Source organism: Meriones unguiculatus, unplaced genomic scaffold (genome assembly GCF_030254825.1).
Source record: "Meriones unguiculatus strain TT.TT164.6M unplaced genomic scaffold, Bangor_MerUng_6.1 ChrUnknown_unordered_Scaffold_102, whole genome shotgun sequence".
NCBI classification, from domain to species: Eukaryota; Metazoa; Chordata; class Mammalia; order Rodentia; family Muridae; genus Meriones; species Meriones unguiculatus.
Genome location: NW_026843722.1, coordinates 1 through 72,089, shown reverse-complemented (window position 1 = coordinate 72,089; position 72,089 = coordinate 1). Strand labels below are relative to the sequence as shown.

Sequence of the window (72,089 nt, the reverse complement as noted above, 5' to 3'; positions counted from 1 at the left end):
GACTTGCAAGTTCTCCTCTGCCATTAGTAAAGGCCTCCAAAAAGCCATCTCTCCGAGGAGATTAAAATATCAAAGCAGGCCACTGAGTCACGGCTCCCAACATGTCCCCCTTTTTTATATTATTAAAATTAGCCATAACTTAATAGTTATGGAGCAGAAGATTGTGCCTGTCTTAGGTTGTTTCTCTCGAAAGGTATATATTTTTTATTCATGTCCCCATTTTTGGGTCAATATTTGTACATGAATTTTCATACACCCCAGAGAAAACTTACCCTTCTTTGACTACCAACCTCTGCTAGGGTGGACACTGTGATATGATCTTGTGCAGATCAGCTCAGCTTTGACACACCAAAAGGCCTTCAGGCTGATTTTAGTTGTCACTGATAGGAGCACGTCTCCTATCACAAGCCAAGTCCAAAGTAATACTCCAAAAGTGACTAGCAGGTGACTCCCTGTGTAAATTACCAAGTCTGAGAAACATTTAGAGGAACCATAGTAAAAGGCTGTCAAACAAACAGAACTATTTGAAAGCTTAAGATCTCCAAACAGCAAAACAAAAGGAGAATTTACATAGGCAGTTACAGGCCCCCCCCAAGAGTTCCTGAAGCAAGTCTGTTTTGCTCTGCTGAAAACCAGAGCCAGATTAAAGTTTCACAGTTAGTTCTCTCTTGATTTTGTTGAGGTTTGTATCAAAACAGTCAAGTCCAGTTTATTATATAAGAGGTTTTTCTTCATGATGTCTTCTCCCAGGAGCAGAATGAAGCAAAAGCGGTGTCAGGAGCTCAGGTATAACGCAGCTTTTCAGTCTAGGTCAGGGCAGAGTTTACGGTTGTCAGCAGCGGGAACATCTCTCTGGGGAACAACTGCAAACCGTACCAGCCTCTCTGGGATCCACCTGGCTCCCTCTGCGTCCTGTGGAAAAACACAAACATGCCCTCTTCCCCATATTAATACAGGGTCGGGGCCCTGCCATACTCCAGTAATTGGATCTTTCCATTTTACTTGGGCAAAATTATCTTTGGTATTAGGATGCCACAATTGATCAGCCGCAGAACGGCCTTGTGTATCCACATTCAAAAAATTTAAAATAAAGAGAGCATGATTAATACAATTCTGTGGTGTTTGGGGATATAGCTCCCCACTTTTTACTTTTTGCAATTGGTTTTTAAGAGATCCATGGGCTCGTTCCACAATTCCCTGGCCCTGGGGGTTATAAGGAATTCCCGATTTATGATTTATATTAATTTGTACACAAAAACGTTGAAAAGCTAGACTCGTATCTCCCGAGCCATTGTCAGTTTTTATAATGGAAGGAATACCAATTGCAGCAAAACACTTTAAGCAATGACTTATAACATGTTTGGTGGCTTCCCCTGTTAAGGGAGTTGCCATGATAAATCCGGAAAAAGTGTCAATTGTTACATGAACATATTTTAGTTTCCCAAATTCTGAGACATGAGTTACATCCATTTGCCACAAATGATTGGGAGTCAAATCTCTAGGGTTGACACCATAATGAGGTACATTAAAATGTTCAGGGCAAGAGGAACATAATCTTACAATTTGTCTAGCGGCTTCTCTGGTAATATTAAATTGTTTTCTTAAGCTCTTGCTATTTTGATGATGTAATGCATGAGAATTTTGAGCCAATTCTTGTTGAGTTAATCCAACCAAACATGTGGCTAGATCTGCTAAATCATTTCCTAAAGTTAAAGGTCCAGGAAGCCCTGAATGAGCTCTAATATGCCCTATGTAACAAGGCTGTACACCGCTCCAAATACTTTGTTGAATCTCTCTAAATAGATCTTGTATTTGTTTATTAGCTATATTAACATATGTTACAGTCTCTAGGACTTGTAAACCTTTAGCTATATAGTGGCTATCAGTATACAAGTTGAAAGAGGTAGAAGCCAAATTTTTAAAGACTGCAGCAACAGCTCGTAATTCGACAACTTGAGCTGAGGCTGGCAATGTTCGCAAAATAAAAGTTTGTCTCTCTAGTACATAAACAGCTTTTCCATTTGAAGATCCATCAGTGAATACTGTTGGACCTTGAGGTAATGGCTTTTGTTTAATTATTTTAGGAAATACAAAAGCATGCTCATTGGCAAATTGAAGTAATTTATGTTTTGGATAATGATTATCAATATGTCCTAAATAATGAGCAAAAGCTATCGCCCAACAATCTACATTTTGAAATAACCAATCTACTTGCTGTTTGGTAAAAGGGACTCCAATTAAGGAGGGCTCTCTACCAAAATATTTATGAGATTCTGAGTGAGCCATTTGACCTAAACTAGCCACTGCTTCATAATATGGTGTCAGAACTCGAACAGGAGACACAGGCAGGTGCAACCATAATAATGGTCCTTCTTGCCACAATACAGCAGTTGGAGTATGAACAGTAGCCAAAATATATGCGCCCATTCTTTTGAATAATCAATATATTGAACATGCTGCTTTTCAATAGCTAATTTTATCTTTTGCAAAGCATCACGAGCTTTTTTGGTAAGTTCCCTTTTTGACAAAGGATTAGCCTCTCCTTTTAAAATGTCAAAAAGTGGTTTTAGTTCTCCTGTTGTTAATTTTAAATGCGGTCTTAGCCAATTTACGCTGTAACAAACAAAGCCCAGTTGATTATTTTAGTTGAAGTTTCAATAAATTGGCGGACCCTTACCAGAAAGAACTGACAAATACTTTACAGCCAGAGAGCTTTGAATTTTAGCTGTTATTAACCTAATTATTTGGATGAGTACTATTGTCTGTAACTTAGTACCCCAATCCTTGGCCTTTTTCCCATTTTTTTCTTTCTTTCTAACAGGTCTCAAGGCTGCTTGGCAAGCACTGTTAGCATTCTCATAAGCCAATTGTTTTACTAATAACAATCTAGACTTTTCATCACTTACAAGTCTGTTTTTTGCTTGCATTAATCTTGCCACAAAATCTTAAAATAACTCATCAGGTCCCTGACAGATTTTAGACAAATCCTCCACCTGTCTACCTGCTTGTGGGAGCTTATTCCAGGCCCTCCGGGCAGCAGTATTGACCTGAACATAAACGGCCACATCAAAATCCAATTGCTGTCCTATTTCCCTGTAGATTCCTTCTCCAGCAAGCATGTCATAAGTTATAGGAATTTGCTGAGCTCGATTAAGTTCAGCTGTAGCTTGACAATGCTCTGCAAAATCTGACTTCCATAATAAATTATCTCCTCCTGATAAGCATGCTCTTGCTAACTGTTTCCAGTGCCCTGGGCAGAGAGCCTCAGTAGACATAGATTCCAGCAGAGCTGGGGTGAAAGGTGCTGTAGGTCCATATTGGGAGCATGCAGATTTTAATTCTCTTATCTGTTTAAAAGGTATAGGAGCATGGACTCTCACCATATTACCGTGTCCATCAGGTTGCTCCAAAACTGTAAAACTATAAAACTCAGATACGTCTTTTCCATTCTGCCTGGCTTCTTGTAAAGAAGCTTGTAAAGCAGATACAGATGTTCGTACAGTGGACAAAGGGAAAGGTCCCCTTGCCTTCTGGGCCATTGAAACTGTAGCATTCCCAGAAGGAGGGCCTAAGCCTTCCACCAATGATGGAGTTGGAGTGGGAGATTGAGCTTCATTTTCCCAAGTAGTTAATGCTCCAATTTTTCTGTTTATTTCCTCCAAACCATACTCCAGTCTTTTAATTTCTTTTTGCCAAGGCTTACGCTTTTTAACATGCATAGCCTGAATTGGAGGGTATCTCTCAGAATAGTGCTGATCTGGTTCTTCCTCCAGCTCTGCAACCTCATTAGGTTGCAAGTCTTCCTCAAAGTCTCCTTCTGGCAAGAAAATATTGTCATCAGAAGGGCAATACAACTCCTCTGGAGAGGCTGATGGTATAATAACATTTTTTTCTTGAAGCCTGCCAGCTTTCTAACCTCCTTCTCTCTGAGCCTGAAAGTTTAACTTTCTCAGTTTCCTGCTGCTTATACAGACTACCTTTAATTAATTAAGTTCCATAAAGAAAACACTAGGCTAATGCCTTGTCCCATTTTTATTCTGGGATTTACTCACCGCACCCCTTCTACTTAATGCGAGCTCACCAGCCGAACAGTGGTGTCCTTAACACGGATTCCCTGTATCTCAAGCCCCATGTTGGGTGCCAATCTGGGAGGAATATTTTTTTCTATTGTAAATGGTAGGAGAATCTCAGGGATGTTTGATAGTAGGCTGCCATGTTGTAAGAAGTGGCTATTTTTTTTTGCTATAGATTGGTTTACTAGAATGGAAATCTATATGTAATAAAGTAGAGAGAACTAATTAAACCATTTTATTCATAAGAATAGGTTCTGGTTAAATGATGCAAATTTTCAATGCTGTGTTCAATTTTTGATATTACTGTATATTATCCTGGTGCAACTACTAAACCTTGATCCTTCAAAGCTTGTTGTAAATGTGAAAAAGCACTTAATCAAATCTCTTCATTCTTGAGAGCCAATAAAACATCATCCATATAATGAATAATATATACAGAAGAATATGCTTGTCTAGTTTTAAAAACAGCTTGAGCCATAGATTTTTGACATAAGGTTGGACTGTTTGCTATACCTTGAGGTAATACAAGCCAATGATATGTCTTCATAGATTCTTTAAAATTTACTGAAGACACGCTAAAAGCAAATGTTTTACAATCTTGAGGAGTAAGAGGACTAGTATAAAAACAATCTTTTAAATCTAGTATAATCTTAAAAGTATCTTTGGGTATAGCAGAAGGGATGGGTAGTCCAGGTTTTAAGGCCCCCATTAACTTCATGGTCTCATTTATTTTTCTGAGATCTTGTAAAAGTCTCCATTTTCCTGCTTTCTTTTTTATGACAAAAATAGGGTGAGTTTGATGGCCACTATCAAGCTGTTCTTGTATTAACTGCTCGACAGCTTTAATTTTCTCAAGGGAAAGAGGCCATTGATTCACCCACACAGGAATATCTGCTTTCCATGTAATTGGGTCTGCATTGGATACAGGTCATTCAGTGACATCCCCTAAAAATGACCCAACCCCTTTTAAAATTTCTTGGGGTAGATATTAATGGCTGAATTATGCCTTGTCCAAATTTCCTTAATCCTGAATTTGGTATATATCCTTGATTAAGCATCTGATCAGTAACTACATTAGTAGTTACCTAGTAGGAGTGTAAAGATAGATCCCTGCCTAGTGGCACAGAGGAGAGCTTTGAGAGAAGAAAGATGGCAGATGTGCTAGATCTTCACAAGGCTGGGGGCGAGCATTTCAACATGGATGAGGATGGGGACGAGAGCATCCACAAAAAAGATTAAGCTTACAGACCATAAACATAGTAAAGCCACATACAGAGGCAGATATATGTGAAAGGGTCATAGTTCAACAAATCCAAAGCAAAAACAAAACAACAAGAACAAAAAAACCCTCAAAGAAACAAAAACAAACAAACAAAAAAAACAGAGAATAAATGCCTGTTCTCAGATCACTGTCATATATAGATATATATATATATGTAAGTATGTATATTTCATTTATTTCTAATCATTAATGTCATACAAAATTCTTCCATTGTTCCACCTCAGCTAACTTAACAGCTATAATATAATACTTGAGTAACCCTAACCAAGCAAGTCAAAGACCTGTATGAAAAAAATTTCCAGTCTCTGAAGAAAGAATTAGAAGAAGGTATCAGAAGATGGAAAGATCTCCCATGCTCATGGCTTGGCAGGATTAATATAGTAAAAATGGCCATCTTACCAAAAGCAATCTACAGATTCAGTGCAGTTCCCATCAAACTACCAACACAATTCTTTACAGACCTGGAAAGAAAAATTCTCACCTTCATATGGAACAACAAGAAACCCAGAATTGCTAAAACAATCGTCTACAATAAAAGATCTTCTGGAGGTATGTATCTCCATTTCTGATCTTAAGTTGTACTATGGAGCAACAGTTTTAAAAACTGTATGGTACTGGCATAGAAACAGACTGGTGGATCAAAGGACACCGTCACCAAAACAGAGTGACTGCCTACACATTAGAAAAGAATCTTCACCAACCCTTTTTCTGACAGAGGACTCATATCCAGTATATATAAAGAACTAAAGAAGCTGAAAAGCAGCAAACCAAGTAATCCCCTTAAAAATGGGGAACAGAGCTGAACAGAGAACTCTCTGTAGAGGAATATCGAATGGCAGAGAAACACTTAAAGAAATGCTCAATGTCATTAGCCATTAGGAAAATGCAAATCAAAACAACCCTGAGATTTCACCTTACACCCATCAGAATGGCCAATATGAAAAACTCAAGTGACAACACATGCTGGAGAGGTTGTGGAGAAAGGGGAACCCTTCTCCACTGCTGGTGGGAATGCAAAATTGTACAACCACTCTGGAAATCAATCTGGTGCTTTCTCAGACAACTAGGAATAGTGCTTCCTCAAGATCCAGCCATACCACTCCTAGGCATATATCCAAAAGAGGCTCAAGTACACAATAAGGACATTTGCTCAACCATTTTTGTAGCAGCTTTATTTGTAATAGCCATAAGCTGGAAACAGCCCAAATGCCTCTCAACTGAAGAATGGATGCAGAAATTGTGGTACATGTATACAATGGAGTATTACTCAGCAATGAAAAATAAGGCAATCATGAAATTTTCAGGTAAATGGTGGGACCTGGAAAGGATCATCCTGAGTGAGTTGTCCCAGAAGCAAACACACACACATGTATATACTCACTCATATAGACATACAACATAGTATAAACCTACTAAAATCTGTACATCTAAAGAAACTAAGCGAGAGGACCCTGACTAAAATGCTCAATCCCCATCCCAAAAGGCAAAGAGGATGGACACCAAAAGAAGAAGAAAAAAGGAAACAACATAGAAACCTTCTACAGAGGGCTTCTGAAAGCCAGAAGAAGAAAACAGGAAACAACCTAGGAACCTGCCACAGAGGGCCTCTGAAAGCCTCTGCCCTGCAGACTATCAAAGCAGATGCTGAGCCTGATGGCCAATTGTTGGGCAGAGTGAATGGAATCTTATGTAAGAAGTGGGAAATAGTAAGAGCTGGAGAGGACAGGAACTCCACAAGGAGAGCAACAGAACAAGAAAATTTGAACACAGAGAACTTCCCAGAGACTCATACTCTAACCAAGGACTATTCATGGAGATAACCTAGAACCCCTGCACAGATGTAGCCCATGGCAGTTGAGTGTCCAAGTGGGTTCCATTGTAATGGGAAGAGGGACTGCCTCTGACATAATCTGATTGGCCTGCTCTTCGATCACCTCCCCCTGAGGGGAGAGCAGCCTTAACTGGCCACAGAAGATGACAATTCAGCCACTTCTGATGAGAACTGATAGACTAAGATCAAAAAGAAGGAGAGGAGGACCTGCCCTATCAGTGGACTTGGGGAGGGGCATTTATGAAGAAGGGAGGGGGAGGATGGGATTGGGAGGGGAGGAGGGAGGGGCTTATGGGGGGATACAAAGTGAATAAAGTGTAATTAATAAAAGTTAAATAAAAAATTTAAAAAAAGACATAAGAACAGAAAAATGAAAGAAACTGAATGAAATTCCATTAAGACCAAAATCTATTTCAAAAGCAATTATTAAGAAAGTGAAAAAGGCATCTCACAGAATAAAAGAAAAATACTTTCAAAAAAAAAGTTCCCTTGTGTCCTTCCTCATCCTTCCAATTTAATTCATCACTACTTTGTTCAGGACATTGGCTTTGTCCAAGTCCTCATAATTGTGTTATAGAGAATTGTTTAGGGCAATGCCTAGGTCACTTATCAGCAGTTAAGACAGAGACGTAATCTCCTGTATCCAATAACCCTATAAATTTTCTTCCATTAATTTATAACACTAGTTCAGGTTGATTGGGGCCAATGGCTTGTATCCAATAGGTATCAGAGGATCCAAAACCTGCATCTCCTCTCCTATCCTTCTTACTTGCATTTTTTGTCTGAACTTGGAGGAACAATATTAATTGAGCTAACCTTTGACCTTGCTTTATTACAGAAATTCCATTTGGAGAGGGTATCATAATTTGGATCTTCCCTTCAAAGTATCAATTACCCCAGGAGGTACTAAAATTCCCTGCAGAGGAGTACTACTTTTTCCTAGTAATAATCCTACAGTCCCCTTAGGTAATGAACCATAAACTCCTATAGGTAAGGCCTGCATTCCCATTTCAGGAGTTAATACTGTGTAGGTGGAGGAACTGAGGTCCAATCCTGCACTACCTGTGGTTGCTCTATGGAGATCCTGAATGGATTCTCTTGCTGAGGGACCAAGTTCTGTAGCATCCCATAATATTTTTGGGGGTGCAGGGCTGGCCCCTCCTCCCATTTCCCTGCATTAAAGGTTTTACTACAGTATCTCTTTTAGACCAACATTCAGTAGCCCAATGCTTTCTTCTTTTATATCTTGAGCATAGACCAGGTTTCTTTTGATTTCCTTCTTTCTTACTAGCATTATTGGGACATTTTTTTCTTTCAGTTGCCCACAGCCATAACAATTTTCAGGTACTCCATTCTTTTGGGCCTTTCTTTTGCTGAAGTAATGCCTCTTTAATAGTCTTTCCTTGTAGGGTGGCAGCCATAGCTACTCCTTGAGTACAACACAGAATATAACCTAATCCGATAAAAAATATCTCCTTTCTTCCTAAAGGGTCTCAAAGCTGCTTGGCAGGCACTTTTAGCATTCTCACAAGCCAAATGTTTTACTAATTATAATCCAGAATTTTTATCACCTATAAGTATGCTCCGTGCTTGCATTAATCTTGCCACAAAATCAGGTCCCTGACAGATTTTAGACAAATCCTCCAACTATCTACCTGAAGAAGTTTATTCTAGGCCTTTCGGGCAGTAGCATTCACATGAGCATAAACTGCCACATCAAATCCAGTTGTTGTCCTGTTTCCCTATAGGTTCCTTCCCAGCAAGCATGTCATAAGTTATAGGAACTCCTTGAGCTCAGTTGAGTTCAGCTGTAACTTGACAGTGCTCTGCAAAATCGGAGTTCCATAATAAATAATCTCCTCCTGATAAACAGGACCTTGCTAATTGCTTCCAGTCTCCTGGGCAGAAGGCCTCAGTAGACAAGGATTCTAACAGAGCTTGAGTGAAAGATGCTATAGGAACATATTGAGAGCATGCAGCTTTTAATTCTTTTAATTGTTTAAAAGAAATAGGAGCATGGACTCTCACCCTATTACCCTGTCTGTCAGGTTGTTCTATACCTGGAAAGCCATAAAACTCAGTTATAGCTTCTCCTTTCTGCATAGCTTGTTGTAAAGCTTGTAAAGGGGATACAGTTGCTTACGCAGTGGACAAAGGAAGAGGCCCACTCTTGTTTTGAGTTATAGCAACTGAAACCATCCCAGGAGGAGGATCCAAGCCTGTAATCAATGAGGGAGTTGAAGTGGGGGATTGAGCCTCATTTTTCCTAATTGTTACTTCTCCAATTTTTGTTTATTTCCTCCAGGCCCCATTCCAATTTCTTAATTTCCTTTTGCCAAGCTCAAGTTTGTTAACACTCATAGCCTGAATTGGAGGATAACTCTCAGAATCCTCCAGCTCTGCAACCTCATCAGGATCTAAGTCATCCTCGGAGTCTTCTTCTAACAAAGAATTATCGTCATCAGAAGAGACAAAACTCTTCAGGAGGAGCCGATGGTTTAATCTTATTTTGTCTCGAAGCCTCCTGTTTGTCTTTCCTCTTTTTCTTTGACCCTGAAAGTTTCACTGTCTTTGTCTCAAACCACAGAAACAGTCTGTCTCTAATTAAAGACCATGCAAAAAAAACATGACACTACTGCCTTGTCCCATTTTTACTCTCAATTTTTCTCACTGCACATCTTTATGATCCAGCTTGTCAACACTGCGGTGTCCTTCTCTGATTCTCTGTATCCCAGGTCCCTGTTCAGGCACCAATCTGCTGGAGCTTGCTTGCAGAGTCAAACAGTACCTGAGTGGGGAGTGAAGACAAATCACACCTCATACGGATCTGCTTGAGAGGGCTGTCAGTCTGACTGAAGCAGTGTGGTTTATTTCAGGGTTCATTATTTATAGGCAAAGCAAGCAAGTCACATCAATACAAAAAGAAAAAGGTGTGGAACTGCCTAACCTTTTTTCAAAATCTACTTCTCCAGGTGAAAACATAACAAAGCAGCTTAACAAGCAGCTCTCCACACCACAGTGAGTCCGAGTGATCCAACTCAGCTGCTCAAGCTTGGCCACAGGTGTGTTGCTTTAGCAAGAGGCCATTTGTGTCCAGGTGCTGGAGGTTTCCAAGTTACCTGGAGCATTGGGACTGTCTCTCAGGCTGGCTTTGTCGTAGCTGCATCCCACACCTCTCCACAGCTTGATTTTAAGACACAAATTGTACTACAGAGCCACAGTAACAAAAAAAAAAAAAAAAAAAGCATGGCCTTTGCGTTAAAGGAGACATATTGATCAAGATAATCAAATTTAAAATTCACACTACTGATAACTGATTTTTTTATTTGAAAAAGCCAAAAATACAAACTAAAAAGAAAAAAAGACATCTTCAACAAATGGTGCTGTTTAAACTTGATGGCTGCATGTAGAAGACACCAAATAGATCCTTCCAGCCAAATAAAACCTAGGACCACCAGTCCAGGAACAACACCACTCACAATGGGCTGGGCCCTCCACCACTGATCACTAATTGAGTAACTGCCTTACAGCTGGATCTCATGGAGGCCTTTTCTCAACTAAGCCTTCTTTCACTCTCATGACTCTAGCTTATGTCAAGTTGACACACAGAATTAACTAGTACAGGGGCATTAAATCACATAAAGCAGGGAGGGAGGACTGCCACCAAGATAACTAAAAAAAAAAAAAAAAAAAAAAGCCAAACCACAACCAGGCTTCTTACACATTGCTAGGATAATGCTTCTGTAAATGTTCATCCACCATCATTGACCAGCACCAGACTACATTCCATATTAAGAGATACCACCCAGACTGTCAACCAGTCATTAGGCCAAATTCTCTATCAGAGAGAAGAACTGTAAAGAATATTAAGGAAACACTATAGGGTGACAATAATCACAAAGCCTTAGACTGTCATAAAGTGCCAATTCTCTCTCTCTTTCTCTTTTTTTTAAATTCATTCAATTTACACCAAGAGCCCCCTGAAAATTGCATCATACCTGAAGCCCAGGACAAAGATCTTAAAATAGACTTATGAATATTGTAGAGGCCCTTAAAAAAGAATTAATAAATGTGTTAGAGAAATCAATGAAAATACAGACAAACAGTGAAAGGAAATGAATAAAACAGTTCAAGATCTGAAAGTGGAAATAGAATCAATAAAGATGACTCAAACAGAGGGAAAAATGAAAATGAAAAATTTATCAACACTAACAGTTTCAGAAGCAAAACTCATGAACAGAATATAAGAGATAGAAGAGAGAATTTCAGGCATTGAAGAAAGTATAGGAAAAAAAAAGGTAATCCTTAGCCCCCAAAACAAACATCCAAACAGCAACAACAACTAAAACCTGAGACACTGAATAAATTTTTTTTTTTTTTGCTAATTTTTTTTAATTTGAGACAAAGTTTCTCTGTGTTGTGCTGGCTGTCCTGAAACTTGCTCTGTAGATCAGATTGACCTTGAACTCACAGAGATCTGCCTGCCTCTGCTTCCTGAGTGCTTGGATTAAAGGCCTGTGACACCACTGCCCAGCTATGAAAAGAGCAAATTTAATAATATTAGGAATAGAGGAAGGAGAAGAAACCCAGGTTAAATGCTCAAAGGCATAGAAAATACTTTTTTCTCCATTTTTAAACATTATTTTTATTAATTACAGCTTATTCACTTTATATCCGCCCCTGTACCTCCCTACCTACTCCTCTCCCAATCCCACCTGCCCTATTTCCTACCCCTGTCCCTCTCCCAGTCCACTGATAAGGGAGGTCCTCCTCCATTTCCCTCTGATTCTAGTATATCAAGTCTCATCAGGAGTGGCTGCATTGTCTTCTTCTGTGGCCTGGTAAGGCTGCTCCTCCCAATGGGAGGAGGTGATCAAAGAGCAGGCTAATCAGTTCATGTCAGAGACAGTCCCTGTCCCCATTACTATGGAGACCACTTGGACACTGAACTGACATGGGCTACCTCTGTGCAAGGGTTCCAGGCCATCTCCTTGAGTGGTCCTTAGCTGGAGTATCAGTTTCAGAAAAGACCTCTTGGCTCGGACTTTTTGTATAAGTCGCTGTCTTTGTGGAGCTCCTGTCCTCTCCAGATCTTATTATCTTCAATTTCTTTCATAATATTCCCTGTACTCTGCCCAAGTTGGCTATGAGTCTCAGCATCTGCCTTGATACCCTGAGGGGCAGAGCCTTCCAGAGGCCCTCTGTGGTAGGCTCCTGTCCTGTTCCCTGTTTTCTCCCTACTCCAATGTCCATATTCTTTGCCTTTCTGAATGGCAATTGAGCATCTTAGCCAGAGTCCTCCTTCCTGATTAGCTTACTTAGGTGTACAGATTTTAGTTTGTTTATCCTATATTATATGTCTAATATATACTTATGAGTGAGTATATACCCTGAGTGTCTTTCTGCTTCTGAGCTACCTTTCTCAGGATGATCTTTTCTAGTTCTCACCATTCCTTGTTGCATACTTGAGCAACTTTTCGATACATGCCTAGGAGTGGTATAGTTGGATCTTGAGGAAGCGCTATTCCTAATTGTCTGAGACAGCACCAGATTGACTTCCAAAGTCAATATAAGATTACATTCCGACCAGCAGTGGAGGAGGGTTCCCCTTTCTCCACATCCTCTCCAACATTCTGAAGGGTGTAAGGTGAAATCTCAGGATCATTTTGATTTGCACTTCCCTGATGACTAAGGACGGTGAACATTTCTTTAAGGGTTTCTCTGCCATTCAATATTCCTCTATTGAGAATTCTCTGTTTAGCTCTGTACCCCATTTTTTAATTGGACTACTTGACTTGTTGCTGTTTAACTTCTCAAGTTCTGTACATATACTGGATATTAGCCCTCTGTCAGATATAGGGTTGGTGAAGATCCCTTCCCAATCTGTAGGCAGTCATTTTGTTTTGATGACAGTGTCCATTTCTTTACAGAACCTTTTCAGTTTCAAGAGGTCCCTGTGCTGTTGGTGTTCTGTTCAGAAAGTAGTCTCTATGCCAATGAGTTCAAGGTTCTTCCCCACTTTTTCTTCTAACCGATTTAGTGTGTCTGGTTTTATGTTGAGGTCTTTAATCCACTTGGACTTTAGTTTTGTGCAGGGTGATAAGTATGGATCTATTTGCATTTTTCTACATGTAGACATCCAGTTAGACCAGCACCAGTTGTAGAAGATGCTATCTTTTTTCCATGATTTAGACATCTTTGTCAAAAACCAGGTGTGCATAGTGTGAGGTTTATTTCTGGATCTTCTCTCTGATTCCACTGAACCACCATTCTGTTTCTATTCCAGTACCATGCAGTTTTGATTACTGTTGCTCTATAGTACAGCTTGAGACCACGGATGGAGATACCTCCAGAAGATCTTTTATTGTAGAGGATTGTTTTAGCAATTCTGGGTTTCTTGTTTTTCCATATGGAATTCAGACAATTAGGAATAGTGCTTCCTCAAGATCCACTATACCACTCCTAGGCATATATCCAAAAGACACTCAAGTATTCAACAAGGACATCTGCTCAACCATGTTTGTAGCAGCTTTATTTGTAATAGACAGAAACTGGAAACATCCCAGATGCACCTAAGTTGAAGAATGGATACAGAAATTGTAGTACATCTACACAATGGAATATTACTCAGCAATAAAAAAGAAGGAAATCATGAAATTTGCAGGTAAATGGTGGGAACTGGAAAAGGTCATTCTGACTTAGGTATCCCAGGCGCAGAAAGACACACAGGGTATACACTCACTCATAAGTGCATATTGTACATAAAAATATTTTTAACAAACTCACACAGGAAAATTTGCCTAACTTAAGAAGGAGGTGCCTATCAAGTACAAGTACATGTACTTGTATACAAGAATCAGCTATAGGAAACATACAGAACAACAATAGACTGGATCAGAAAAGAAATTCTCAATGACAAGTTATACTCAAAACACTAAATATACATGGCAAATAATATCAAAAGCTGCAAGAGAAAAAGAAAGATCAAGTAACATATAAAAAGCTAGACCAAATAAATAATAACTGACTTCACGATAGAGACTCTGAATGCCAGAAGGGCCTGAACAAGTGTTTTACAAACTCTAAGAAACCACAGATGACAGAGCAGATTACTATACAGAGAAAAACATTTTTTTCTTTTTCTTTTGAGACATAGTTTCTCTGTGGAGTCCTGGCTGCCCTGGAACTCTCTCTGTAGACCAGACTGGCCTTGAACTCAGAGATTCACCTGCCTCTCCCTCCTGACTGCTGGAATTAAAGGACTGTGCTCTCCCAAACTTCCAGTCAATTCTCCCTTAAATTCATGACTTAGTTATTGCAGTATTTAAATGGACTTGGCATATAAAAATGTGTATTTATGAAAACTACTGATATATATTAAAAAAGAAAATAAAACTGCACAGTATTGGTGAAAAAATATTCATGTTGATCAATGGAATCAAACTGAGGACCCAGGCATATATCACATATGTATAGACAGCTGTTTTTTTTTTATAAAGAAACTAGAAATATAGCCTGGGGAAAAGACAGCATCTTCAACTGATGGTGCTGGTCAAACTATGGTTGCCTGTATAAGCGTGAAAATAGATTCATATTTATCACCCTATAAAATCCTCAACTCCAAATGTATCAAAGACCTCAACCAGATACACTGAAAATGATCAAGAGAAAGTGGGAAATAGCTTTGGCCTCATAGGCACAGGAATGGAATTTCTGAGCAGAACACTGATAGGGCAGGCAATAAAAACGACAGTGAATAAATGGGACCTTGAAGACAGAAAAACTTCTGTTTGGTAAAGGACAGCGTGTTTGGACAATGTGGCAATGTACAGAAAGATTATTTTTTCCAACTACACATTTAATAAAGGGTTAATATCTAAAATATATAAGGAAATATAAAAACTGGACATTAAGTAAACAATTAACCCAGTCCAAATGAAAAACTGGTCTATAGAGAGAATTCTCAAAAGAGGAAACCCATCACCCTCCACTTCAGGAAGCCTGCATCCCATACCCACCTTCTCTAAGCCTCAGCTCACCCAAGTGGAGGCTAAAGGAGCTCTGCACAAAACTTAGCTCACACACCAAAAGTTTGGGTAAAAGAACCAAATGGGTCTCTCTTTTTTTTTCCCTAGAATTCTCAGAGGCAGATTTTAAGTGGCTTCCACCCATAAATCGCTTCTAGAGTTCAATCTTTCTAGGCTCTAGCTATAACTTTAGATGCAAAGAACACAGCCTAAGGGTATGGGAGGAGCTGTATCTCTTAATCTTCTATCCAGTAACTCATGTCACAATAGTGATTTTAATTCAATTACTAGGAAGAGGCTACATAGAAGCGGTAGCATCAATGACAGCATATGGCTTGACTTAATCAGTAAAATTCATGTTGACTCCAATTAGGAACAAATCTTCACCAGCCTGACAAGTCCAGTTTCATCATCTGGGATTTAGAAAATGGATGAATTACATATAATTTTAAAGACTTCCTCCTCATCATTTTACATACTCCTTGGATTAAAGCCTTTGTTTAATTTTAATTTTTTAAAAAATTTATTCATTATATATTCCCATTGAAGCGCCCTCCCTCAGCTTCCCGCAGTCCCATCCTCTCTCTGTCTTCCACCCATCGCCTTCCCCTAGTTCACTGAAAGGGGGAGTTCTTTTTGTCATCTGCCCAAAGCTATCAATTCTCTTCAGGACTGCCTAGAGCCTCTTCCTCTGTGACCTCATAAGTCCACATTGCCAGGGATAAGTGATCAAAGAGCAAGCAACTGAGTGCATGGCAGAGGCAGCCCCTGCTCCCCTTACTCAGGTACCCTCATGGAGACTGAGCTGCGAAATGGTTACATCTGACCCATGGTGTAAGTCCTTTTCCTGCATAGTCCTAGATTGGTGCATCAGTTTCTGCAGCACCCACTGAGCTCAGAATTTTTAGCTTTGTTGTTCTCCTTGTGGGGCTCCTGTTTCTTACATGTCCTATCCCCACCCCCCTCTTCTTCCAGAAGACTCCTTGTGCCCTGCCAAAGTTTGGCTGTGAGTCTCAGCATTTGCTATGATCCCCTGTTGTGTGGAGCCTTTCAGAAACCCTATAGTAGATTCCCATCCTGTTTCTTCTCTTCCACTGCTTCTGTTGTCTATCATATTTGCCATTCTGAATGAGATTTCAGCATCCTCCCTAGAGTGCTCCTTAGTGTATAGTTTTCTTTTCTTTCTTTTTTTTTTTTAGGTCTGTAGATTTTAGTATGGCTTTCCTATATTATACAGCTAATATCGGCTTATAAGTGAGTGTATATCATGCCTGTCTTTATTACCTCACTCAGGACAATCAATTCTAGTTCCATCCATTTGTCTGCAAATTTCATGATTTCCTTGTTTTTAATATTTGAACAATATTCCATTGTGTAAATGTGCCACAATTTCTGAATGCATTCCTCCGCTGAGGGACACCTAGGTTGTTTCTAGATTCTGCCCATTACAAATAAATTTGCAATGAACTTGGATTACATCTTAACACACTTATTATGATCCTTTGAGATTTCTAAATAGTAAACACAGCTCAACGTGGAAAACTGACTTGACATATAAGTAATCATAAATGCTCTTTTCCTGCCAATCCTCCTGTGCTTCCTTGATCTCATACTTGCAGAGACATTAACTTATCATTGATTTGGTTTACTATCAAAGTAAACAAAACATTAGATTGCAAATCCAGTTTTAAAAATCCTAGGAAAGCTTATTTACAAATAATATAGAAAAGAAGCAATGAGCCACACAGGCAGACATTCAAGGAATACCACAGCTGGACAGACTGCGTAAACCAACAGATCATGGGGATCTCAGACCCAAGAGATACACCTATATCCTAACCCCTGCATCATTGGCTCCAGAAACATTTTGGAAGAGGGTGAGAAAGCTAGGAAGAGCCAGAATACCAGGAAGTCTTTTGTGAAACTGCCTCTTCTAGAAATGGCTACATAAACAAGACCAGAACAATGGACATATTGATGTGGTAGTGAAAAATTTTGAAAAAGTCCCACCCCTAGACAAAGAATTAGCCTCTATCAGGGATGAGCTCCCTAACTGATCACCTAGCACAAAATGGTCAGTTCTTGTGATGCTATTCTTGCTTGTCAACTTGACTGCATCTTGAGTAAACTAAAACCCATGAGGCTGGAATCTCTCTCTCTCTCTCTCTCTCTCTCTCTCTCTCTCTCTCTTTCTTTCTTTCTTTTCTTTTCTTTCCTTTTTTTGACAGGGTTTTTCAATGTAATCTTGGTTGTCCTAGACTCACTTTGGACACCAGGCTAGGCTTGAACTCACAGAGATCCACCTGCCTCTGCCTCCCTGAGTGCTAGGATTATAAGCTTTTACCATCACACCCACCCTGCTGGAATTTTTCTTTCGAGGTTTTTTTTCTTGATTGAATTATTTGAAGTAGAAAGCCCCACCCAAACCCAGATCTTTCCAGGTTGTGAGGATCCACCTAAGACCCTAGCCAAATCTTCTGTGGCTGATGATTTAAAGGATCTGTAAGAAGGGAAGAGAATGGGAAAGTTTTCAGCTAAGAACACGAAAAATACAAACTCAGCATGTGCAAAAGTACCTGGTTGAGATGCAGAAGTTTCTTAACTATTGCACATCTACAGCATTAATACAGAATTCTCTGTCTGGTCAACATGAACTAAAGACAGCTGGGAGCTAGAAAACCTTGAACTCCAGTGTCACTCTACAGAGTCAATAGTAAATAGAATGAGATTTATGGATTTTTTTTTTTTTAAGAAAATAACGAGTGAGTAGGGAATGAAGATGTCTGGAGAAAGTAGTCTTTGGCATTTGCTAGATTCAGAAGTTAATGACAACATCATCATCTGTTACGTGATTAAAAGCAAAATATAAGCACACTGTGAAATATTTAGGTACAGCAAAATATTGTAAAATTACTTTTTTTTAAAAAAAGCAAAGTTCTTACTGTATATTTTAGGCTGGCCTTGAACTAAAAAAAAGCTTCCTGCTTCAGTAGTACATTTCCTAGGACTCTGGGATTAAAGGTGTGAGCTTCCACCCAGCTAAACAGTAACTCAGGAAACCTTGTTGTGGAGACTTGCTTGTGCAGATTGGAAACAGGGTTGATTCAATCTACTGAAGCTCACCCATTAGAAGCATTAGTAAAAGCAACCAGGGAAGGAAGCGGGTGTGGTCTTCAGAGCCAAGGTGACATTTGGCAGAAGTCTCCAGGACAATTTCAGATCAGAAGGCACAAAAGGTCAACAGAATTTTTTTGTTTTTCGTTCTTGAACCAGTGTTTCTCTGTGTTGCCTTTGCTGATCAGGACTTGCTTCATAGACTAGGGTGGACTCAAACTCACAGAGATCTTCCTGTGTCTTCCTCCCTGAGTACCGGGATCAAAGGCATTTGCCCCCACGTCCGGCTATTAGTCTGTTTCTGTCAGGAAAGTGTAACAGGAAACATCAGCACCCAAAATCCTATGCTTCCTTTTATCCTTGATCATGCGAAAAGTGAAGCCTGTTTTGCCATAGACAGAATTGAATCACAACTTGAATCAAATTTTGAGCAGTCTCTTGCTTCTCTGGGGTCCAATAATAGCAATTCTGCTTCTTTCCTCAGGAAAATGGAGTCAGGCATCTCACAGGCTTTCCCGGAAGAGCTCACCTGCCCCATCTGCTTGGGCTGCCTATCAGACCTAATCACCATAAGCTGTGGACACAGCTCCTGTTGGGCCTGCCTCTGCTTTTTCTGGGAAGACCAGCAAGTTCCTGTCCACTGTCCCACGTGTAGGCATCCATCCCAGCGGAAGGACTTCAGAACCAACGTTGTTCTGAAGAAGCTGGTGTCCATTGCCAGACAGGACAGCCTCATGAAGTACCTGAGCTCTGAGGAGCACAATTGTGTGACCCACAAGGAGGCAAAGAGGATCTTTTGTGAGGAGAACAGGGTCCTCCTCTGTCAACTGTGCTCTGACTCTCAGGAGCACAAGGGTCACAGGCACTGTCCCACTGAAGCAGCTGCTGAGGGGCAAATGGTAAGTGATGGTTCTGAGAGAACATGACAGCTGAAGATTGGGAGCTTAGCAGAGCACAGGAAGATGCCTGTCCTGATTATGAGGAAGCCTTTCTGTTCTAAGTGGTGGCAAATTTTAAACATGTAATGGAGAGAGAGTGACAATAAATATGAATATTTTTTAGAAACCCATAAGTGTAAAGATAATATCTAGTTTTATATTTCCTCATGTCCAGGTCACTGGAAAGGGACCAAGTAAGTTCAAATCTTTCTAAACTGTCCATGACTGGAGACTAAATGAGAAAAAAAAATACATTGGAATTAACTAGAGAGAAGGATCTGGGAATCCCAACCAGATGCATGTTACCCAGTGAGGCTTATAAATGACTTAACAAAGGGTTATGCTGTATTTATATTTCTATTGCCGGAAATCTAAAATTCATTGTCAACAAAAAAAAAAATTGAAGGACACTGTGATCCTTCTACTCTCCCTAAAGTAAAGTGTTCATTGCCTAAGAGTCCATCAGTACTATTTATTTACCTAAAGTGAACATTTTTTGTTTTTTACAGGAGAGATTTCTGAATCAGATGGCATCTTTATGGAAGAAGATCCAAGAAAATCAAGAGAATCTAAAGGCAGGGAACAGAATGACAACTCAGTGGTCTGTGGGTATGAAACTGATGCTGAAAATCAGCTTGAAAATAGGTTGAGGCAGCTCTCTTGCAAACTTGCTCATTCACAAGTTGAGAATAAGGCATGGGCATTGATACTAGGAAAACCTTTTATGCAGGCCTCTAATTCTGAGCATAACATACAATTCTCCACTCAGAGAGCATGGCCAGGCTATGGTGGAGAATGTTGAGACTAATGAGTGACTTCCTGTCAGTTTAGCACAGTGTGTTTGACTCTATGACTCTATCATGATATTTAATTACTATGAGCAGAATGTCATATTTGTTTGAACATATGAATTATCAAAAAATCTTTTCAATTGGCTCAATATCTCATTAAATTGATGAAAATACTTAGAGAAAATGATGGGTTTGTTTGATTGTGCCATTAACAAAGAAAGATGAATGAAATAAAATAATTTCCATTTCTGAAAAGTGGGCACAGTAAATCAGTGTGTACACCACAGTGACAGAATCGACCAGTCGAATTTAAGCTTAGATGGAATCAGTTGAGATGATAAAATATTCTGGGCTTTTCCTTCAGGACTTTGTGACTCTTCGGAAAGAAATTATCAGGATAGAATATAGGAAACTACATCCAATCCATTATGAAGAAGAAAAGCAGCATATAGAGTATATGGAAAATGAAGGCCAAACTATGTTAGAGAAACTGAGGAAAAGTGAAGTCTTGATGGTCCAAAAGAGGAGTCAACTAATAGAAATGTATCGGGAGCTGATGACAATATTCCAGCAGCCATATGTGGTGCTGCTCCAGGTGAGCATGGAGGAGTGCATGAAAGTGCGTTGTTATCTGAGGCCCACACTGGGACTGTTACATCTAAGATAGCTGTCCACATTCCCTGAACTTATTGTCAGTGCATGGATTTTACGGATAATCTGGAGACACTATGTTCTGTCATAACCTTAAAAGAGCAAGATTTTGACACTGTGTCTGTGGATTCCCCATTGAATATCTCCTCATTTTTTTTCTTTTGTAGCTTGCTTCTCTAAAATCCCAAATTCAGTTATTCCTGTTACAAAACATTCATTCTTTTTTGCCTCTACTTTAAAATTATGTATAGTTTTAAATAAATTCATAGTTAATGTCTTCTCTTTACAAAATGTATTTTTGTCTGTTCTTTGGAAGGTGAAACATTGATGTATGGACTTCTTTGTAGGTGAATGATGGCCTGAAACTCACAGTAATCCTCAGGTCTCAAAACCCCAAATTCCGGAATTATAGGCATGAGGTGTCATTCATGGGTGCGGTCACAGTTTGAAAGTATTCTTAGTAAAAGCATTCCTGTGCTTTGTGGACAGGCTCAAGGAAAGTCCCACATGTAGACATCTGTGGGTTGTAAAACAATGTACAATCCCTATGCATGTTCTTCTCCAATATTGCCCTCACTGTCTGATTTCATCAAGAATTCTCTTCTGCTCATTTGCTTGGTTGGTTTTATCTTAAGACATGAAAATAAATTTGAAAGATCAATAAGTTTGATGATGACTAACATTTATATGATCTCCATACAAAAACATTGTAAGCCATTTCTTCATGAATCTAAACTATCCTTGTTGTTTTTGCAGGACTTGGAAGATGTGTTCAGAAGGTGAGTAGACTCATCAGTGCAAGCCAGGATCCTTGAACTAGGCTATAAAATTGATCAAGCTGCCTTAGGAAACTAAAAATATCCTTTAGATATGAATAATACTCAATTGCTTGTGTATGATGTTTGAGATAGGTTTCATGTACATGACATCTGTTCTTTACCAGAAAGTGTCTTTACTTACTACATAATAGTAAAGCAGTAATGCAAGAGGACTTGGTGATAAAATATCGACTTTTGAAATCATAAATCTTGAGGCCCATCAGCAGCATTTTCTGGTAGTAGAAGAAATAGCAGGACACATGGACAAACATATTGGTAGCAGGAAGGGCTCCAAAGAGTATCTAGGAGGAAACTAAACTATCTCCTGGTCTTGGGGTCACTATGATATCAGAAAATGCTTGTGTTAAAGATTTTCAGTCAACTCTTTACTTGTACTAATTTGTTTTGCTTGTTTTGTGTTGGAGCATGAATGCACGTGTGCCATTGTCCACGTGTGGAGGTCAGAGGACAATTTTCAGGAGTCAGTCCTTTCCTTCCACCATGGGTTCCAGGGATTGAAATCAAGTTGTCAGGCTTGTGTGGGAAGGGATTTAACTCCTGGGTCACTGTCTGAACTTGGAGTGGGCATTTCTCCTCATCACTGTGATGGTGTCTTTAGCACCAGGCACATCAAGTCTTCTTGTCCTTGCAGGAGTGAGTCAGTGCATCTCTGCATGTCCCAGCCTATGAAACCAGAGCTCAGTGCCTTGCCCATCACTGGACTGATAGAGAGGTGCAAATGCTTCCAAGGTGAGTGTCAGCACTGCTGAAAAGACCAGAGGTGCACTTCAACATTGAGATAAGCTTACCACAACCTGTTTTTTTTTTTTAATCTCCACTGAAATATGTGTCAATGTAAGTCTCATTTCTAATCATGTTTATTCACATGGTCATTTAAAAATATACATGAACATGAATATATTGTTGTATGTGATCCAGGATGAAAATATATTATCAGTTTTTTTCTTGTGACATAAGGAATGATAAATTAATTCAATATAATCTAATTCATGTTAAATAAACCCAATGATGAACATATTTGACTGTCTTTCCTTAAACATTTTGCTGTAGAATTTATAAAGTACCTTCACTTCTTAGATTAAAAATATACAAATTATAGTGTTATACACTTGTAATCCCAACAATACAATGTCAAGACATGAGGATTACCCATGAGTTTGAGGCTAGCCTGGTTGATATGCTGAGTTCCAGGCCAGTCAAAAATATATACCAAGACTGTATAAAAAAGAACTAAATCAATAAATATAAAATAACTATATACACAAGGGTATATATCATGAGCAATAAAAATAAAACCAATTTGTAGGACATGAGACAGTGTCTAAATTTCCCTGTTACATCTAAATGTGAATTATACCCTCACAGGGAAAGAGTATCAGAGAAGCCAATTGGATAAAGGCAGACAGTTACAACCAGCAAAACACTTTTAATGCATATTTAGCTTCTCCTTGAGTATAAACATGAGTGCTTACATGCAAATAAAGATATGATTATCATCGCCTCTCTCTTAGAAATGAGTTTTGATGTAGGCCCATGAGGACAGCCTTCACTCTAGACCTTGAAGGAATGCACTCATCTTCCTTTTGTCAGGTGTAATTAAAAGTCACCTGACAGAAGTAGGATGAAGCTCCCTTCTCTTTTTTTCATCAGGATTCCATTCTGTTTCTTGTGGAATTTATTGACTTTAAAGTGTTTGAGCCACCTTTAACCTTCTAGGCTTAGATGTCTGTCTTATAATTCAGGCAATCTCCAGGTACCTCTCTGACCTGAGAAATTAAAATGCTCATTTTAATTAAAATGTTGCCTCTTTCCACAGTGTATATTTCATTTGGAAAAGCAATCTTAGCCCCTGACAGTATGACCCCATTTGATTTTGTGAGAAGATTCAACTTTAGATTTCACCATCAGGAGACATCTGTGAAATCATCTCAACACTATTTTGCTGCCAGGGGATCACAAAGCTTCAGCTCTGGGAAATATTACTGGGAGCTGAATTTAACCAAGTCTTTGGAATGGGCTCTAGGAGTCTTTCAGGATGACAGTCAACAGAATGAACCTGAGGGTGTATTTCTTCTTGTTTGTGTGAAGCAGGGTAACTAGTACAGTCTGCTCACCACCTGCCCAGAATTTCAACACCATATAGAGATGACAATGGGCTGGGTTGGTGTGCTCCTTGATTGTGAGGGTGGATGTGTAAGTTTCCTGGATGTAGCCAAGAGTTCCCTCATATACAGTTACCCTCCTGGCACCTTTAGTTACCCTGTCAGGCCTTTCTTTTCCTTTGGCTGCAAATTTTGATAGGAAGTTGTAATCCACTACTTTAGTGCTGTTTAAGTATTTCCTTCTGTATGGTAATCTCTCTCTCTTTTGTAATTATACAATAAAATACTATTAAATATGGCTGACTATGTTTCCTTTTCATTTGTGGTCCTCACCTTTCTAAGTAGATTTTTCTTGTTTCTTTGTTTGTTTATCAGTCTTTACATACATTTCATAATTATCAATTAGCAGTAATATTCAAGTTCAGAATTAAAGCCATTTTCAAGAATGCTCAGGACCCTCAGTGGGATTTAGCATTATAAAAATATTATTTAGATGTGGGATTCTATTTTAATGGTTTTAAGCACAGATGTGTATTTGCTGGCTAATTTTGTTTTAACTTGACACACGATATTTTGGGTTTTGAGACAGGGTGTTTTTTAATGTAGTGTTAGCTGTCCTGGAACTAACTATGGAGTCTAGTCTTGCATCAGACAAACAGGAATCTGTCTCTGCCTTTGAAATGTTGGGAATAAACATGTGCAAATCCAACACCAGGACATTGTTTGTACAGACATTTTTTTGTACAGATCTTCAGACATATATGGAAATATAAAAAAAAATAAAGAAAGCTTAAATAATCCAGGTATTATAATGGAATTCCTGGAGATACCACTATCCCTGTTTTCAAATTGTATTTCAGAGTAGTAGAATAGAAAACACTTTGGCATTATCATATAATTTGACACACTTATCAACAGCCAAAGTGAATCTTCACATATGAATTCATATACTTATGAACATGTAATATTTTTAAGTGTAAAAGGCCAAAAATTACATACAAAATAGAGGAGAGCATCTTAATAAAAATTGCCAGTTAAATTGGATGGCTGTATGTAAAAGGCAAAAATATAACCATATTTATTATCCTGTACAGAACCCAATAGAAATGAATCAAAGATACATTTAATATGATAGAAGAGGTGAACCATAGCCTTGATCTCATTGGAATAGGAAAGGATTGCATGAAAACAAAAAGGTTCTGTTTGTCAAAGGAAACCTTTATTAGGACATAGCAAACTGTAGAATTAATAACTAAAGTACAAGAATAGGAAAAGAATTGGACATTAAGAAAACAATTGATGCAGTTAAAAATATTGGTATTAACAGAGGAAACTCATCAGCCTCCACTTCAGGAGCACTGCACCCCATACCTGTCTTCTCTAATCCTCAGCTCACCAAGAAGAGGCTCAGGGTGCTCTGCCCAGGGTTTATCACAGCCCAACATTTTGGTTAAAAGAACCAAATCATTTACTCTTTTGCCCTAGAATTCTGGAAAGTAGATTCTAAATGGCTTCCACTACTCTGCTCAACTAAGGTTAAGGTTTAATTGCCTGGGGTTTGGGACAAGGATAAGAGGGAAAGAACCATATTTTTCAGTTACCTCAGAGCAGATTTTTCAGACCTGACTTTGAAAATACCAGATTTATTTGTTTTTAGGAGCTAAGTAGTATTCCATTGTGTAAATGTACCACAATTTCTGTATCCATTCATTGGTTGTGGGACATCTAGGTTGTTTCCAGTTGCTGGATCTTATGAATAAATCTGCTATGAACATAGTTGAGCAAATATCCTTGTTGTATGGTAGAGCATCTCTTGGGTTATATGCTCAGGAGTGGTACAGCTGGGCCTTGAGATAGAATTATTCAATATTTTCTGAGAAAGTGCCAAGTTGAGTTCCAGAGAAGCTGCACAAGTTTGCACTCCCACCAGCCATGGAGGAATGTTCTCCTTTTCTACATGCTTGCCACCATGAGTTGTCACTGGAGTTTTTGATCTTAGCCATTCTGACTGGTGTGAGATGGAATCTTAGAGTAGTTTTGATTTGCTTTCCTGTGAGGGCTAAGGACAGTAAGCATTTCTTTCAGTGCTTCTAAGCCATTTGATATTCCTCTGTTTTGAAATCATGGGATTTGCAGGCAAATGAATGAAACTAGAAAAGATCATCCTAATTGAGGTAATGCATACCGAGAAAGACCCACACGGTATGTACTCACTTGTAAGTGGATATTAGACCTATAGTAGAGAATTACCATACTGTAATCCACAAACCCAAAGAAGCTAAGAAACAAGGAGGGACAAGGGAGGGTGTCAGAATGTCACTCAGAGGAGAACTAGAAGAGATAGCAGAGGTGGAGGGGGACATGAAGACTGAAGTGATCACTTTCTAGACAGGCAGGACTAGTGGAAAGTGGGGAACAATAATCCACCAACAAAACCTGGGATCCAAAAATTACCCTGTCTACAGGAAGTGCAGGGCTAAAGAGGGAACAGAGGTTAAGGGAAAGTCCAATCAGTAATTGGCCCAACATGAGACCTACCCAAGGATAGAGAGCCAGCCCTGACACTAATAGTGATGCTCTGCTCTGCTTAAAAAGCCTAAGTCGACTGTCCTCTGGGAGGCTCCAGTCAGCAGCAGATCCAGACAAAAGCTGGGACTTGCAGCCAAGCATGGGGCAGAGCTCTGAGGTTCCTGTGGAAGAGTTGGAGGAAAGATGGAAGGACCTGAAAGGGACAGGAACCTCACAAATAGACCAACAGAGACAACTAACCCAGACCCAGGGGGGCTTTCAGAGACTGCGACATCAACAAAGGAGCATGCATCAACTTTGGCACCTAGGCCCCCACCACACATGTAGCAAATGGAATACTTGGTCTTCATATGGGGTGACTGCAAGTGGAGTGGGGGCTGTTTCTAAGATGGACTCCACTGTCTGATTTTGGATCATTTCCTCCTGGCATGCCTGTCTTGCCTAGCCTGGGGAATGAGGATATGCCCAGTCCTAATGTGACTTAATGTGCTGGGGAGTGTTGGAATGGAGTAGGATGTGTGGAGCTATAAAATGGCTGCTGGATTCTAAGCTGCTTGTAATCCATGAAGCACAGTCTGCTTAGCAGGACATGGCGAATTTTCACCCCTGGAACACAGGTGTTGTTTCTTCTTTAGATGTGTGCTCAACCATTTAGATTTGTCAGGTATCCACATGAGAACTTTTCTCCTGCTTACCTGAGAGTTATTCTCCTGCATTTAGAATTTCCTGCAGAATATCCTGCTCTGTGTTTTTCACTGAAACTAGTTCCTCCCCCTGAACTGCCCATTCTTACTCTTTATAAGCTGTAACCTAAAGAACAATTAACCCGAGACTTGATCAGAATTCTGGCTTGTCTCCATTCTTCGCATCTCTTGTCCCTTCCCATTCTCATCCCCTGCCTTAGGGTCTTGTTAGACTGACCTGCGGGCCGGGTCAGTAGGGGAGGAAGCTCCTCTTTTCTGGGGGAAAAGGAAGACAGGAGGGGGGCAGGAGCAGAAGTTGAGGGTAGAGTGAGAAGGGAGACTGCACTCTTAAGAGTTGTAAAGTAAAAATCTCAAATAATAAAAAAGGAAGAAAGAGAATGCCATATTTCTGAGTTAAAACACCTTCATTTCAAACCTCTGAAGCTTTCATATTTTTCACTGGAGTAAGTCACCTCTTTCTTTGGTTGTCTCTCCAAGAAAATGCAACCTTACTTCACTCTTTCCCTAGTAAGTGCTTTGCTTTAATATTTGATTTTAGCTAACTAGTAATGCAGATCTCAGTGTTTCACTTCTTGTAAAAGTATGTTTTATCTGCCTGGTTCAGTTAATTGTCTGAGAGGCATACTTCCTCTTCTGCTAGCCTAGGATTATTGCTGGAAGCTTCTAATCTCCATACACTCTAACCTAGGCCTGGGATTTCTTCAGCCTCTGAGACTTACTGCTTTATATGATCGCCCATTCTTGTTCTTACTGAGCTTTGGTCTGGCTGGTTTAACTCTGCTGTTTTAACTCAAACTCCTCTCCCAGCTAACTTATTCAATCTGGCTTTTCTTTAGGCCTCTGAATTGCTTAGCTTAGCCTCCAACTAACTCCAGAAATCTGCTCTAATTTCCTGGCTCCATCTCACTCTCTGGCTCCTGCAGGTTTTACCTGACTTCTCTCTCCACAGTCTCTCTATTACTGTCCCAGTAAAACTGGCTCCTATCAATTTGTATTGCCACCTAAGATGACCCTCTTTCCTATTTCTTCTCATGAGAATGGGCGTATCCTATTCTGTCAAATCTTCAGTGATTTGTCATCTTTTCTGCCACTCAAGTGGACATAAATTCCAAGCATGGGTGCTTCTTTCTGCAACCTAATTTTATCTTCATTGTTTGGGATTAAAGGAATGTATCCCCACACCTGGATCTAAGATTTTCTTTTCCTGAAACTGGTTCTGTACCTGGCTGGCCTTGATCTCTGATCTGCTTGACTCTGTCTCCTGAATTAAAAGTGTGTGTGTATTCCAGCTGGGTCACAGAGATTTAGAAGATCTTTGGATCTCATCTCTTACCAGAACAGCCATGTTCTAAAGTAACATTCCTCTACAACCTCTTGACACTTGAAGACCATATTAGTTACTTTCCTTTTTCCTGATTAATTTTACATGAACAGGAACTTATTGGGGCTCACAATTCAAGGATATTGTCCATCAAGGTGGGAAAAAAATGGTGGCAGGATCCCAAGGCAGCTGTTTTAATGGCATCCCCAAAGCATTAGGAAGCAGGAACTCTAGGAAAGCTTCCTGCTCAGCTCCACTTTCCCCTATTCTTCATTTTGAGACTCTAATCCATAGAAGGGATAAATAAATCTTATTACCAATTAGGGTGGCTCTTTCCAACTAAAGTGAATGGATTGGCACTAATTCTTCACAGACTTGTCCAGAAGTTTCTATGTCTATCTAAATTCCATCATGATGAACAGTAGGGAAACCCTCCTGTGTTATGGGAGGAAACCTTGAGTCATAAGGGAAGCTCCCATGATTGTACAAGACTTGGCTATCCAACCAACAGGTGCCCATCTCTTTAAATATCTACACTAAAACTCATTTTGATTTGATTGAGGCAAATTTTGTCCAGACAACTTAAACTTTCAGTGTTTGACAAATTTGCATTTAATTGGCTATAGCTGGTGGTCCTGTGTCCCTAAAATACCAATACTCATACTCATTGTCACTGCTAAGAAAAGTGTTTGTGAGTACAATATGATGGTCACACTTTCCTCTTTTGTTTTTCTTTTTGTTTTTTTTTTTTTGTACATTAGACCCTCCAATCTAAAATAATTTGTAAGAAAATTAAAATAACAAAAATTGAACACAGAATTGAAAAATTTATCACATTTTTACAAGCTCGTACACTTGCAAGAGATTGCCTAAAGGAAAACACTTCTCACAGAGCAACCCCAAGTGCATATTAGAGGAAGAATTTTTCCAAGTATCAATTCTGTTTTATTAGTCAACTGGAAACCTACATTCAGTCCTCAAGTCCAGGAAGGTATTGATTTAATCATCTTCCTCATCATCACCAGCTCCAGCACCACCCTGGTCTTTCTTGGCATTCTTCCTCTTCACTTAGCCTGGATGAGAAAGGAGGAGATGTCCATGTGCTTCTGGGAGTCCAGATGGACAATGAAGCACAGAATATTCACCACCTTATTGCAGATCCTGATATGCTTGCGGAGCAGTACACAGGCATGGTGAATGGATTTGGCCAGGTTCAAATTAAAGACCTCATTCTGCAGCTGCCTGTCCAAGAAATCCTCAGCCTTCAGGCATAGGGTATAATCCAGCTTCATCTTTCGCTCATTCAACACTTCAATTTGAACAAGTTGCCCAGTAGAACATTGCCTTCAAAAAGATACTCTGGGGGTCCTTTTTGTCCAGTGTCAACAATTCCCAGGCAGCCTTGCGAATCTTGCCCAATGTAAACTTGACACACTACACCTCGTGTTTTTTGTGGAGCTCTACTCTGATCAACATCAGTTCTTGTTTGAGAATGATTTCTCAAAGGGTCTTTGTGGGGTCACATAGTTTTTGTGACAAACCCAAATTATGGTAACCAGCATGCTGACTTCTCTAGGCCTGCTGATTCTATGAACTGATGCCTGTGAGAAAGAGAGGTGCAGGGAGATTTTAAAGATGAGGAACACACACATGTGTGCATGCACACACAAACTCTATCCTAGTTGGCAACCTCAGCATAAAACAAGAAATCAATTTAACAGGAACCAAGAATATGCAGTTACAGTTAGCTCGGGTGTTTCTACCCTGAGTTTTCAGAACAGTGTTGGGTGCTTCCCCTCAAGACTTTTCTCAGCAGGGAGTAGAAAGCCAGGGTAGGATAATGCTTCTGTAAATGCTTATTCACCAGCATTGACCACCACCAACATGCATGCCATAGTAAGTGAGACCACCTGGACTTGGAACTAGCTATTATGCTTATTTCTCTACCAGAGAAAAGAACGGTAAAGACAGAGTAAAGAACAGCACAGGGTGACAAAAGTCATTACATCCTAGAAGTCCCAGTTGTCTTGTCAAGCAATGCACAGATCATCCAGGTGGATAAAACTCTCCTGGATAACAACTACTGGAAAAGAAGAACACTGATGTACCTCAAAATGATTCTCGCATTTTTTCTTGTAAATCTCCCATACACCAAACTGGCCAAATTTCCAGTCTCTTGTGTCTGTTCAAATTGTTAAAGTGTAACCTGGGCCTAGGATCTGAAAGAGAGTCAAGAGTGACAAAATATTTGAATATATACCCATGGGATCTATATGAGCTACTACCTCTCATCAGACAAGACTCTCTTTACAACAAATGGAGACCTTCACTGCAAATCACATCTGGTTACAAGGGAAAAAGTACAGATCATGGTGATTCCCGACCCCAACAGATATCTATATTCCATAGATACAGCCTCTGTGGCTACACAAATAGTGTGGATGGTGGGGCAAAGAGATTCTGAGAGGCAAAATACAGGGAAGTGTGATGTGAAACAGTCTGTCTTAAAATGGTTGCATAAACAAGAACAAAATAATGAATGTGTTGATGTAGAAGGGAGAATTTTGGAAGGGACTCACTACTAGACCAAGAAATTAGCCTCTCTCAGGGATGAGCTTTCTAAGTGATCACCCAATACAAAGTGTTCAGCCCTTGGGATGGTTATTCTTGCTTGTCAACTTGATTACATCTGCAATTAACTAAAATGCAAGAGCCTGGGAAATTTAGCCTCAGATATATATATATATATATATATATATATATATATATATATATATATATATTGAATGATTGGAAGCAGGGAGACCCACCTAAATCCAGATAATTTACAGTCTGAGGATCCACCCTAAAACTTTGCCACACCTTTGTTTAAATCAACCTCCCCCACCACCTGAAGATTCTCTAAGGCACAAGCTAAATGGTTTCTAGTAACCTATTCAACTAAGGTTGAGACATTTGTTCCAGGATTTGGCTATCATTCTAAGTGAACATCTTTCTCTTCATTAGTACACACTTGTTGGAATCTTAGTAGAGGATTTAAGGGATGAGTTACATGTAATTTTAACCTCTTTCTCATCATTAGTACACACTTGTTGGAATCTGTCTCAACATACTCATATGGTTCCTTGAGTTCTCTAAATACTAAGCATATCTCAATGTGAAAAACTGGCAAGTAACATAAAATAGTCCTAAACACTCTTTTCCTGCTAGTTGTCTTTTGATCTCATAATTTTTGAAACAACATTAATTTAGCATTGATTTGATTAACTATAAAAGTAAACAAAACAGTAGATTGCAAGTGTAGTAAAAACAAACAAAAAGCCTAGTAATGCTTATTTACAAGTACATTGAAGAGACACTCAATGAATATCACAGCTGGACAGACTGCAAAAACCAACAGATCATGGTTGGGGCTCCCAGCCCCAACAGATAAACCTATATCCTAACCCCTGCATGATTGGCTTCATAAACATTGTGGAAGAGGGTGAGAAAGCTAGGAAGAGCCAGAATACCAGGAAGTCTGCTGTGAAAGTGTCACTTCTAGAAATGGCTGCATAAACAAGACTAGAACAATGGACATATTGATGTGGTAGTGGAAATTTTTGAAAAAGTCCCACCCCTAGACGAAGAATTAGCCTCTATGAGGGATGAGCTCCCTAACTGATAACCTAGCACAAAGTGGTCAGCCCTTGTGATGGCTACTCTTGCTTGTCAACTTGATTGCATGTGGAGTTAACTAAAACCCACAAGGCTGGAATCTACCTTTCTCTTTCTTTCTTTCTTTCTTTCTTTCTTTCTTTCTTTCTTTCTTTCTTTCTTTCTTTCTTTTTCTCTCTCTCTTTCTCTCTCTCTCTTTCTTTCTCTCTTTCTTTCTTTCTCCCTCTCTCTTTCTTTTCTTTTTTTTTTCAGACATGGTGTTTCTATCTGGTCTTTTTTGGCTTGGACTCACTTTGGACACCAGGCTGGCCTTGAACTCAGAGATCCACCTGTCTCTGCCTCCCTGAGTGCTAGGATTATAAGCATGTTCCACCACACCAGCCCAGCTGGAATTTTTCTTTAGAGAGATTTTTCTTGATTGAATTATTTCAAGTAGTAAGACCCACCCAACCCAGATCTTTGGAGGTGTGAGGATCCACCTAAGACCCTAGCCAAACCTTCTGTGGCTGATGATTTAAAGGATCTGTAAGAAGGGAAGAGAAGGGGAAAGTGATGCAATTTTATTTCAGCTAAAAATTCTAAAAATACAAACTCAGCACCCATGGGCAAAATTTAATGACTGAGATGTGGAAGGTTCTTAACTATTGCATATCTACAGCACTATCACAGAATTCTCTGTCTGGTCAACATGAACTCTAAACAGCTGGGGACCTAGAAAACCTTGAATTCCAATGTTACTCTACAGAGTCAATAGTAAATAGAATGAGATTTATGGCTTTCTTTCTTTCTTTCTTTCTTTCTCTCCTCCATTTTTGAAAATAAAGTTGAGTGAGTAGAGAATGAAGATGTTTGGAGAAAGTAGTCTTTGGTATTTGCTAGAATCAGAAGTTAATGACATCATCATCTGTTGCATGAACAAAAGCAAAATGTAAGCACATGAAATATTTAGGTACAGCAAAATATTGTAAAATTACTTTCTTAAAAAAGCAAAGTTCTTACTCTATATTTTAGGCTGCCTGGAATGAAAAAAAAAAATCTTTCTGCTTCAGTAGTACAGTTCCTATGACTCTGGGATTAAAGGTGTGAGCTTCCACCCAGCTAAACAATGACTCAGGAAACCTTATGGAGATTTGCTTGTGGAGATTGGAAAGAGGGTTGATTTAATCCACTGGAGCTTACCTATTGGAAGCATTAGTAAAACCAACCAGGGGAGGAAGTGGGCATGGTCATTACAGCCTCCATAAAAGGAGATTCCAGAGCCTAACCCGGTTCATTCTTCTCCAGACTCCACAGAGTGTGTTTCCAAACATTCTGGCTCCATACCCTGCTAGATCTATCCCCTCCACACATTGAGGATCTGACTCCAGAGTTGAGCTACATTACTGCATCTCTACCAAACACTCCTGAGGCCAGAGAAAATTCTTTCGAAGATTACTGCATCTCTACTAAATATTGCTGAAGCCAGAAAAAATTCACTGGGTGAGTGAATAATTTACCAGAGAAAAATCTTTGATGTTTTCTTATTTTCAATTAATTGTAGAACTGAAGTTTCTGCTGAGAAGAGATATTTTGCTATTTAACATAAAAATGACTCTGTCCACATTTAGTTATCTGATATAATGTGGGTTAAAGTTATTGATAATTTCACATTTATCATTCTCTACACTTTATTTGACCTGATGTATTGTTATACTGAGAGACAGTCACAGGATACTTTTCAATTTTTTGTATCATCTAAGTTCTAAAATATTTTAAGAACATTCGATTTTGTATGTATACTATCACCTATAAATAATGGATATACAATAATATATAACAATTAAATGCTCTTAATTGTTTGAAAATATACCAGAACTTAGAGATATTTAGGAACAGTGTAGAGGTACACAGTATGTTGTTTCTATTTGTTGGCAATTATGAATAAATGTGCTATGAACATATTTGAGCAGTCTCCTTGTGGTATGGTCGAGCATGTTTTGTGTATATGCCCAGGAGTGGAATTGCTGTGTGTTGAGTAAGATCTGTTCTCAGTTTTCTGAGAAACATCCAGATTGATTTCTATAGTCGTAAAAATTTTCATTCCCACCAGCAATGGAAGAGAGCTCCCCTTTCTCCACATTCTCACCATCATGTGCTGATTTTTCTGACAGGTGTTACATGGAATCTCAGAGTTGTTTTGATTTGCATTTTCCTGATGGCTAAAAACATAGAACATTTCTTTAATTGCTTCTCAACCATTAAATATTCCTCTGCTGAGATATCTCTCTGTAGTGCTGTACCCCATTTTTAATTGGGTTATTTTGGTTTTTTGGTGTTTAATTTCTTGTTCTTCATATATTTTGGATATTAGTCACCTGTCAGATGGAAGGTTGGTAAAGATCTTTTCCCACTCTGAAGGCTGCTAATTTGTCCTATTGACAGTGTCCTTTGCCTTGGAGAAGTTTTCCAATTTTCATGAGGCCCCATTTTTGCATTGTTGATCTTTGTCCCTGAGATATTATTCTGTCTGTTCAGGATGTGGTCTCCTGTTCTAATAAGTTCAAGGCTATTTCCCACTCTAACTTCTATTAGATCTTGTGTATCTGGTTTTATATTGAGATCTTAGATCTACCTGGACTTGAGTTTTGTGCAGGGTGATACATATGGATGTATTCTCAGTCTTGTGCATGCAGACATGCAGTTAGATCAGCACAATTTGTTGAAGATGTTTTCTTTTCCCCACTGTATGGTTTTGGCTTCTTCATACAAACTCGGGTGTCTGTAGGTGTGTAGTTTATTTCTGGGTCTTTGATTAGATTCCATTGATCAACTTGTCTGTTTTTATGCCAATACCATATGATTTTTATTACTATTGATGTGTAGCACAGCTTGAAATGAGGGATGGTGATAGATTCACAAGTTCTTTTATTATACAGGATTATTTTAGATATCATTTTTTTTCTATATGAAGTTCAGAATTGTCTTTTCAAGGTCTGTAAATAATTGTGATGGAATTTTGATGTGAATTGAATTGAATCTTAAGATTCAATGCAATTAAGAGCTGCTTGATAATCTACCATGTTGGAGATTTGGTTATTCCTGACAGAGTTTTGTATTGGGTTGGAAGGCTACATGCAATTAAAGACAGCACCAATCACACCATTCCATTTATAATAGTACTTTCAGGTTAAAGTCTGATGCAATCGTCAATTTCTCTGTTTGATTTTAATTATCTCTGTGTACTTCCAAAGCATTATGGAGAGAGGTTTCTAATATAGTATAAATTACCTGTGTGGAAAACATGACCATCAGAGAAGTTAAGAAAGGCAACATCAAAGCCACAATCTTTTTGCTAAACTAATCATTGACAATGAGTGTTAGTCCTACATTTTTAGTTACTCTGGACCAACTCTAAAGCCATTTGACTACATCTGTGTCAAATCTCAGAAACTTAAGTTATTTTCACAAAATTTGCATTAATCAGGCTTGAAGAGATGGCTCAGAGGATAAGACCACTGGCTATTTTTCCAACAGTTCTGAATTCAATTCCCAGCAACCACATGGTGGCTCACAACCGTCTATAATGAGTTCTGATGCCCTCTTCTGGCATTCAGGCATACATGCAAGCAGAATACTGTATAAACAAACAAACAAACAAAGAAATAAGTAAATAAATAAATCTGTAAAAAAGATAAACAACTGGAATTAATCCAAGCAGGATTATTTCTCTCTGTAAAATGTAAAAGAGATGAAAAATGAGCATTTGTTGGTTGGACAGGTAAGTCTCAAATAGTCATGTGAGCATCATTTATGCCTCAGGATTTCCTTCCATAAATTCAATGCAGGAGTTGTGTCTTTGGAAATCAAAGAGGTCACCATGAAGAATTTTCCTAGTATTCAATTGATGTTATTTAGGATTGATATGAAAATGACTGCACAAGTCCACTATTGATTATTGGGTTAGATTTATATCAGGTGGTGAGATCCAGCATAAATTCTACTGAGATCATTGCACAATTCCATGGCTTGGTGTCCCAAACTGAAGAAAAAGAGAAAGAGGAGCAGAGCAGCAAACATTCCTTCCTTCCTGCTTCCTTATATCAGATGCCAAGAGAACAGATGCTTTCAACTCCTGCCACCATTTTTTTTGTGTGTTTGTTTTTTTTTTTCTATAGCAGATTGCCAATACCCTTGAGTTATGAGCCAACATAAAGTATTATTCTTGTTAGTATTTTGTATCAGAATTAAGAGAAGTAACTATTACTGCTTACAATGTATCAAAAGGTGGATCACTGGAAACTTAATGTCAGATATCAAACAAAAGCATTTAATGAAGAAGGTGTGAAGTAGGATGTATTTTATTGGATAGACAAGAAGGAGGTGTTTTATGTCTGCGATGAAAGGCCAGCCTCTGGAGTTGAAGGACTTTGACAACTTTACACTGTATTTTTTTCTATCACATCAAAGATGCCTTTGGCCTTGAACTAAGGTACTAAATTAAGCTGAAGCCTCTAGAAGAAATGTAGATGGGAAGACACAGAAGATCATGAACTCACTCTGTGTTTCTATTAGAAAAACTGTAACAGGAAAGGGCAAACTCACAACCCTATGCTTAGTTTTCTTCTTGGTCATACAAAAAATGAAGGCTGTTTTGCCATAGACAGAATTGAATCTCAACTTGATCAGATTTTGTGCAGGCTCTTGTTTCTCTTGGACCCAATAAGAGTAATTCTGCTTCTTTCCTCAGGAAAATGGAGTCAGGCATCTCAAAGGCCTTCCAGAAAGAGCTCACCTGCCCCATCTGCTTTGGCTGGTTAACAGACCCAGTCACCGTGAGCTGTGGCTATAGCTTCTGTCGGGCCTGCCTCTGCCTTTCCTGGAAAGACCTGCAAGTTCCTGTCCACTGTCCCATGTGTAAGGATCCATCCCACCAAAAGGATTTCAGAACCAACATTGTTCTGAAGAAGCTGGTGTCCATTGCCAGACAGGACAGCCTCATGAAGTACCTGAGCTCTGAGGAGCAAAAGTGTGTGACCCACAAGGAGGCAAAGAGGATCTTTTGTGAGAAGAACAGGGTCCTTCTCTGTCAATTGTGCTCTGAATCCCAGGAGCATAAAGGTCACAGACACTGTCCTATTGAAGCAGCTTCTGAGGGGCAAATGGTAAGTAATGTTTCTGAGAGAACTTGAAAGGTGGAGAAAGGAAGCTTAGAGAACACAGGAAGATCCATGTCAAGATTATAAGGAACCCATTGCATTCTGAACGATAGCATTTTAAAAACAGCTAATGGAGTAAGGGTGACTATAAATGGAAGCATCCCTTGGGAAATCCATTAGTGTACTATAATTTCCAGTTTTGAAATATAGTTTGCTGATGTCAGTGGGAAGTAAAATAGTAAGTGTACATCTTTAAAAGTTGTATGTCACTGGAGAGAAATTACTGAAAGAATTTTGGAATTACCTGGAGAGAACCATTTGGAAATCCCAGTCAGATCCAAATTACTTCAATCAGGCTTACTAATCATGTTACTTGAGCAAAAAGTTATTTTGTATTTTGTACTTCTACAGTCTGAAATCTACAACTCAGTTATCAAAGTCAGAAAGTAAAAACATGGTGATTCTTCAACTTTTCCTAAAGTAATTGTTGATTTCTATTGTCTGTCCATCAGGACTATGACTGTGTTTATTCTTGTTTACAGGAGAAACTTCTAAAGCAAATGGCATCTTTATGGGAGAAGATACAAAAAAATCAAGAGAATTTAGAAGCAGAGAAGAGAATGCCAACTCAGTGGTTGGTGGGTATGGGTCTGATGCTGAAAATCAGCTTGAGGCAACTAACTATCTCTCAAATCTGCTCATTCACAAGTTGGGAATAAGGCATGGGTGTTGATACTAGGAGAACCTTTTCTGCAGGCCTCTAATTCTGAGTGTAATATACATTGTTGCACTCAGACAGCATGGCCTGGCTATGGCAGAAACATTTAATGAGTGATTTGCTGACAGTTCATCACATTGCATTTGATCCTATGACTGCCCCATGATGATTAACTAATACCTGCAAAGGTTCTTCTTTGAGTAAACATGTGTATTAGCAATGAATACCTTTTCTTCATTAACTCAGATCTCCTTAAATTGCTGAAAATGCCTAGAGAAAATGATGGGTTTGTTTGTGCTATTAATAAAGAATAAATGAATAAAAGAAAATAATTCACAGTTATGAAAAGTTGGGACAGAAAATCAGTGTGTGCAGCACACTGACAGGATCCCACTAGTTGACTTTAAACATAGAATGAGTCAGTGGAGAGGATAAAATACTCTATAAATGTGACCTAGCTTATCCCTTTTCCTTTAGGATTATGTGACTCTTCGGAAAGAAATGATCAGGACGGAGTATAGGAAAGTACATCCAGTCCTCTATGAAGAAAAGCAACATATAGAGTGTATGGAAAATGAAGGCCAAGCTCTTTTAAAGAAACTCTGGGAAAGCAAAGCCTTGATGGTCCGAAAAAGGAATCAACTAATACAAATGTATCGGGAGCTGATGACAATGTCCCAGCAGCCATATGTGGTGCTGCTCCAGGTGAGCATGGAGGAGTGCTGAAAGGGCTTTGTTATCTGAGGCCCACACTGGGACTGTTACATCTAAGATAGCTGTCCACAGTCCATGCACTTATTGTCAGCGGATATTAGGGATAATCTGGAGACACTATGTTCTGTCATAACCTTAAAAGAGCAAGCTTTTGACCCTGTGTCAGTGAATTCCCCATTGACTATCTCCTCATTTTTTGCTTATGTAGCTTGCTTATCTGAAATCCCTAATTCAGTTATTACTGTTACCAAACATTCATTCTTTTTTGCCTCTACTTGAAAATTATCCACAGTTTTAAAGAAATTTATACTTATTGTCTTCTCTTTACAAAATGTAATTTAGTGTGTTCTTTGGAAGATGAAGCTTCAATGTATGGACCTTTTTGGTGGTGAATGATGGCCTGAAACTCAAAGTAATCCTGAGGTCTCAAAACACAAAATTCTCGATTATAGACATGAGGTGTCATTCAGGGGTGAGGTCACAGTTTTAAAGTAGTCTTAGTAAAAGCATGCCTGTGAATTGTAGACAGGCTCAAAAAAAGTCCCATTTGTAGACAGCTGTGGGTGTAAAGAAATGTATGTTCACTATGTATGCATGTTCTTCTTAATTATTGCCCTCATCGTCTGATTTCATCAAGAATTCTCTTCTGCTCATTTGCTTGGTTGGTATTATCTTAAGATATGAAAATAAATTTGAATGATCAATATGTGTGATGATGACTAACATTTTTATGAATTTCATATATAAACATTATTTGTCATTTCTTCAGAAATCTAAACTATTCTTGTTGTATTTGCAGGATTTGGAAGACATGTTCAGAAGGTGAGTATAGTCATCAGTGCAAGCCAGGATCCTTAAAGCATGCTATAAAATTGACCAAGCTTCCTTAGCAATCTAAAAATATACTTTAGACAGGAATAATCAATTGCTTGTGTATGATGCTTGAGATTGGTTTCGTGTATATGATATCTGTTCTTCTTTACCAGAAAGTGCCTTTACTTACTACTTAATAGTGAATCAGTGTATGCAAGAGGACTTGGTGATAAAATATCTACTTTTGAAATCATAAACTTTGCGGTCCACCAGCAGCATTTTCTAGTAGTAGAAGAAATAGCAGAACACATTGACAAAAAATTGGTAGCAGGAAGGGCTCCAAAAAGTATCTAGGAGGAAACTACCCTGTCTCCTGATCTTTGGGTCACTATGATATCAGAAAATGCTTTTGTGAAAGTTTTTCTGTCAACTGTTTACTTGTACTAATTTGATTTGTTTTAATTATGTGTGTGCACACATGCATGTATGCCATTGTACACGTGTAGACGTCAGAGAACAACTTTCAGGAGTCAGTCCTTTCTTTCCACCATGGGTTCCAGGGACTTGACTCAAGTTGTTAGGCTTGTGTGGGAAGGGATTTAACTCCTGAGTCACTGTCTGAACTTGGAGTGAGCATTTCTCCTCATCACTGTGATGGTGTCTTTAGCACCAGGCAGACCAAGGTCTTCCTCTCCTTGCAGGAGTGAGTCAGTGCAGCTGTGCATGCCCCAGGTGATGAAACCAGAGCTCAGTGCCTTGCCCATCACTGGACTGATTGAGAGGTGCAAGTGTTTTCAAGGTAAGTGTCAGCACTGCTGAAATGACCAGAGGTGCCCTTCAACAATGAGATAACCTTAACATACATGATTTTCTTTTAATCTCCAGTGAAAGATATGTCAATGTAAGTCTCATTTCTAATCATGTTTATTCACATGGTCATTTAAAAAATCATGGATGAACATGCATACAGTGTTATATGTGTCCCAGGATGAAAATATAGTATCATTTGTTCCTTGAGACATAAGGAAGGATAAATTAATCAAAGACAATCTAACTCATGTTAAATGTACCCAGTGATAGAGATATTCGATTTTCTTTCCTTAAACGTTTTAACAGTTGAATTTATAAAGTACATGAACTTCTTAGATTAAAAATACCCAAATTTTAGTGCTAGACACTTGTAACCCCAACAGTACATACATGTTGAGGCATGAGGATTGCCCATGAGTCTGAGGCTAGACTGATCAATACAGTGAGTTCCAGGCCAGTCAAAACTATATACCAAGACTGTATCAAAAATAAACTAAGTAAATAAACATAAAATAACTATATACACAATGGTTTATATCATGAGCAATAAAAATAAAACAAATTTGAAGGACATGAGACAGTGTCTAAATTTCGCTGTTACATCTAAATGTGAATTATACCCTCACAGGGAAAGAGTATCAGAGAAGCCAATTGGATAAAGGCAGACAGTTACAACCAGCAAACCCCTTTTAATGCATATTTAGCCTTTCCTTGAGAATAAACATGAGTTCTTACATGCAAATTAAGATATGATTATCATTGCCCCTCTCTTACAAATTGGTTTTTATTGGCGACCATGATGACAGGCTTCATCATGGTCCAAACCATGATGAAGACCAAAGGCAATGCATGCATCTTCCTTTTGCCAGGTGTAATTAAAATTCACCTGACAGAAGTAGGATGAAGCTTTCTCCTCTATTTTTCATGAGGATCCCATTCTGTTTCTTTTGGAATTTCTTGACTTTGAAGTGTTTGAGCCACATTTAACCCTCTAGGCTTAGCCTTCTCTTTTATAATTAAGGCAATCTCCAGGTACCTCTCTGACCTGAGAAATTAAAATGCTCATTTTAATTAAAATGTTGCCTCTTTCCACAGTGTACATTTCATTTGGAAATGCAATCTTAGCTCGTGACAAGATGACCCCATTTGATGTTGTAAGAAGAGTCTGCTTTAGACCTGGCCATCAGGAGACAATTTTGGAATCTGCTGGACAGTATTTTGCTACCTGGGGATCACAGAGCTTCACCTCTGGGAAATATTACTGGGAGCTGAATTTAGTAGAGCCATTGGACTGGGCTGTAGGAGTCTGTAAAGATGGCTGCCAACAGACTGAACCTGAGGGTGCATTTCTCCTTGTGTGTGTGAAGGAGGGTAATCAGTACAGTCTCGTCACCACCTGCCCAGTAATTCATCACTATATAGGGAAGCCAGTGGGCCAGGTTGGTGTGCTCCTTGATTGTGAGGGTGGATGTGTGAGTTTCCTGGATGTAGCCAAGAGTTCCCTCATATACAGTTACCCTCCTGGCACCTTCAATTACCGTGTCAGGCCTTTCTTCTCCTTTGGTGGCACAATATAATAGAAAGCTGTAATCCAGGACTTTAGTGCTGTTTAAGTATTTCCTTCTGTATGGTTATCACTTTTCTTTTTGCAGTTATATAATAAAATACTATTAAATATGGCTGACTATGCTTCCTTTTAATTTGTGGTCCTCACCTTTTTTAAGTAGGTTTCTCTTGTTTCATTGTTTGTTTATTAATCTCTGCATACATTTCAGAATTATCAATTAGCAGCGATATTCAAGTTCAGAATTAAAGCCATTTTTAAGAATGCTCAGGACCCGCGGTTGGTTTTAGCATTATAAAAATATTATTTAGATGTGGGATTCTATCTTAATTGTTTCAAGCACAGGTATGTATTTACTGGCTAATTTTGTTTTAACTTGACACATGATATTTTGGGTTTTGAGACAGATTTTTTTTTTTTTAATGTAGTGTTAGCTGTGCTGGAACTAACTCTGTATTCCAGGTGTGCCTCAAAGAAACATAAGTCTGTCTCTGCCTTTGGAATGTTGGGAATAAACATGTGCAAATCCACCACCAGGAAATTGTATAGACATTCTAAGCAGATCTTCAGGTTTATATGGAAATATAAAAAAAATAAAGAATTAAATAATATATGAAATAAATAATGATATAAATATTACTATATTTAATAATATTTATTTTAAATATATTATATTAAAATATAAATATAAATAAATAATAATAAAAGAAAGCTTAAATAATCCTAATATGATAACAACTCCTGGAGTTACCACTATCCTGCCTAAGAAAGACCACAGCTATTACTCAAGTCTATACACCTGAGGTGAGCAGTGGCAATTCCTGAGAAACACTGGCCATACAGTGAGTGTCCCATCCAGGGGGAGTTCAACGAGTTCCTAAGGAGGCATGAAAAGAATGAAATAGAGACAAAGAGACACAAAGAATGAGAGCAAGTCTATAATCTGATCTCGCTCTCGTTTATTTGAAAAATTTCACACAACTTTATAGGGAGAAGGCAGGAAGGGAAAATGTGTCAGCAATATAGTTTACAAAACATAACAGGGTGATTAATGATGATGCAGAGCACCGCAAGAATGTTTGCTAAAAGAGATACTACAAGAATGTCAGCTAAGATATCTCAAAATGTCTAGCCTGACTCACAGATGTCTCATAGGTTCTGGAAAGGTAAATCTCTCACCTATGATCTTGTTGCAGCTGTCTGTAACTTTCCACTAGCTGGCCTTGGCTCCCGGCATCTCCTCCCTTTCTCAAATAATTTAAGAGGCTAGCAAGTAGGTTACAAACATGAGCTCTTTTGAAGACAGTGGGCATTAACCAGAGGGGGGAAGTAGAGACCTGATTCTCCCAGGGTGTCTTGCAGCCTTTTTGGGTGTCTTTTTGGGGAGGAGAGGAAGACCCCATCAACACCTGAGGGCATCCCCAGCAGGTTGTGGTTAGGGGTAATCAAACACCAACCTCTATGCAGTCAGGTTTGCTTCTTGGGGAACTTAGAAGCGGACAATTGGGTCCTTCCCCCGAGGTACCTTGTCCTACACCCCTATGGTGCCCATGTCACATTAGGCAAGCATTTATCTGAGTTTTATGCTGTTCTCATGAGAGCCAAGTGCAATCAAGACCCATGTGATGGATTGTCACCAATCTTCCTTCGGCTTGGCTAAGCCTCTGTCAGCCAAATCAAGTCTGTGATAATGAACTTGTATGGGTTTAGATGCCAGGGAGTCAATTTGTTCTTTTACAAAGCTAGTAAGCCTTTTGATGGCCCATGGACCGAAAGATATGAGAAGAAGGAAGCCCACCATGGGTCCCCAGATTGAAGGGAGGAAAGTAGTAAGCCAGGGAGAAGTTGAAAACCAATTATGAAACCAACTTTCCTCTTGTTCTCTCTGTCTTTTTCTCCTCTCTAAACCCTCTCTAACTTTAGCCATGCTGTCTTTTACAACCCCAGAATTGTCCATGTAAAAACAACATTCTTCCTTGAGGGCAGCACATAGTAGTCATCTTGACTGGTGGGGTCTTCTTTGACATCATTATCATTGTCAGGAGAAAACTCCTCATCCACTTGTCATACCAGGTGTTCCAGTAGCCATTAAGCTGCATCATTTCCTGCAGAAAAAACACAGATATCTCCTCGTCCCCATATGAATATAGGGTTGGGTCCATGGGTCCTCCATTTTACTTTAGCAAAATTTTTTTGATTTTTGTATGCCAAAATCAATCTGCTGTAGATTTACCATGCTTATCCAAATTTTAAAAATTCAGATCTATTTTTTTTTTAATTAAGGTGTCCAGGGGAGTGGATCTTCCTCTGTTGTTTTTTTGCAAGTAAATCTTAATTGTTTAGTAGGCATGTTCTAGCATGCCTTGTCCTTCAGGATAGTAAGATATTCCAGTTATGTGAGAAACTTGAAACTGTTGACAAAATCTTTTAAAAGGTTTATTATTATATCTTGCTTCATTGTCAGTTTTTAAATTGCTTAGGAACTCTTAGAACATTGAAAGCCTGTAGACAATGAGTAATAACATTTTTTGCAGCTTCTCCTGGTTGAGGAGTGGCAAAAATAAATCCAGAATAGGTATCTATGCAAACATACACATATTTTAATTTTAAATTTAGGAATATCAGTAATACCCATTTGCCAAATCTGATTTGGAACCAGTCCTTTTAGGATTGACTCCCAAATGAGAAACAGCTGAAACTGAGGAGAAGTGCTGCAAGCCTTGATTATAGTACGGGCCTGTTTTTTAGTCAACCCATATTTAAGTCTCAAATTTTGACTATTAAGATGATGCATGTTATGGGCATCCTGGGCTCTTTTTAACTGTGAACAATAAACTTTGGTGGCTTTATCTGCCAATAATTTTTTATTTCAGACAGGGGTCCTGGCATATTAGAATGAGCCTTTAAATGTCCTATGAAAAGGGAACGTTTCTTTCTTGTGTCAAGTTTTGAATTTGTCAAAATAAAATTCCAGGAGGAGAAAATATCTGAATTTGACCTGCAGTCTCTAACCTAGGCAAAGACTAAGCTACATATGCACTATCTGCAAAAATGTTTAAAGACTGCTTATTAAAAATTTGAAACACAGCCAATACTGCAGATAATCTGCTATTTGCGCAGATGTGCTAGACACTTGAAAAGACATTGTTTTTCTTTTCATAAGTACAGGCAGCAACACCAGATAATGAATCATTAGTAAATACAGTTGAAGTATCAACAATTGGAATAACTTTTGTTTAAAATGGAAAAACTATAGGTTGCATCTATAAAAACTGAATTAATTTATTTTCTTGTGGCTCAACAGGTTGGACTCTGTCATAATAAGCTTACATATGTTAAAATGCCATATATTTCAGATCTTTGACAAGTCTGAGAGCCAGCATATTTGATCTACTCTTTTTTCTACTTTTATCATCTGCTCTAGACTCCATCTTATAAAATAGGATGTTATAATCTTTAATTTTGGCATATATTTTAAAGGTATGTTTTAGAACCAATTATTAGGTAGATCTATATAGGCAAACTTTATGGTGACCCATATTAATATTAACCTTAAAAAAACAGCCTAAACAAAGAGATTAGGTAAAATTTAATCTTGTACTCAACTATAATCTTTAGCATAACTTTAAATCTGTTCTTTTAAAATAAAATCAAAGTAAAACTTTTATTTAAATATAATTTATAAAGGGTCTAGCAAATGTTATTAATCCTATCATATTGTACTAAAACTTAACAGCAAAAAAAAATTAAAGGACAAAAGTTTACTTAGCCTGCAGCCTTTAGCAAAAATAGACTGTTCTGGCCATACCAAATCTATAGGCCAGAAAGAAACAGCACTAAATCATTTATTTAGGTACTGGCAGCCAGGCATATATTTTATATAATGTTTAACAATGATCTGAATATAACCCTGCATAACATTGGGCTAACATGGAACTGTAGTCCTTTTGGTCCTGTAAAAGTACCTAAGCAAACATTTTGCATTGAGAATCTCCAGCCTTTTTAAATGAAGAAAATCATATTTTATAGTTTTTTTTTTACCTGATATACTGTAATAACTGCAGGTTTTGTTTAATTGGCTTAAACAGCATGACTTGATTTTATTTTGTAAAGTTAATAAAATAAATGCCAAGGTCTTTTGACCTCTCCCAAAGGGTTGAGAAACTGTATTTAAGTTTTTTGTTAGACTGTCCAAGGATTATTATTTTAAAATACCTGATAAATCTTAAAATGTTTTATATAGTTTAACTCTGACGGTCCAGGGCCAAACTCAGAGGTGTTGATTTAAACTGTCTCATGTCCAAAAATATTAATATCGTCAGTCAAATTTTAAACTATCATCATATTAAGTTCACATATAAACACATACACACATAGATTCCAGAAGGAGCAGAGCCCCCATGGCCCTGTCCTCGGGATCTGGGGCGTCCCCCAGGCTCCCTTGATCAGATTGGAAACTCTCCAAGTTTTTTAGATCTCGAGAGCAAACTGAAACCAAAAATAAAAACAGACAGTCGACAGACAAAAACAAAACACAAAGACAAAGACAAAAAACACCTGCGGTACCTGCTTTTTTAAATATTTAAATATGTTTTAAAACCTGTTTTGTAATATTAAAACAAACCATTTTCTGTAGGAGTGAATTTATAGAGCATAACTATGATTTTAAAAGTCAGAACTAAATTTAAAACTCAGAATTTATCAGTGCACACAATTTAATCTTTGAAGCTAGAAGTGGCTTCATCCCTTTGGCCAACACTGACTACAGCCCGTGGGAGGAGAGATGAGCAGAGGAAGGGGCAAGGTGATGCTACTCAGCTCAGCAGCCGATTTGGAGGGTGTGAGTGTTCCCATCTACCCAGTTCTGCGCAAGTCATCCAAGCCTAGCCCACTGTAGGGGAGGGGGAAGAAGTGCAGTGTCCCATTCCTCCTGCTCACCGAAGTATAGGCCCCCACTCTGAGCTCTCTACCTCAGCCTACCTGGAGGTCTTTTTTTGTTGTTGTTTGGGTTAGAGGGAGGCAGGCGCAGGAGACCAGTCTGAATTATGAGACTTGGCAGTTTCTTCATCTGACTGTTTTATACTCATTATGTAGAGCTTGTCTCCTAAACCATTTTTTGCTTTTAAATTACACAAATCAGTTTGAGATCCTTTATGAACATTTGAAATACCCTTAGAAGTACTTTATTATTATTATTTTGCCTGTTTGGCTGCTCTAATCTTTCAAGCAACTCTTTAGCTTGAGATTTTCTTTCTTTTTTTTTTTTTTTTTTCAATGCAGTTTATTCAGGAACATTGAACAATCCTCGGACCCCGGGGAAAGCCAGCCCACAGCTTAAATAGCCTCTGGGTAGCCAACCCAGGCGTGCCACGGGGGCAATGCAGATAGGTCCACATACATGGAAGCAAGCCAGATCCTCGGCCTTAGCCAAATGTGGAGTTGTTCGTGACAGAGAGCACTCACCATCGGGAAGGTGGAAGGCGGAAACCAGCTCCATCTTTAAGGCATAGCATTCCGCAGCTCTCTACAGTTCCCCCTTTTTGTTTTAGACGCATCAGGCAAGAGTAGAGGTCTGATCTCTGATATTAGAAATAAATTGGGACTTTGTACAGATGTTTATTTAGGTGTCATCCACCCAAAGAGCATCAGACCCGTCCGATACCTTTTTCTCAGAGGCGGGACCTGGGGCATCAACCCGCATGCAATCAGACATGCTCTTCTCTGGGTCCAAAGCGGCTGACCCTGAGTGCAGTGCTTAGCCTCGCATCCTGAGCATATCATTTTAGCTTTTTATGGTATCCAACCATGCTTGGGGAGAATGTCCTGCTTCCATGGCTGTAAAGGCCTGAATGATCATGGCTGCATCACACTGTTGTGAGACTCTAATCTTGCATATATACCACAGGCAAACCAAGGAGACCAACACCAGAAGGCCTGCTAACACTCCCATGCCCGCCCATTCCTTCAGATGATTCATGGCTGCAGCAATCCATGTTGATAATCCTGTGGCTAGTCCTGCGTCCACTCTGGTAGAATTTACTGTGACAATGGCCACTCTCAGCTGCTCCATCATAGTATCGAATTCTCCAGTCCAATTACCTAAAATATAGCTTGACAATTGTTTAGACAGATTTGCAGCACAGGAAAAATTCTCATGTTGTATGCTAGTGACACAAAGTCCAGCATTCTTTCATTGACAGCCAGGTTGAGCGATTTGCCATAGGGTATCAATTTGCTCCTGCAAGAGGTCAATCCTCTGATTGAACACCATCAACCTTCCTTTTAGTTGAGCATTAATTCCTTTATGTACAACTAAGGCATGAGCTACATTGGCTAAATGATTATTCAGGGTCTGAGCAGACCTCGGACACCACCACTGCTAGTTCTAGAACTGACGCAGGATGTTCCAACGAGGGGTTAAGGCTTCTCATAATATTTCCTATAAGCCCACACCTGTTTGTCTATATCCCCCATTTTTATTCATTATTAGCCAGATAGAGCCAAGTAATTGTGGTAATGATACTTGCTTTTTTGCCCAATGCTGGAATGCTAGTAAATTTAGGTATGCCCTGGTTACTCGCATGCCTCACTGGGTGCCTGTGCCCATTGATGCCCCTCACGCTATGACTCTCTTCAGACAGAAAAGGGATCTTGGAACTACAGCCACCATTGTTACTACATCTCATTGACGGCTGTTGGAGCTACCACCAGGGCATTAGCCATGAGATTTTCTTTTTTATTTACCCTTACTCCTCATGTCTTGAAGGACTTCTTGAGACCCTGAAAGAATAAGTCATGTTTATTCAACTCTTGTCCCATAATTTGTCATTCTGACTTAACTCTCTGGATCAGACTCAAAGACAGGTGGCTCTGTGGAGATCTCTTAGGCAGGATCTTCACTCACTTCTCCTGTAGAAGCAGCGATACTATGAAACTGGGTGGGCCCACAAAGAACAACGTTCAGTTCAATCCCCAGTGCCTCAGGTTCACATTGGGCGCCAATTATGTCCCATCCAGGGGGAGTTCAACGAATTCCTAAGGAGGGGTGAAAAGAATGAAATAGAGACAAGGAGACACAAAGAATGAGAGCAAGTCTATAATCTGATCTCGCTCTCGTTTATTTGAAAAATTTCACACAACTTTATAGGGAGAAGGCAGGAAGGGAAAATGTGTCAGCAATATAGTTTACAAAACATAACAGGGTGATTAATGATGATGCAGAACACCGCAAGAATGTTTACTAAAAGAGATACTACAAGAATGTCAGCTAAGATATCTCAAAATGTCTAGCCTGACTCACAGATGTCTCATAGGTTCTGGAAAGGTAAATCTCTCACCTATGACCTTGTTGCAGCTGTCTGTAACTTTCCACTAGGTGGCCTTGGCTCCCAGCACAGTGACCATACCCAAAAAGCAGAGAAGGCCTCTTTCAGGAAAAATCATCTTCTGGCCATGGGGATTCTCCCTACCTCAGGACTCTAGGAAGCACAGAAACTAACAGTCAACACCTAAAACAGCCTAATAGGTAGAGGTCAGCGTAAAAGCTCAACCAACAAAAGACAGAGCAATATGGCATCTCCAGAACCCAGCCATCCAGGAGCAAGCAGCCCTGGACAACCCAGCATAATAGAAAATCAAGAAGATGACCTTACATCTATGTTGATGAAGAGGATAATAGAGGAAACAAATAAAATACATAAAAAATTAGAAGAAGATAAAACCAAACAGATCATGGCTATCCATAAAGAAATGGAGGAAGTTAAAGACAAGCAGATTATGGCCATCCATGAAGAAATACGGGAAGATACAAGCTAAACAGTTTGCGGCCTTCCGAGAAGAAATAATTAAATCACAGAAAGAAATAAAAGAAACTGAAACTAAAAAACTTCTGTAAGGCAAAGGAAATCATCATCAAAACAAAACGACTGCCTACAGATTGGGAAAGAATCTTCACTAACCCTTTATCTGACAGAGGGCTAATATCCAGCATATATAAAGAACTAAGGAAGCTGAAAAGCAGAAAACCAAGTAATCCAATTAAAAAAATTGGGAACAGAGCTAAACAGAATTTTCTGTGGAGGAATATTGAATGGCAGAGAAACACTTAAAGAAATGCTCAACCTCATTAGCCATCAGGGAAATGCAAATGAAAACAACCCTGAGATTTCACCTTACACCCATCAGAATGGCCAAGATGAAAAACTCAAGTGAAAACACATACAGGAGAGGTTGTGGAGAAAGGGGAACCCTCCTGCACTGCTGGTGGGAATGTAAACTTGTACAACCACTCTGGAAATCAATTTGTCATTTTCTCAGACAACTAGGGATACTGCTTCCTCAAGATCCAGCCATACCACTCCTAGGCATATATCCAAAAGAGGCTCAAGTACACAATAAGGACATTTGCTCAGCCATGTTTGTATCAGCCTTGTTTGTAATAGCCAGGAGCTGGAAACAGCCCAGGTGTCTCCCACTCAACTGAAGAATGGATGCAGAAATTGTGGTACATCTATACAATAAATAGAGTATTACTATGCAATGAAAAATAAGGAATCATGAAATTTGCAGGTAAATGGTGGGACCTGGAGAGGATCATCCTGAGTGAGCTGTCCCAGAAGCAGAAAGACACACACGGTATATACTCACTCATATAGGCTTATAGGATAAACCTACTAAAATCTGTACATCTAAAGAAACTAATCAAGAGAGAGGACCCTGACTAAAACGCTCAATCCCCATCCTGAAAAGGCAAAGAGGATGGACATCAGAAGAAGAAGAAAGCAGAAAACAACCTAGGAACCTGCTACAGAGGGTCTCTGAAAGACTCTGCCCTGCAGACTATCAAAGCAGATGCTGAGACTTTATGGCCAAGTGTTGGGCAGTGTGTATGGAATCTTATGTAAGAAGTGGGAAATAGTAGGTTATGGAGAGGACAGGAACCCCACAAGGAGAGCAACAGAACCAGAAAATTTGAACACAGGGGTCTTCCCAGAGACCCATACTCCAACCAAGTACCAGGCATGGAGATAACCTAAACCCCCGCGCAGATGTAATCCATGGCAGTTTAGTGTCTACGTGGGTTCTGTAGTAATGGGAAAAGGGACTGCCTCTGACATGAGATGATTGGCCTGCTGCTGTTTGATCACCTGAGGGGAGAGCAGTCTTACCAGGCCATAGAAGATGACAATGCAGCCACTTCTGATGTGATCTGATAGACTAAGATCAGAAGAAAGCAGTCCCTATCAGTGGACTTGGGGAGGAGCATGCCTGAAGAAGGGGTGGGAGCTTGAGATCGGGAGGGCAGGAGAGAGTGGCTTATGGCGGGAAACAAAGTGAATAAAGTATAAAAAATAAATAAAAATAAAAAATAAAAAAGAATTAAATAATATATAAATAAATAATATATAGGGGAAGCCAAGATGGCGGCGCCGGGAGAGCATCGCATCTGAGAAAACAGGACAGCACTCTCCCTGCAGAGACCAGGAGACTGAACTCTGGGCCTTGAAACTACATCGTGTTTCCCAGATGAGGGGAGGCTCCCATGGTGTGGGAATTGGTCCGGTCCACTCACGGCTACCCAGCCAGAACCCAGAAGAAATCCCCGGTAACTCGGGCTTTGGGGCCCCGGGCTGGAGCAGCAAGCTTGCATGTCCCAATCACTTTCCCAGGCTGATCGGTGGGCACAAGGGTGCCTGAGACTGGGAGTCCCAGTTGCAAGAAAACCCCACGGGGAAGCAAAGTTGCCAGTCTGATCATGGGTCACCCAGTCTTTCCCCTGAAGGTCTCTAGGACGGCAGGTACCCACCACCAACACAACTGAGCTCCTGCTGCACAGAGAGCTGCGCGCTCAGCTCAGTGGTACAGACAAGCTGCATGCCCCAGTACAACAGGGACTGGGAACCCCTGTCCAGAGAGGACCCCAGAGGGAAGGAAGAAACTGTGCTGCTGGGGTCACCTAGGGAAAGTCTAGTAGCCTGCAGATCGCAAACAGGTGAGTAAGCCCAGCCATCACAGATCTGGGCCTAAACAGGGAATACAGAGTGATTGGAAACTCAGCTCCCGCAAACTAGCAGGTGGGCGCACGCTCTGCCAGCCCAGAGGCCTGCTTTGTACCAACTACACCTTACAGGCAGAACTGTGTGCCCCAAGACACCAGAGCAGTACTCACCTGCCACAGATTACCTCTTGGGTTCTGGGGCACAGAGCCCCAACCTCAGACCTACAAAAGACCGGGAACCCTGTGATCAACCCCAGACACTGCTCCAAGGAGCAACCAGTTATCCCTAACAGAACCGACCAAACCATGGGACACACAGGTTACAGCAGCTGATCACTAAATTTACAGCAAGAAACCCAGAAGGAGGACAGCTGTCTCCAGGACTTCTCCCAGTGAGAGGAGAGCCCTCTTGACTAATCAGGACCACAGTTACAACCCAGGTCTCTATGCCTGAGGTGAGCTGTAGCAACTCCTGAAAAACACTGGACATCCAGTGACTATACCCAAAAAGCTGGGAAGGTTTCCTTCAGGAAAAACCATCTTCCTGCCAAAGGGATTCTCTCCAGTACAAGAGTCCAGGAACAACCAGAAACTAAATTCAAACAACTAAGATAACCCAATGGGTAGAGGACAGCGTAAAAGTTCAACCAACAAAAGCCAGAGCAATATGGCATCTCCAGAACCCAGTTATCCAGGGGCAAATAGCCCTAGACACCCCAGAATAATGAAATTCAAGGAGATGACCTAACATCTATGCTCATGAAGAAGATAACAGAGGAAACAAATAAAATAAGAAAAGAAATAGAGGAAGCTGCAGCCAAACACTCTGTGGCCTTTAGAGAGGAAATGCTTAAATCACTGAATGAAATAAAAGAAACAGTGGATTGTTCAAACAAACAGCTGAAGGAATTGACAGAAAAACATGAAAATACATTCAGACAGGGGAAGGAAACCAACAAAATAGCTCAAGACCTGAAGATAGAATTGGAAAAATTAAAAAAAAAAAAAAAAACAGAAATGGAAGAAATTGTGGAGAGAAAGAACTTAGGGAAGAAAGCAGGAACTACAGAGGTTAGCATAACCAATAGGCTACAAGAAATGGAAGAAAGAATCTAAGGTGTGGAAGATACAATGGAAGAAATAGATGTATCTGTCAAAGAAAATGTTAAATCTAAAAAATTCCTGACACAGACCGTCCAAGAAATTCAAGACAACATAAAAAGACAAAACCTAAGAATAATAGGAATAGAGGAAAAAGAAGATTCCCTGCACCAAGGCCCAGAAAATATTTTCAACAAAATCATTGAAGAAAATTTCCCCAACTTAAAGGAGAGGCCAATAAGAATACAAGAGACGTATAGAACACCCAATAAATTAGACCAGAAAAGAAAATCCTCCCGCCACATAATAATCAAACTGTAAGTATACAGAAAAAAGAAAAAAATACTAAAAGCTGCAAGGGAAAAAGGCCAAGTAACATATAATGGCAAACCCATTAGAATCACACCTGACTTTTCAACAGAGACTATGAAAGCCAGAAGGGCCTAGACGGATATCATGCAGACACTAAGAGAACACAGATGTCAGCCCAGGCTACTATACACTGCAAAACTCTAAGTCCTCATAGACAGAGAAAACAAGATATTCAATGACAAAAACAAATTTCAACAATACCTACAAACAAATCCAGCATTACAGAAGACACTGGAAGGGAAAATACAAGCCAAGAAAGCTAGCTACATTCAAGAAAATACAGGAAATAAATAACCCCACTACAGTAAAACAAAAAGCAACCAAGCACACAACAGTATGACCACAGCCAACATCAAATTCAAAGGATCTAACAGCCACTGGTCATTAATCTCTCTCAATATTAATGGACTTAATTCTCCAATAAAAAGACACAGACTAACAGAATGGATGCATAAACAAAACCCAGTAATCTGTTGTATACAAGATACACGCCTAAGTCACAAAGATAGACATTACCTGAGGGTAAAGGGATGGAAGACGGCTTTTCAAGCAAATGGACACAAGAAGCAAGCAGAAGTAGCCATTCTAATATCTGATAAAATAGTCTTTCAACCAAAATTAATCAAAAGAGATGGGGAAGAACGCTTCATACTCATCAAGAGAAAATTCCACCAGGAAGACATCACAATCCTGAACATCTATGCCCGAAATACAAGGTCACCCACATTTGTGAAAGAAACATTGATAAAACTTAAACCACACATAGATCCCCACACACTAATAGTGGGAGACTTCAACACCCCACTCTCAACAAAGGACAGGTCAACAAAACAGAAATTAAAGAAAGAAACAATATCTCTAACAGAGGTCATGAATCAAATGGACCTAACAGACATTTAAAGAACCTTACACCCAAACACAAAAGAATTTACCTTCTTCTCAGCACCTCATGGAACCTTCTCCAAAATAGACCACATAGTTGGTCACAAAGCAAGCCTCAACAGATACAAGAAGATTGAAATAATCCCTTGTATCCTGTCTGATCACCATCGGAATAAAGCTGGACTTCAACAACAACAGAAATAGCAAAAAGCCTACACATACATGGAAACTGAACAACTTGCTACTAAAAGACATCTGGGTCTGGGAAGAAATAAAGAAAGAAATTAAAATCTTCCTAGAACTCAATGAAAATGAAGACACAACATACCCAAACTTGTGGGACACAATGAAAGCAGTGCTAAGAGGAAAGTTCATAGCACTAAGTGCCTTCAAGAAGAAATTCGAGACAGTGCATTCAAGTAACTTAATGGCTCACTTCAAAACCCTAGAAAAAGAATAAGCAGACATACCAAGAAGGAGCAGACAGCTGGAAATAATCAAACTCAGGGCTGAAATCAATCAATTAGAAACAAATAAAACAATTCAAAGAATCAATGAAACCAAGAGCTGGTTCTTTGAGAATAGCAACAAGATAGACAAACCCTTAGCCAAGCTAACTAAAAGGCAGCAAGACACCATCCAAATCAACAAAATCAGAAATGAAAAGGGGGACATAACTACAGACACTGAGGAAATCCTAGCAATCATTAGGACTTACTTCAAAAGTCTATACGCAACAAAATTTGAAAATTTAAATAAAATGGACAATTTTCTTGATCGATTCCACTTACCAAAGCTAAATCAGGACCAGGTAAATCAATTAAATAGTCCTATATCCCCCAAGGAAATAGAAGCAGTCATCGAAATTCTCCCATCCAAAAAGAGCCCAGGACCTGATGGTTTCAGCGCAGAATTCTACCAAACATTCAAAAAAGAGCTAACTCCAGTTCTCTTCAAACTATTCCACAAAATTGAAACAAAAGCAACATTACCAAACTCATTCTATGAAGCCACAGTCACCTTGGTACCTAAACCTCACAAAGACCCAACCAAAAAAGAGAACTTCAGGCCAATCTCCCTTATGAACATTGATGCAATAACACTCAACAAAATACTCACAAACCGAATACAAGAACACATCAAAGATATCATCCACCATGACCAAGTAGGCTTCATCCCAGGTATGCAGGGGTGGTTCAATATATGGAAATCCATCAATGTGATCCACCATATTAACAAACTGAAAGAAAAAAAACCACATGATAATCTCCCTAGATGCTGAAAAAGCATTTGACAAAATCCAACATCCATTCATGTTTAAAGTATTGGAGAGATCAGGGATACAAGGCACATATCTAAACATAGTAAAGGCGATATACAGCAAACATATAGCCAACATCAAACTGAACGGAGAGAAACTTAAAGCAATCCCACTGAAATCAGGGGCAAGACAAGGCTGCCCACTCTCTCCATATTTCTTCAACATAGTTCTAGAAGTCCTTGCTAGAGCAATAAGACAGTTGAAGGAGATCAAGGGGATACAAATTGGAAAGGAAGAAGTCAAATTATCACTATTTGCAGATGATATGATAGTATACGTGAGTGACCCCAAAAACTCTACCAGGGAACTCCTACAGCTGATAAACACCTTCAGCAAAGTGGCCGGATACAAAATTAACTCAAAAAAAAAAAAAATCAGTAGCACTCCTGTATACAAAAGACAAAAGGTTTGAGAAAGAAATTAGGAAAACAACACCCTTCACAATAGCCACAAATGACATAACTTACCTCCGAGTAACCCTAACCAAGGAAGTCAAAGACTTGTATGAAAAAAATTGCAACAGTTTTAAAAACTGCATGGTGGTGGCATAGAAACAGAATGGTGGATCAAAGGAACCGAACAGAGGACCCAGAAATAAACCCACAGACTTATGGACACCTGATCTTTGACAAAGACGCCAAAACCATACAATGGAAAAAAGATAGCATCTTCAACAAATGGTGCTGGTCCAACTGGATGTCTACATGTAGAAAAATAAAAATAGATCCATACTTATTACCCTGCACAAAACTGAAGTCCAAGTGGATCAAAGACCTCAACCTAAAACCTGACACATTAAATTGGCTAGAAAAAAAAGTGGGGAATACCCTGGAACTCATTGGTATAGAACACCAACAGCACAGGCTCTAAGAGCAACAATCAATAAATGGGACCTCATGAAACTGAAAAGCTTCTGCAAAGCAAAGGAGACCATCACCAAAACAAAGTGACTGCCTACAAATTGGGAAAGAATCTTCACCAACCCTTTATCTGACAGAGGACTCATATCCAGTATATACAAAGAATTAAAGAAGCTGAAAAGCAGCAAACCAAGTAATCCACTTAAAAAGTGGGGAACAGAGCTAAACAGAGAACTCTCTGTAGAGGAATATCGAATGACAGAGGAGCATTTAAAGAAGTGCTCAACCTCATTAGCCATTAGGGAAATGCAAATCAAAACAACCCTGAGATTTCATCTTACACCCATGAGAATGAAATCTATACACCTAAAAAATATAATCAATTGAGCGGACATGGGGTAAGATGATCAATCCTCATTTAGAAAGACAGATGGGATGTGCATTGAACCTATGACAGGAGTCTACTGAGCGCATCTGAAAGACTCTAACTAGCAGTGTTTTCAAAGCAAAGACTCATGACCAAACCTTTGGCAGAGTACAGGGAATCATAAGAAAGAAGGGGAGTTAGTCTGATGGGGAAAGGATAGGAGCTCCACAAGGACCAAATATATCTGGGCACAGGGTCTTTTCTGAGACTGACATTCAACCAAGGACCATGTATGGATATAACCTAGAACTTCCTCTCAGATGTAGCCTGTGGTAGCTCAGTAACCAATTGGTTTCCCAAAGTGAGGGGAACAAGGATTATTTCTAACAGGAACTCAATGACTGGCTCTTTGGTCTCCCCACCCCCGAAGGGAGGAGCAGTCCTGTTAGGCCACAGAGGAGGGCTTTGCAGCCAGTCCTGAAGATACGTGATAAAACAGGATCAGATGAATGGGGAGGAGGTCCCCCCTATCAGTGGACTTGGAAAGGGGCACGGTGGAGATGAGGGAGGGAGGGAGGGACTGGGAGGGAATGAGGGATCGGGACACGGCTGGGATACAGAGTTAATAAAATGTAACTGATAAATAAATAAAAAAATAATAATAAAATAAAAAGAAAAGATGGCAAAAGAAGATGCCACAAAGTTGTTTCCCACTCTGTACATATCTGCCATGGCCTAAAACCTCATAATCACTTTACAGGCACACACCAGAGTGTTTCTTTTTAAGTAAATATCCTTGTTGTTACATTACCTAGAATCTCTATATTGTATATTTCCTATAGAATGCAGTCCTGTAAGAAGAAATGACAAATGGATAATAAGGAGCAACATACAGAATCACAGAACATCAAATCATATATATATATATGTTCATATCAAATCAAGCTATTTAGTGAGATGCAACTGATTGCCAATTATACCACTTCATTACATCTCTATGACACATGAAAACACAAAGCATTGAGTTACCATACTAAACACATTCATCAGGTTTCTCTTCAGTATCAACCATTCATGAAAGTGACACCAGACTCAATTCTCTAATAAAAAGACACAGACTAGCAGAATGGATGCATAAACAAGACCCAATAATCTGTTGCATACAAGAAACACACTTAAATCACAAAGATAGATATTGCCTGAGAGTAAAGGGCTGGAAGATGGTTTTCCAAGCAAATGGAACCAAGAAGCAAGCAGGAAGAGCCATTCTAACATCTAATAAAGTAGATTTGCAACCAAAACCAATCAAAAGAGAGAGAGAAGGACACTTCATACTCATCAAGGGAAAAATCCACCAGGAAGATATCACAATCCTGAACATCTATGCCCCAAATGCAAGGGCACCCACATTTGTAAAAGAAACTTTAATAAAACTTAAACCACACATAGACCCCCACATATTAATAGTGGTAGACTTCAACACCCCACTCTCAACAAAGGACAGGTCAACAAAACAGAAATTAAACAAAGAAACAATAACTCTGACAGAGGTCATGAATCAATCGGACCTCACGGACATCTACAGAACCATTCACCCAAACTCCAAAGAATTTACCTTCTTCTCAGCACCTCATGGAACCTTCTCCAAAATAGACCACATCGTTGGTAACAAAGTAAGCCGCAACAGATACAAGAAGATTGAAATAATCCCTTGTATCCTGTCTGATCACCATGGACTAAAACTGGACCCCAATGACAAAAATAGCAAAAGGCCTACACACACATGGAAACTGAACAACCTGCTTCTAAATGACAGCTGGGTCAGAGAAGAAATAAAGAAAGAAATTAAAGACTTCCTAGAATTCAATGAAAATGAAGGCACAACATACCCAAACTTATGGGACACAATGAAAGCAGCGCTAAGAGGAAAGTTCATAGCACTAAGTGCCTTCAAAAAGAAATTCGAAACATCTCATGTAAGCAACTTAATGGCTCACTTAAAAGCCCTAGAAATAAAAGAAGCAGACACACCAAAGAGGAGTAGATGGCTGGATATAATCAAACTCAGGGCTGAAATCAATAAATTAGAAACAAATAAAACAATTCAAAGAATCAATAAAACCAAGAGCTGGTTCTTTGAGAAAATCAACAAGATAGACAAACCCTTAACCAAACTAACTAAAAGTCAGAGAGAAACTATTCAAATCAACAAAATCCAAAACAAAAAGAGGGACATAACCACAAACACTGAAGAAATCCAAACAATAATTAGGTCTTACTTCCAAAGTCCATATGCCACAAAATTTGAAAATCTAAATGAAATGAACAATTTTCTTGACCAATTCTACATGCCAAAGCTGAATCAAGATCAGGTAAACCAATTAAATAGTCCTATATCCCCTAAGGAAATAGAAGCTGTCATCAGAAGTCTACCATGCAAAAAAAAAAAGCCCAGGGCCAGATGGTTTCAGTGCCGAATTCTACCAGACCTTCAAAGAAGAGCTAACACCAATACTCTTCAAACTATTCCACATGCCAAAGCTGAATCAAGACCAGGTAAGCCAATTAAATAATCCTATATCCCCTAAGGAAAGGAGGAAGGGATCTATGACTGAGATTTAAATTTAATTAATTAATAAAAACTAGTATTTTAATAATTATTCAAAAAGAAATCCCTATGAAATGTTATCATCTTTAGTACATTAATTTTATATCATAAAACATAAACTTATGTATAAAAAATGCACTCCAAATCGAACAAGTCACCTCAGTAGAGCATTGCCTTCAAAAAGATGCTCTGGGGGTCCTTTTTGTCCAGTGTCAACGACTACCAGGCAGTCTTGCAAATCTTGCCCATGGTAAACTTGACCCACTACACCTCACGCTTGTTATGAAACCCATATTCTATGATCAACATCATTTCCTGGTTGAGAACAATTTCTCAAAGGGTCTTTGTGGGGTCACATAGGTTTTGTGACAAACACAAATTATGGCAACCTGCCTGCTGACTTCTCTATGCCCACTGAGTCTATGAACTGATCCCTGTGAGTAAGACAGGTGCATGGATATTTTAAAGACAAGGAACACACACACACACACACACACACACACACTCTATCCTAGTTGGCAACTGCAGCATAAAACAAGAAATCAATTTAACAGGAATCAAGAATATGCAGTTAGAGTTAGCAAGGTGTTTCCACCCTGAGTTTCTAGAACAGTGTTGGGTGCTTCCCATCAACATTTCATGGGAGTCGAAACTCTGGATAGGACAATGATTCTGTAAATGCTCATTCACCAGCATTGACTAGCACCAGTGTGCATGCCATAATAAGTGAGACTACCTGGACTTGCAAATAGCTATTCTGCCTATTTCTCTACCAGAGAAAAGAACAGTAAAGACAGAGTAAAGAACAGCACAGGGTGACAATAGTCATTACATCCTAGAAGACCCACTTGTCTTGTAAGCAAAGTACATATCAGCCAGGTGGACAAGACTGTCCTGGATAAAACTACTGGAAAAGAAGAACACTGATATACCTCAAAATAATCGTGGCATTGTCTCTGCTCTCATACACTTGTAAATCTCAAATACACCTAAGTGGCCAAATTTTCAGTCTTTTGTGTCTGTTCAAATTGCTAAAGTATAACCTGGGCCTAGGATCTGAAAGAGAGTCAAGAATGACAAAATATTTGAATATATAACCATAGGGATATGAGCGTCTACTTCTCATCAGAGAAGACTCTCTTTACAACAAATGGAGATCATCACTGCAAATCACATCTGGTTACAAGGGAAAATGTCTACAGATCATGGTGATCCCAACCCCAACAGATATCTATATCCCATAGCTACAGCCTCAGTGGCTCCACAGATAGTGTGGATGGTGGGGCAGAGAGATTCTGAGAGGCAAAATACAAGGAAGTGTGATGTGAAACAGCCTGTCTTAAAACAATTGCATAAATAAGAACAAAATAATGAATGTGTTGATGTGGAAGGAAGAATTTTGGAAGGGACTCACTACTAGACCAAGAAATTAGCCTCTCTCAGGGATGATCTTTCTAACTGATCACACAATACAAAGTGTTCAGCCCTTGGGATGGTTATTCTTGCTTATCAACTTGATTACAACTTGATTAAATTAACTAAAATGCAAGAGCTTGGGAAATTTAGCCTGAGACATATTTTTTTGATTGAATAATTGGAAGCAGGGAGACCCACCTAAAACCAGATCATTTACACTCTGAGGATCCACCCTAAAACTTTGCCATACCTTTGTTTAAACAAACTGAACCATCTCCCCCCCACCCCCAATCGAGGATTCTCCAGGGCAGAAGCTACCTGTTCAACTAGGTTTGAGATGTTTGTTCCAGGATTTGGAACTTGTCATTCTAGGTGAGAAGTAATTTACTAAGGGAAAGGGAGGATCTCCAGCACCTGCTCTGCCATAAGGGAATTTCTGTTACATCATTGATTTTAATCCACTTACCAGAAGAAGCTACAGCATCAATGAAAGCATACTTCCTGACTTTCATCCATGGAATTCTTGCAGTTCTTATCTGAACCACATTTCTAGCTACAGGACTCAAATAAATTTTACATACATAAGAAATCTTCATCAGATGACAAATCTAGTGTCATAGTTGAGAATTCAATGGATGAGTTACATGTAATTTTAACCTCTTTCTCATCATTAGTACACACTCGTTGGAGTCTGTCTCAACATACTCATACGGTTCCTTGGGCTCTCTAAATACTAAACATATCTCAATGTAAAAAAACTGGCAGGTCACATAAAATAGTCCTAAACACTCTTTTCCTTCCAGTCCTCTTTTGGTATCATAATTCTTGAAACAACATTAATTTAGTATTGATTTGATTAAGTATAAAAGTAAATAAAACATTAGATTGCAAGTCTAGTAAAAACAAACAAAAAGCCTAGTAATGCTTATTTACAAGAACATAGAAGAGACACTCAAGGAATACCACAGCTGGACAGACTGTAAAACCCAACAGATCATGGGGATCCCAGACCCAAGAGATACCCCTATATCCTAACCCCTGCATCATTGGCTCCAGAAACATTTTGGAAGAGGGTGAGAAAGCTAGAGAGAGCCAGAATACCAGGAAGTCTGCAGTGAAACTGCCTCTTCTAGAAATGCCTGCATAAACAAGACCAGAACAATGGACGTATTGATGTGGTAGTGGAAAATTTTGAAAAAGTCCCACCCTTCTTTAGTCTTGCTTGTCAATTTGACGGCATCTGGAGTTAACTAAAACCCAGGAGGTTGGAATCTACCTTTCTCTTTCTCTTCTCTTTCTCTTCTTTCTCTTTCTCATTCTCTTTCTCTTTCTCTTTCTCTTTCTCTGTCTCTTTCTCTGTCTCTTTCTCTGTCTCTTTCTCTGTCTCTTTCTCTTTCTCTTTCTCTTTGTCTTTCTCTTTGTCTTTCTCTTTCTCTTTCTTTCTCTTTCTCTTTGACTTTCTTTCTCTTTCTCTTTGACTTTCTCTTTCTCTTTCTCTTTCTTTTTGAGACAGGGTTTCTCTATGTAGTCTTGGCTGTCCTTTACTCACTTTGGATACCATGTTGGCCTTAAACTCAGAGATCTGACTGCCTCTGCCTCCCTGAGTATTAGGATTACAGGCATGCACCACTACACCTGCCCAGCTGGAATTTTTCTTGGGAGTGATTTTTCTTGATTGAATTATTTGAAGCGGAAAGACCCACCCAAACCCAGATCTTTCCAGGTGTGAGGATCTACCTAAAACCTTACCCAAAACTTCTCTCTTGTGGCTGCCTATATAAAGGATCTGTAAGAAGGGAAGAGAATGGGAAAGTGATGCAATTTTATTTCAGCTAAAAACATGAAATATACAAACTCAGCATCCATGTGAAAAAGTACCTGATTGAGATGTGGTAGGTTTTTAACTATACATCTACAGCATTAACACACAATTCTCTGTCTGGTCAACACGAACTCTAGACAGCTGGGGAGCTAGGAATCCTTGAACTCCAAAGTCATGCTACAGAGTCAAAGTAAACAGAATGAGATTTATGTCTTTTTTTTATACTTTTTTTTAAGAAAATAAAGTTAAGTGAGTAGGGAATGGGGATGGCTGGAAGAAGTAACCTTTCAGATGAATGTGATCAAAACAAAGATGGAATTCTTGAAGATCTTAACATTTTATTCTTGGTATTTGCTTGAATCAGAGATGGATGACACCATCATCTGTTACATGATTCAAAACAAAATATGAGCACTGTAAAATATTATTGTAAATTATGCACTTTTTTTATAAAAAAGCAAAGTTCTTAATGTATAATTTAGCAGGCCTTGAACTAAAAATTTCCTGCTTCATTAGCCCAGGACCTAGGACTCTGGGATTAAAGGTGTGAGCCTCCACCCAGCTAAACAGTAACCCAGGAAAACTTGTGGATATTTGCTTGTGCAGATTGGAAACAAGGTTGATTCAATCTACTAGAACTCACTATTGGAAGCATTAGTGAAAGCAACCAGGGGAAGAAGTGGGTGTGGTCTTCAGAGACTCCATAAAAGGAGACTCCAGGGACTAACCAGGTTCATTGTTCTCCAGACTAGACAGAGTGTGTTTCCAAACTTACTAGCTCCAGACCCTGCTAGATCTATCACCTCCACACATTGAGAATTTGACCCCAGAGTGAAGTAACATTAGTGCATCTCTACCAAACACTGCTGAGGCCTGAGAAAATTTCTTGGGTGAGTGAGAAATTCACAAGGGAAAAGTACATTATGTTTTTTAGTTTTAATTAATTACAAATCTGAAGGTTCTGTTTAGAATTAACATTTTTACTGTTTAACAAAAAAAAAGTGATTTAGTTGCCATTTGGTCATCTTTCTTCCTATATAATGTGGGTTAAAATTATGGATATTTTTAGATTTGTCATAATGAACATTCTAGATAGTCTGATGTGATGATCTGGGGGATTGTTACAAGATACTTTTCAATTTTGTGCTTTGCCAAATTATAAAATATTTTAAGAGTGTTTTCTTTTGTATGTACTTCATAGATGCAAGACTAACACCTCCAAATAATGGATATACATATAATATATAATGATTAAATGCTCCAAATTATTTGGAAATATATCAGAATTTAGAGATATTTAGGAACAGCATAGAAGTAATTTTTTCTGTTTTTAATCACTGAGTAGTATTCCATTGTGCAAGTGTACCACGTTTTCATCATTCATTCTTCAGTTGAGCGGCATCTAGGTTCTTTCCAGCCTCTGACTATTATGGATAAAGCTGCTATGAACATAGATGAGCAAGTGGCCTTGTGGTACGGTGGAGCATCTTTAGGGTATATAGCTAGGAATGGTATATCTGGGTCTTGATGTACAATGTTTCCCAGTTCTCTGAGAAAACTCTAGATTGATTTCTGCAGTAGTTGTACAAGTTTTCACTCCCACCAGCAATGGGGGATCATTCCTCTTGCTCCACATGCTTGCTAGAATGTGCTGCACTTGACTTTTTGGTCTTAGCCATTCTGATGGGTGTAAGATCTAATCTTGGTGTCATTTTGATTTGCATTTCCCTGATGACTAAGGACACTGAACATTTCTTTAACTGATCATTAGAGATTTCTCTCTTGAGAACTCTCTGTTTAGCTCTATACCACATTTTTTAATTGGGTTTTTTGGTTTGCTGGTGTTTAATTTCTTGAGTTCTTTATATATTTTTGATATTAGCTTTCTGTCAGATGTAGGGTTAGTGAAGATCTTTTCCCATTCTGAAGGCTGCTGTTTTGTGCTATTGAGAGTGTCCTTTGCCTTGGAGAACTTTTTAAATTTCATGAGGTCCCATTTATTGATTATTGATCTTAGTGCCTGAGCTGTTGTTGTTCTGTTTAGGAAGTTGTTTCCTGTACCAATGAGTTCAAGTCTATTTTTCACTTTCTCTTTCATTAGATTTAGTGTATCTGGTTTATGTTGAGGTCTTAGAACCTCCTGAAGTGTAGAATTGTGCAGGGTGATTAATATAGATCTATTTGCATTCTTCTGCATACAGACATTGAGTTAGACCAACACAATTTGTTGAATGGTTTTGGCTTCTTTGTAAAAACTCCAGTATCTGGGTCTATTTCTGACTCTTCAATTCCTTTCATGAACTTCTCTGTTTTTATACTAATAACATGGGATTTCTTACTATTGCTCTGTAATACAGCATATCACGGATGGTGATACCTCAGGAAGTTTTTGGTTCTTGTATTTTGTTTTATTGTATAGGATTGTTTCAGCTATGCTCGCTGTTTTATTTTTCTATATGTAGTTGAGAATTGTTCTTTTAAGGTCTTTACAGAACTGTGTTGGAATTTTGGTAAGAATTGCATTGAGTCTTCTGGGCTGCTTGATAATCTACCATGTTGGTAGAATTGGCTATTCCTGACAGAGCTTGATATTGAGTTGGAAGGCTACATGCAGTTAAAGGCAGCATTAATCACACCATTCCGTTTATAATAGTACATTCTGGTTAAAGTCTGATACAATCCTCAGTTTCTCTGATTTTAGTTATCTCTGTTTACTTTCAAAGCATTATGGGGTGAGTTGTCTAATATACAAAAAAATTAACTTCATGGAAAACATGACCATCAGAGAAGTTAAGGCCACCTCATTTTTCTAATCGTTGAAAATGAGTGTTAGTCCTGGATTTTGAGTTATTTCTCAACCACCTATATAGCCATTTGACTCTATCAGTGTCAAATCCCAGGAACTTAAGTTATTTTCACAAAATTGGCCTCAATCAAAGCAAGATTATTTCTTTTGTAAAAGTTAAAACCGATGAAAAATGGGAACCCTATTAGTTAGATAACTAAGTCTCAAATAGTCATGAGAGCTTCCTTTATGTCTCAAGATTTTCCCTCATAAACTCAAGGCAGGAGTTGTGTCTTTGGGAAGCAAACAATTTCCACAGAGGGTTCTCCTAGTATTCAATTGATGTTATTTAGGATTGGTATGAAAATGACTTCTCAAGTGTGTGAATGATTATTGGGTTTGATTTTTCAGATGCAAAGTTCCACCATAAATTCTATTGAGATAATTGCACCATTTCATGGGTTATGGTCTCAAACTAAAGAAAAAGCAGAAGAGGAGCTGAACATAAGTTTTCTTTGCTTCCCACTGTGATGTTGGATGCCAGGAGACCAGCTGCTTTGAACTCCTGTCACCATTTCTTTCACAGCATGATGGCCAATACTCTTGAGTTATGAGCCATCATAAAGTATTATTCTTGGCAAGTGGTGGAACAAAGGAAACTTAATGTGATATCAAACAAAAGCATTTAATGGACAAGGTGTGAAGTAGGGTTTATTTTATTGAATAGAAAAGAAGGAAGTGTTCTACTAACGTACGTCTGCAATGAAAGGCCAGCTGTGGAGTTGATTGACTTTGGTCACTTTACAGTGTATTTTTCCTCCCACATTGTTTTTTTCTACATTGAAGATGGCTATGGCCTTGAATCAATGTACCAATCTGGGCTGAAGTCTCCAGGAGAATTGCAGATGGGAAGACACAGAAGGTCATCAGATCCTCTGTGTTTCCATAGAGAAAAGTGTGCCAGGAATTATCAACAACTATAAACCTATGCTTCATTTTCTTTTTGGTCATACAAAAAATGAATCCTGTTTTGACACAGACAGAACTGAATCACAACTTAAATTAGATTTTGTGAAGTTTCTTGCTTCTCTAGTGCCCAATAATAGTAATTCTGTTTCTTTCCTCAGGAAAATGGAGTCAGGCATCTCACAGGCTTTCCAGGAAGAGCTCACTTGCTCCATATGCTTGGGCTGCCTTTCAGACCCAATCACCATAAGCTGTGGACACAGCTTCTGTCGGGCCTGCCTCTGCCTTTTCTGGGAAGACCTGCAAGTTCCTGTCCACTGTCCCCCGTGTAGGCATCCATCCCAGCAGAAGGACTTCAGAACCAACGTTGTTCTGAAGAAGCTGGTGTCCATTGCCAGACAGGACAGCCTCATGAAGTACCTGAACTCTGAGGAGCACAAGTGTGTGACCCACAAGGAGGCAAAGAGGATCTTCTGTGAGGAGAACAGGATCCTCCTCTGTCAATGGTGCTCTGACTCTCAGGAGCACAAGGGTCACAGACACTGTCCCATTGAAGCAGCTGCTGAGAGGCAAATGGTAAGTAATGGTTCTGAGAGAACATGACAGCTGGAGAGAGGAGGCTTAGGAGAGCACAGGAAGATTCCTGTCCTGATGATGTTGAAACAATTACATTCTGAATGGAGGCTTTTTTAAAACAGCTAATGGAGAAAGGGTAATCACAAATGTAAACACAGTTTCAGAAAATAATAATGTAAAGAAAATTTCTAGTTTTATGATTCACTATGCTCAGGTCACTGGAAAATGACATAGTAAATTCATATCTTCAAAAATGTCCATGACTGGAGACTAAATGAGAAAAAAAAATACATTGGAATTAGCTAGAGAGAAGGATCTGGGCATCCCAACCAGATACAAGTTACCCAGACAGTCAGGCTCATAAATCACTTAAGTGAGCAAAGGGTTATGTTGTATTTTTTATTTCTCTTCCCTGAAATCTAAAATTCATAGTCAACAATAGTAAAAAATAAAGGATATTGTGATCCTTCCACTCTCCCTACAGTAATGTGTTCATTGCCTAAGAGTTCATCAGTAGGATTCATTTACCTAAAGTGGATATTTTTTACTTTTTACAGGAGAAATTTCTAAATCTAATGGCATCTTTATGGGAGAAGCTCCAAGAAAATCAGGAGAGTCTAAATGCAGAGAACAGAATGTCAACTCAGTGGATGGTGGGTATGAGACTGATGCTGAAAATCAGCTTGAAAATAGGTTGAGGCAGCTCTCTTGCAAACCTGCTCATTCAAAAGTTGAGAATAAGGCATGGGTGTTGATAATAGGAAAACCTTTTCTGCAGGCCTCTAATTCTGAGTGTGGTATACAAGTCTGCACTCAGAGAGCATGGCCAAGCTGTGGCAGAGAATGTTGAGACTAATGAGTGACTTGCTGACAGTTTGGCACAGTGCCTTGACTCTATGGCTGTGTCATGATATTTAATCACTACATGCAGAATTTCAAATTTGTATGAAAGTATGAATTACCAATGAATACCTTTTCTTCAGGTGGCTCAGGATATCATTAATTTGATAAAAATTCTTAGCAAAATTATGGGTTCATTGATTGTGCCATTAACAAAGTAGAATTGAATGAAATAAAATAATTTCCATTTCTGAAAATACAGCAAATCAGTGTGCAGCACACTGACAGGATCCACTAGTCGAATTTAAACATAGAAGAAGTCAGTTGAGAGGATAAAATGTTCTGTAAATGTGATCTAGAATGTCCCTTTTTCTTCAGGACTACGTGTCTCTTCAGAAAGAAATGATCAGGTTAGAGTATAGGAAACTACAGCCAGTCCTCTATGAAGAAGAAAAGCAGCATATAGAGTGTATGAGAAATGAAGCCCAATGTATTTTAGAACAACTCAGGAAAAGTAAAGCTCTGATGGTCCAAAAGAGGAACCAACTGAAAGAAATGTATCGGGAGCTGATGACAATATCTCAGCAGTCATATGTGGTACTGCTCCAGGTGAGCATGGAGGAGTTCATGAAAGGGCTTTGTTATCTGAGGCCCACACTCTGGCTCTTATACCTAAGATAGCTGTCTACATTCCCTGCAATTATTGTCAGTGGATTTCCTTTTTAGGGATAACCTGGAGACACTAGTTTTTGCCATGATCTTAAAAGAACAAGCTTTTGACAGTGTGTCAGTAGATTCCCTATTAAATATCACATCTTTTTTTTTTTGTTTTTGTAGCTTGCTTCTTTGAAATCCCATTTTCAGTTATTCCTGTTACCAAACATTCCAGTGAGCTTCTACTTGAATATTTCACCTCTATTTATACACAGTTTACCTAATTTCTTCTTTTTAAAGCTGTGTTTTTGAGGGTACTTTGGGAAATAGTGGTTTTGATATATGGTCTTCTTTTTGTGGTACTAGCTGGCTTGAAACTCACAGTTATCATAAGGCCTTAAAACTCTAAATTCTGGAATTATAGCTATGAGGTACCAGTCAGGGGTGAAGTCACAGTTTTGAAGTATTCTCCATAAAAAGTATTCCTATGCTTTGTAGGCAGGCTCAAGGAAAGTCCCCTTTGCAAAGCAAAGTACAATCACTATGCATTTTCTTCTTCAGTGTTACTTTCACAGTGTGAGTTCATCAAGATTTCTCCTCTGCTAATCTTAGTTGGCTTTATTCTGAGACATGAAAATATATTTGCAGGGTGGATCAGTTTGATGATGACTGACATTTATCTGAACTTTATAATCAAACATTGTATGCCATGTCTTCAGAAATCTTAACTATTCTTGTTGTCTTTGCAGGATTTAGAAGACATCTTCAAAAGGCAAGTATAGTCATCATTGCAAGCCAGGATCCTTGAAGTGTGCTATAAAATTGACGAAGCTGCCTTAGCAAACTAAAAATATACTTTAGATAGGAATACTCAATTGCTTGTGTATGATGGTTGAGATTGGTTTCATGTACATGACATTTGTTCTTCTTTACCAGAAAGTGCCTTTACTTACTACATAATAGTGAAGCAGTGTATACAAGAGGGCTTGGTGATAAAATATCTACTTTTGAAATCATAAACCTTGAAGTACATCACCCTTTTTTTCTAGTAGTAGAAGAAATGGCAGAATGCATGGAAAACCAAATGGGAAGCCCGAAGGCTTCAAAAAGAACATCTGGGGGAAACAGCCCTGTCTTCTGTTCGTGGGGTCACTATGATATCAGAAAATGCTTGTGTGAAAGATGTTCAGACAAGTGTTTATTTGTACTAATTAGATTTGTTCTCTTTATGTGTGTGCATGCATGCATGTGTGCCATTGTACATGTGTGGAGGTCAGAGGATGACTTTCAGAAGTCAGTCCTTTCCTTCCACCACAGGTTCCTGGGATTGAACTCAAGTTGCCAGGCTTGTGTGGGAAGGGATTTAACTCCTGAGTCATTGTCTGAACTTGGAGTGAGCATTTCTCCTCATCAGTGTGATGGTGTCTTTAGCACCAGGCAGATCAAAGTCTTCCTCTCCTTGCAGAAGTGAGTCAGTGCAGCTGTGCATGCCCCAGGTGATGAAACCAGAGCTCAGTGTCCTGCCCATCACTGGACTGATTGAGAGGTGCAAGTGCTTCCTAGGTAAGTATCAGCACTACTGAAATGACCAAAGTTGCCCTTCAACAATGACATAAGTGTTGTGTATATGAATTTGTAACTCCTCTGAAGGTTATGTCATTGTAAGTCACATTTCTAATAGTGTTTATTCATGTGGTCACTTAACAAACAACAAGCATAAATGAACATGAATATAATGTTGTATGTGATCCAGGATGAAAATATAGTAACACCTGTTCCTTGAGACATAAGAAATGATAATTAATTCAGGACCATCTAAATCATTCTAAGTGTTGGAGTTATTTGATTGTTTTCCCTTAATCATTTTAGCAGTTGAATTTTTTAAAAGTATGTTACACTTCTTAGTTTAAAAATATATAAAATATAGTGGTGTACACTTGTAATCCCAACATTAAAATGTGGAGCCATGAGGATTGCCTATGAGTCTGAGGCTAGCCTGTTTGAAATAGGGAGTTCCAAGCCAGTCAAAAATATATACCAAGGCTCTCTATCAAAAAAGAATTTAGTAAACATAAAATAACTATATACACCAAGGCATATATCATGAGCAATAAAAATAAAACAAATAGATAGGTCAAGAGGCAGTGTCTTAATTCCCCTGTTAGATCTAAATGTGAATTGTGACTTCATATGGAAAGAGTATCAGAGGAGGGAGGGGTTAAACCAGACAATTACAACCAGGGAACCACTTCTAATGCACATTTATTCTTTACTTGAGTATAAACATGAGTGCTTACATGCAAATAAAAATACCATCATCATTGCTTCTATTTTAGAAATAACTATTAATGGAAACAGGTAAGGACAGTCTTTGCTCCAGACCTAGCTGCAAAGTACACATCTTCCATTTGCCAGGTGTAATGAAAAGCCACCTCTACAGCATCAGCAAATTTTTATCAGGATCCCATTCAGTTTCTTGTGGAATTTCTTGACTTTGAAGTATTTGAGCTACATTTAACCTGCTACCCTTAGCCTTCTCTTTTATAATTCAGGCAATCTCCAGGTACCTCTCTCACCTAAGAATTGTAAACAGTCTTTTCAACTAAATAGTTGTCTTTTGCCTCTTCCTACAGTGAACATATTCTTTGGAAATGCAATCTTACTCCATGACAAGATGAACCTATTTGATGTCATGAAAAGATTCACCTTTAGCTCTCACCATCAGGAGACATCTGTAGGATCAGCTGGACACTATTTTGCTTCCTGTGGATCACAGAGCTTCTTCTCTAGGAAATATTACTGGGAGATGGATTTAATGGACTCTCCTGACTGGGCTGTAGGAGTCTGTGAGGATGAGTATTTAACAAATACAAGGCAGCAGACTGAACCTGAGGGTGTGTTTCTCCACGTGTGTGTGAAACAGGGCAATCAGTACAGTCTCCTCACCACCTGCCCAGTAATTCACCACTATATAGAGAAGCCAGTGGGCCGGGTTGGTGTGCTCCTTGATTGTGAGAGTGGATGTGTGAGTTTCCTGGATGTAGCCAAGAGTTCCCTCATGTTCAGTTACCCTCTGGGTGCCTTCAATTACCCTGTCAGGCCTTTCTTCTCCTTTGGTGGCACATTTTGATAGAAAGCTGTAATCCAGTACTTCAGTGCTGTTTAAGTATTTCCTAATATAATGTTATTTTTTGCCATTAAATATTAAAATACCATTAAATATAAAACATGGTTAACTGTGTTTTCTTTTCTTTGTGGCCCCCAGAGTCTACCCAGAACACCTTTTAAAGCAGGTTTCTCTAGTTTCATTTTTTGTTTCTTAGTTTTTGCATACATGTCAGAAGTACTAATTAGGAATGAAGCTCAAGTTCAGAACTAAAGCCCTTTTTAAATATGCTCAGGAACCCAGTTGGATTTAGAATCATAAAAATATTATTTAGATGTAGGATGCTATCTTAATGCTTCCTAGCACTGATGTGTATTGTGCTGGCTAATTTTATTTTAAATTGACACAAGATAGAGTTTATGTGGGGGAGGGATAGTTGGGTGTGGATGGGTTGGTGTGTGTGTATGTAGACTTGCCTGCCCGGGAACTAGCTCTGTAGACCAGGCTGTCCTCAAACTCACTAAATATCACGACACATCTTCACTTTTAAATGTTCATTGCAATGACTCATTGGTCTGGTTCAAGTTATCTGGCTTTCTGATTCATCAATATTAGGTCCTCAATGGGACTCCTTTCAGTTATGCTATTGTTGCCCTGTGTTATAAAAATCCTGCAGCTTTAAATCAGCAGGATTGGCCAACCTCTTCATATGTCCCAGTCCTTCACAGATGATACAGATGTTGGGATGGGCCAACTCTGAAACCTGGAGCTGAGCCTGGGTGATAGCAGAGCTGGTTGGCCCA

General features: G+C 39.0%; 2 protein-coding genes and 1 pseudogene across 2 annotated transcripts; 2 read left to right on the top strand and 1 right to left on the bottom strand.

Annotated features, from left to right (window-relative positions):
- Nucleotides 1-29,201: 29,201 nt before the first annotated feature.
- Nucleotides 29,202-29,764, bottom strand: LOC110539837 (small ribosomal subunit protein uS4-like; annotated as a pseudogene).
- Nucleotides 29,765-36,589: 6,825 nt separating this feature from the next.
- On the top strand, nt 36,590-41,626 carry LOC132651980 (tripartite motif-containing protein 43-like). The gene is made up of 6 exons (XM_060376877.1): nt 36,590-37,000; nt 37,537-37,632; nt 38,190-38,417; nt 39,226-39,248; nt 39,941-40,038; nt 41,145-41,626. Exons 1-6 carry the CDS (start codon nt 36,590-36,592, stop codon nt 41,624-41,626), a joined length of 1,338 nt encoding a protein of 445 aa, XP_060232860.1.
- Nucleotides 41,627-66,275: 24,649 nt separating this feature from the next.
- Nucleotides 66,276-71,310, top strand: LOC110542697 (tripartite motif-containing protein 43B-like). The gene is made up of 5 exons (XM_060376876.1): nt 66,276-66,686; nt 67,905-68,135; nt 68,930-68,952; nt 69,646-69,743; nt 70,814-71,310. Exons 1-5 carry the CDS (start codon nt 66,276-66,278, stop codon nt 71,308-71,310), a joined length of 1,260 nt encoding a protein of 419 aa, XP_060232859.1.
- The last annotated feature ends 779 nt before the right edge of the window (nt 71,311-72,089 follow it).

Coding starts and splice junctions, on each gene's coding strand:
- LOC132651980 (XM_060376877.1), top strand. CDS start 36,590: ATGGAGTCAGGCATCTCAAAGGCCTTCCAGAAAGAGCTCACCTGCCCC. Junction 37,633..38,189: donor GAATGCCAACTCAGTGGTTG/GTGGGTATGGGT, acceptor CTTTTCCTTTAG/GATTATGTGACTCTTCGGAA. Junction 38,418..39,225: donor CATATGTGGTGCTGCTCCAG/GTGAGCATGGAG, acceptor TTGTATTTGCAG/GATTTGGAAGACATGTTCAG.
- LOC110542697 (XM_060376876.1), top strand. CDS start 66,276: ATGGAGTCAGGCATCTCACAGGCTTTCCAGGAAGAGCTCACTTGCTCC. Junction 68,136..68,929: donor CATATGTGGTACTGCTCCAG/GTGAGCATGGAG, acceptor TTGTCTTTGCAG/GATTTAGAAGACATCTTCAA. Junction 68,953..69,645: donor TTAGAAGACATCTTCAAAAG/GCAAGTATAGTC, acceptor CTCTCCTTGCAG/AAGTGAGTCAGTGCAGCTGT.